Source organism: Vigna unguiculata, chromosome 6 (assembly GCF_037176805.1).
Source record: "Vigna unguiculata cultivar grain cowpea cultivar isolate G323 ecotype 2 chromosome 6, ASM3717680v1, whole genome shotgun sequence".
Taxonomy (NCBI): Eukaryota; Viridiplantae; Streptophyta; class Magnoliopsida; order Fabales; family Fabaceae; genus Vigna; species Vigna unguiculata.
Genome location: NC_140797.1, coordinates 39,405,446 through 39,476,584, shown reverse-complemented (window position 1 = coordinate 39,476,584; position 71,139 = coordinate 39,405,446). Strand labels below are relative to the sequence as shown.

Genomic DNA, 71,139 nt, shown 5'->3' with positions numbered 1-71,139 from the left:
CCAAGTTCATCACTTTTCTTGCAAACTAGAGGTTCCTTGGATGAGGAATCATCACCCATGTCATCTGAATTTAGTTTAAGTGAAGCAACAGATTCGTCCATTAGAATATTATTATCCAACTTCTCTAAGTTTTCCAGGGATTCTTTTTCATCATTTTCTGAATTTATCCAATTGTCCCGAGATTGATGAATATTCAAGAATAAGTAAACTTGCTTCTCCAATTTCTCCAAACGTTGGGAAATATATAACCTTTCATCTTGAAACTCCAATGGTGAATTTTTTTCAGATTGAATATTCTGTTTCTCCAGCAATATGGGTAGAACTTCAACTTTGTCAGATATATCAGTACTTTCTGACTTTCCATGGATAATTTCATCCTTTTCAATGCAATGATCCAATCCAATCTCTTTCACCTTCATTTCAGAGTTTATCTGCACCATGTTTTCCGGCACTACTTCATCAGGGAACTTCTTCCTATAAAACTCAAGCTTAGCTTCAAACTCTTCGATCTCTTTCTCTTTCTCAACCAAAAGGTCATTAGCTTTCTGCAAAGCTTCTGTTTCATACTCTGACTCCTCATCCATCATTCTTAAGTACTGCAAGGCTTCCATGTGTAACGTTGCCTTTTCTTCCTGCAGCCTAGTTATCATGGCTAAGGCTTGATTTGCAGCAACTGCAGAAGCATTTCTTTCTTCTTCCAGCTCTTTATACAGAGCATTCATAAGTTTCCTATCATGATCAACTTGTCTTTTTAGCCTGTCAACTGCACTTTCACCTTCAATTTCACTGACAATGCTTCCATCCAGAGACAACCCAGATTCATTTCGCTCAAGTGAAATCATCCTTTGAAGTATCTGCATTCCAGCAGAGTTAGAAACATCAGCATTCTTTACTTCATCACTGTTCATAGACAATCTTGGACTGATGATGTCATTAACAGATAGATCGGTCCCTCGAGTAAATGAAAATTGTGACAGCAATATCTTCAGATCTTCGCTAATTCTTGTAGAATCCTTTCCAAGCCAATGTTCTACAAGCATGCCAGGTCTTCCTCTGTTACCGACTGCTAGCTTATAGGCATCACCAAGATCTAGTAAATTGGGATTTTGCTGACCAATATCATTAGAAAAGGTGGCTGATTCTAAACCTGCTTCAGATGTTGTTGGCTTATCAACTGACTCAATTATTTCCTCATAGCCCGTGGTTATCCTTTGCTTAGATTTTAAATTCACTTCATCAGTTGTCAAATCATCTATAGCAAATGGTCAAAAGGTTTTTTGTCAGTTACTCATGGAACTTGCGAACTTCAAATAGTAAAAATCAGGAGCCCTATTAGGTTTCATGAAATGTTTCCTGTTTTCATAAATATTTCCTAAAATATCATCTTGGTTTGACTTGTTTCCTGCTTTTAAATATTTGTATAGGAAAAAGTGACAACAATAAAATCTTGTTTTCACTGTTTTCCATACAAGTCTTTGACACAAGAAGCAAAGTAAAAATATGAAGACATTTTTGTAATGGTTACTTAAAATAGACAATGAATGCAGAAAATGATTCCTCAAATCAAATAGGCCTATATTTTTCAGCTATGAAAAAGGTATGACTTTTTTACTCATTTATAAAGATGATTTGACTGTTAAGAACTAGCTTATCGTTTCTTTTCATCAACTTTCCGTAATGACTACAGTGCACTCCTCCATCCTTCAGCTCCAAGTGTTACATTACAGGGAATGTATAAAAAAGCAACTGCAGAAAATAACTTACAGTTCTCCTTTGCGTGTTCAACAGCAAATCCTGTTTTATTTGATAATGCAGGAACTTCATTACAGGGAATAGGCTCAACTGCGGAAGGACTGACATCATTTCTCTCAACCTGCTGCAGAGAATCAAATTCGGCCAGACCATTCCTACTCTCCAGTATAGCTGCTGTAGATTTACTGTCATGAGTATCTTTATTTTCCAATTGCATTCCTTGCTCAAATAATGATGGTTGAAGTCCAGAAGAGGAAGTCCCAAGTTTCTCTGAAGCCAAATTCTCATTTAAATCAAGGATGAGAGCCTCCATATGTTCACATGGAACTTCTATATCTTTCTTGGGGTCATATGTACCCCTAACTGATATACTTGTACCATCATCATCAGACAAGGAAAGTTCCTGTTCAGACTCGGTATCAGAAGTAACCTTTAGTTCAGTGTAACCGACATGAGACAAAGGATCTGCCCGTTTATTTCTAAGGCGAGCACCTCTGCTAGATACAAATGATTTTGCTCTCCTTTTCTTGTGAAAATTGTTTCCAACAACATTTGATTCATCAAACTCAGCACCGCCAGACCCAATTGATTTGGAAATCACCGACCTTCGACCATAACTTTTTAAAGTCCACTGCTCATTACAACAAGAACAGAATTTTACACTCTCATTTCCACCAAGTAATGGATCCTCATCAAATCCGGACTCGGATCCCTTCCCTAATTTACCCACCAATAACCGGTAGGTTTCAGCATTAGATTTGTTGACGGTAGCGAAAGAAAAAAGGCAACTTTCACACATTCCTTGAACATTCACAAGCTTATCATGTGCACGACAAAGAACTACAGAAGAAATCTCCGTCTTATGACCACTGCAAATCAAGTTCCAATAATATCCCTTTCTCTCCTTGCCTAACACGTGATCAAGCCTAGAGCAGAACAAACACGGTGTTTGCAATTTGCAGTAACCAGCAAACTTTGTAATCACATAAGAAAAAGCAGCATCAATAAACAGTAAAAAGATCAGCAACCATTCAAGAAAAGCCGATGCCAAGGCCATGGTAACACTCCGGGAGAGCTTGCGGCACTCGGAAGACGAGATTCCGGCGGAAGCCATCATCCACCCTACTCAAGCGGCTCCAAAATTAGAAATCGATTTTTGCTTGGAAGTTCAACAGATCAAACTTTGACCTTCTTCCCGATATGATATAAATAATTGAAGACAAAAGGTCCGAACTGAATACATTCAGGAAGGAAATAAAATCAAAATCAGAATACTCATCCAATAATCTCAAATTGAATAAACTGGCAAGCATAAACACGTTGCTTAAAACAAGATCAAACAATGAAAACGGAAGGAAGAAGTTGGAACAACTATTAATTCATTTTTATTGAGATACTAAACTTGAATCAATGAATCGACATGTACTACAAAACTTTCAACTAAAACTAAAAAGAAAGAAATAAACTGAAACGTAAATCTTATTAATACCAATATCAGCATCAACAGGAATCTAAGCAGATGAAACGTAATCGAAATTTTCGAAGTATAAGATAGTGAATTAAAGAGCAGGTACTGAAAACAATAATAGACATAAACTGAGATGAAGAAAATGAAGTGAAATACCTTAACGAAGATTATATTATAGTATATGATATGCAGAGAATTTTTGAGAGAGAGAAAAGAGAGTGAAATGAGATTAAGAGAATATTAGAAATTAAGAATGTGAGACACCGATTCAAACAAAGTAAACCAACTAACACAAAGGTTGAACTTTCCAACGGAAATCCACGCAATTTTCACCCCTTTTTTTTTGCGCAGAAAAGAAAAGAAAAAGAAAATAAGAAGCCGACAAGGACAAAAAGGTCAACCGAGTCGTGAGTTTATAGCAAAGTAATTTGTAAACACCGAAAATACCCCTTCACAGAAAAAGATGAAATGAAAAAGAAAAAAAAAACTAACAAATCGACCATATTAATATATATTAAATATTTATTTAAAATTGTTTTAAAATCACAATTTTAGAAAAAAATAAAATTCAAAACATGTGATCTACTTTAATATTCAAGTGTTGGTAGCATTAGACTAAGTCTAGTAAAAAAATATAGAAATCTCTATTCAATCCAATTTAAGATTTTTTATTAGGCCATACAATGATTTATTCAAATCCAACCAAAAGATATGTATACTCCCATTATCAAATTTTCTACGTGTTCTATAATCATATTTCAAAATTGAGAAAACATTTAAGATATTTTTTCAATCTTTTTTTAAATATAAATTACTTAGATTTTAAGATTTTTTATAAAAATATTAGATCCAACTTCTTTTCCCTGAAAAGCCATAAGAAATTGAACAATAATAAATTTTAAAGGGAAAAGTGAGTAATCTTTGGTGTGGAAACATTTGATTGAAAATAAATGTTATGCTCACCACTCTCCGTCATGTATTTGTCTTCTTCAACTTTCCAACCGACCATTAGTTGTGCTTCTTTATAAAAGTTTGTCACATTACAATTAATATTATTGTACTCTGTCTATCAATTTTGAATCATTGCATTTATACTTCGAAATTATAAGTTTAAAATAATTCTGAAAAAATGTGAATCAGTTTGTTTAAACCAAAAATTAATATTTGATTGTAACTATAAAAAAAATTCTTTTAATTAAAATTGATTACTAGTTTGTTTGATAATACCGTTATAAAGGTGATTCTTATAAAATTATATGTTTGTTAAGAAAATAAATTTTTTAATTAAAAAATATTTATTACATCTGTACTTATTTCAATTATTATAAGCAAATTTTAGAGGAAAAAATTAACATGTTTAACTTTACCTCAATCAATCTTGATTAACTACTAACAAAATATTAAAACATGGTTAGATGTTTAAAGATGTTAAAACACATAGTCAATTTGCCTCAACTTAAGGTGAGCCTGACTTGACTCGGTTGGAGGTGTGCTCAACTCAATTGACTCGAGAGTGAACTCGATTCATTTGAGTTAAAGATGAATCTGACTCAATTGAGCTTGAGATTGATCCAAATTGACTCGAGTAAAGATATGTTTAACTCAATAAAGCTGATACAGATTCAACTCTACTTGACCTAATATGGAGTCAACCCTTGTGGTCTGATTCGACTTTGTCCCATTTGAGCTCGATTTAATTCAAAATTATGTGAACTCCATTAACTTTGGTTTGATCTGGACCCAACTCAAATGACCTACTTTTGAATCCGATCTAGTTTTGTGTATCTTCATTGGATATCAATATCAACCTACAAATACTAACTTATGAGATGATTTTCTGTCATGAAACTTTTGTAATTATTTTGACACTATAATTTTTTTTATATGAACATTTTAACATAAACCTATATAGCTATATGAACCCAATCAAATTTTATAAAGTATGCTAATGATCAATTAAAATATTGAAAAATATTACATTAATTAAGCAATAAAAAAATTATCATGCAAGATCTTCTTGTTGATTTCTATAATTAACTTAAACATTTCTAAATTTTAATAAATTCTAAATCTACCATGCAAACTAGATGCATTGTTTTGTTGAACACATACACAAACTTGGAGTATTAAAGGAGAGGCTGCACAACAATGGTTTCTTCTTTGGTGACAATAGTGTTTATATACATGAAGTTTAACTGGTGGTTTTAAATAGATACACCAATTTTACTATGCTAATTAATATGAAGTATATGTCATGATTAAAATACATAATATACTATAAAAGCATATTTAGAAAAAATAATAAAGCAAATATACTACCTATCAATATTAATATCTTGAAGTATACTATAAATAATAATAAAAATACTATACATAATATAATGCTTACAATAAAAATATGTTATAATGGTGTCCAAATAATAAAATAAAATACAATAATTTTCTATCGATGACTTATTTAAAATAAGAATAAAATTGAAAAATATACTATATAAAAGGGTAAAAATAATATAATCATACCTTACGAGTGAATAAAAACTGTAGCTTTATATAAAAAAGAACTTTAATAAATATATAATATACAAAATAAAAAAAAAATTAGAAACACTGCAAACTACTTAAAAGAAAGAGTTTCTTAAACAATATTAAATAAGATCAAATTAGCTTATAAACAGATGAAAATAAATTAGAAACTAATTGGTGTCTGCAATGAGTGACGGCCAAATCCTATACGTTGAATTTTTGCTTATTAGCACGAAAACATCTAATCTATATTTGTCATGTTTTTGTTTCTTTTTAAGTGTTACTTTTTTTTTTTTTTACAAGATTGTGTTTTTATTTAACATTAATTATTTTTTCATCAATTTAATCCATTTAAATTGTATTTTTTGCACCAATAATTGTTTGAGAATTATTAAGCGTGTCTAAAAACATTTGATAAAAAATTATAAAAGAAATTGAAAAAATATTGATTTTATATATCTCGATATTTATAGTTTATAATTGTTTTTTACATTTTTTTCTCCTAAACGCCACATCCCTACCTTTCAATGATTTTTTGTTTGTCTTTTCCTCCATTTTTTTTACTTATAAAGCGCAAAACTTGATTTTTTTTATTATACTCACACAAAATTAATACAAAACTGTTTTTTTAAAAATGGTATAACTCTTTTAGTTGCCTCTCGAATGCATACTATTTTTCAAGCTATTTTTGATATTAGCAATTAGTTTGTAAATCCTATATAATGGAACGTGAGTAAAAAAGAATAAAAAACTTCAAAAAATAGTTTATAAAAAATTTTATATATTTTTTTATTTCTTAAATTACAAAATTAAATTTTATTTTATATTAAATTTTAATATAATTTAATCTTTAAACTTTAAAAATAAATAAATATAATACATTTTTCATAATCCAACCGCATCGTTTTTGCATTTCAAATGAAAGTTTAGAATAACGCTGGAGTTAATTTACACCGTTTCAAATATCTTAGCTCAAAAATAACATAAAACATGCCTTTTAATACATAATATTATTGACTTAAGATTACTATATTTATTTATTTTAAAAGATTAAGTATAGAGATGGCAAATAAACCCGTGTCCGTGGGTATCACCCGAACCCGTCCCCGTTTTGACGGGGAATCCCCGCTTTGACTAGGTATGGGTATGGGTATGGGTAATACCCGAAATTTTCAACTGGGGATGGGAATGGGGATGGGGATATATATATACCCGCCCAAATACCCGTCCCCGCTTAAATTACTAAACTATTTATAATTTATTAAATAATCTAAAAAATATATATAAATAAATAATATATTTACACATAAAATATAATATAATATAATATAATATAATATAATATAATATAGTATATATACATATAAATAAAATATACTTTTATATATATATATATATATATATATATATATATATTTACACATATACATGTAATATAATATAATATAATATAATATAATATAATATAATATAATATAATATAATATAATATACATATAATATATATACATAATAATATAATATAATATATATAATATATACGTATAAAACAAATTAATCATTTAACTAGTGAGATCTTTTATAAACAAATTTATAACATTACAAATTTATAAAAATTTAAAAGAAATATATATATATATATATATATATATATATATATATATATATATATATATATATATAAGCATAAAATATCTACGCATATACATATAATATATATATATAATAATATAATATATATTATTATATTTATATTATTATATAATATAATATAATATATACTTAAAATAAATATATATCTATAAAAATATATATATATATATATATATATATATATATATATATATATATATATATATATATAAACATAAGATATCCACACATATAATACATATACATAGTAATAATAATATAATATATAATATAATATAATATATATAAATAATTATATATATATATATAAACATAAGATATCCACACATATAATATATATATACATAGTAATATAATATATAATATAATATAATATAATATAATATATATATATATATATATATATATATATATATATATATATATATATATATATATATATATATATATATATAACATATTTCTCATTCTCTTTGTTTTTTGTTATATAACATATTGGCAATTGCTTCAGTTTTAGATCCAAGGTACAAGATGGACATGTTAGAATATTATTTTTATAAATTGTATGGTAATGATTTTGATCTGAAACTTAGTAGGATTCGTCAAATGTGCTATGATTTGGTTTTGGAATATCAATCAAAAAAGAATGAAACTTCTTCTTATAGAGCTACATCATTGGAGTTGGGAAAGGATGTTGATAATGATGCGAATGAATTTTTAGAGTTTATGGCAAAAAAGAAAAAATCTAGAACTACAGTTATGAAAACAGAGTTGGATTATTACTTGGAAGAAGATAATTTGCCGGTTACACAAGAATTTGATATCCTATCATGGTGGAAAACAAATGGGTTAAAGTTTCCAACCCTTCAAGCAATTGCAAGGGATGTTTTAGCTATTCCAATAACAACTGTAGCTTCTGAATCTGCTTTTAGTACTGGTGGTCAGATATTAACTTCTCACCGTAGTCGACTTCATCATATTACTATAGAGGCTTTGATGTGTACAAGAAGTTGGATATGGAACTCAAACCATCTAGGTAAGTTACTCAAATTTATTAATATTTTTTGTTAGTATTTTTTGTGAATTCTCATCTAATATTCTACATTTGGTGTTTGTAGGTGTTAAAAAATTAAAAGGAAAAGATGTTCTCATGAGTGAAAATGAATCTGATGAAGAAGGTACATTATATTCTAGTAATTAAAATTTTCAATTTCAATTATTATATCATATCTAATTTTTCATTTTTTTTTCTATGTGTAGGTGGATCGAATGCAAATGAAACCACTGATCATTTGTAAAATTAATAAATATTTTGGTTATTATAAAATTTTAGTAATGTGTAATTTTTTAGCTTTTATATAATTATTTGAATTTTATTTAGTTGTTATTTGATACTTTAATTTGAGATTTATACTATTATAATATTTTTCTTAATATTTGACATCATGAAAATCAAAAAGAGTATGTTATTTTAATATTGAATATTTTGATAGTATCATGATTCCGTTGGTGTGATTTTTAAATTTTTTTTATAAAAAATATTTAATTGATATATGGAACAATAAAAAAATGGGTATGGGTATGGATATAAGAAAATACCCGTTACCCGGTGGGGATGGGGATTGGTCAAAAGTTGTATACCCGTTGGGTTTGGGGATGGGGATGGGGATGAATTTTTATTATGGGGATGGGGATGGGATCATGAAGTATCAAAATAGAACAAACTTCAAGACAAAAACAATTTTGAATTTTACTTTTTAATTTAAAGAATAGAAATATTTTAACCCTTATAATTATATTATTTCACTTATTTAATATTACTCTTTATTTAATATTACTTATTTAAAAAAATATTTATTTTTTTTTATAACTATTTTACTTCTTAACCCTCAAATGTTTGTCTGTCAAACAATTTTTTCCCTTAACATAACCCCAGTTCGTACATCTCACCATACATTATTATTTTTTTTTGTAGACAAACTTATCAACGGTTAAGATCTCATCCGGTGTTGAATATCAAATTAAAAAAAACAGCCAAGTAGAGCAGACAAATCAAAAGATAAGCAATGTTGTCGTGTTGGTGTGGAATTCTGTTTTTTCCACCCTAAGCGACATCATCAAAGTATAGACTCTAACTATGTGGTGTCAAAAATATTTCCAACCACTCTGATAATACCTGCCAATAAAAAACTATAACATACAGTTGCACCTTCGATAATGGCAATAAAAGAAAAATTACCACCAACGATATATTAACAGTATAAATAGGTGTGTTTGTAGTTATCCAGCAAGATCAGAGACGAAGAAAATGGCAGAAGAGAAGAGTGTGGAGATTCCTAGAGTCAAACTAGGAACTCAAGGTCTCGAGGTAGTATCATATTCATATATATCATATTATAATTATAATTACTCTGTGATCAAGTCACACATAAGGAAAAACTATAACTAATTGTTGAACAACATCAACGATTTTTTCCAATACTGAATCTTCTGTTATCTGTCAAAAGGTATCAAAGTTAGGGTTGGGATGTATGAACATCAGTGGAGCCTATACTGATCCTGTTTCTGATGATGAAGGCATATCTCTTATTAACTATGCATTCGCTCACGGAATCACTTTCTTTGACACTGCTGATATATATGGGGCCAACGCTAACGAAGTTTTGATCGGAAAAGTAACCATTTTTCTCTCACCCTTTTTCTTACACTTCAATTTAGTAAGATCACTCTCCGAGTGTTTCATTGTTTGATTGTATTGATCAGGCTTTGAAGCAGTTACCCAGAGAAAAAGTTCAGCTAGCGACAAAATTTGGCATTGCAGGAAGGAGTTTTCCTAATGTACAAGTCAAAGGTACACCAGAGTACGTGCGATCGGCTTGTGAAGCTAGCTTGAAACGTCTTGATGTTGAGTACATCGATCTCTATTATCAGCACAGAGTCGACCAAACAGTACCTATAGAAGAAACAGTTCAGATTCCTTCTTCTGTTACACCTTTTTTATGTCTTAAAACTTGTTATATACCTCGCACTACATGTTTTGTCTCATCTCAAAAGACAAAAGTTACATAGGTTTGTTTGTTTGTAGGTAGGTGAGCTTAAAAAGCTGGTGGAAGAGGGAAAAGTGAGGTATATAGGGTTATCTGAAGCTAGTCCTGATACTATAAGAAGAGCACATGCTGTTCATCCCATCACAGCTTTGCAAATAGAGTGGTCCCTTTGGACCCGTGATATTGAGGAAGAGATAGTTCCTCTCTGTAGGTTAGTTCAAGTTCTTCTCCAAGATCATTGGAATGGAATGTATAATTCATATCTGTTTCTTAACTAAAAATTTTGATCCTCTATTTAAAAAAAGTTGGTCTGCTATGTTCATATTTCTGATACAGGGAACTTGGCATTGGAATTGTACCATACAGCCCTCTGGGGCGAGGCTTTTTTGGTGGAAAAGGAGTTCTGGAAAACATGCCTGTAAATAGCGCCCTGGTACAATATTTTATCATATTGCAGATCTTTTTTATGTGAAAAGTAGAAGATAGTAATAATGAATCCTTCAACTTGAACCTATAGTATGTGTTATTCAAATTGAAAATACTTGCGTGAATGAAGAAAAGTGATGATGGATGGTACCATTACCATACATGTTTCTTTACCTCATCAAAGCTAGTGAAAAGGTTGGACTGCATAATGAAAAGAAAAAAAATGCAGAGTTCTGATGGCTAGTAATTTCATTTGGCAGACTACATATCATCCTCGGTTCAAATCAGAGAACATGGGAAAGAACAAGTTAATATACGACAGAATAGAAAACCTTGCTAAGAAACACCACTGCACTCCTCCACAGTTGGCCTTAGCTTGGGTACTCCACCAAGGCAACGATGTTGTCCCAATTCCTGGTGAGTGACAAAACATGTTTACCTTTTCAAAATGACAAAACATCTTAAACACCAACTACTCCAAATTAGTATCTCAGTGTATAAGGATTCAGGATTCTGGTTTTGTTTCATTCAATCTGAACAACCTATTATGATAACATATTTCCGTAACCAAGGACAGTTTATCTGTTTAACTGTTCCCATAAGCTATATCAGTTAGTTACTCACCATGAATGTACAACTTTGACTTAACTTTTACAGGAACAACCAAGATTAAGAACCTTGATCAGAACATCGGTGCATTATCACTGAAATTGACAGAAAGTGACTTGAGAGAAATTTCTGAGGCTGTTCCCATAGATGATGTAGCAGGGTCTCGATACTTCTTTGAATATGATAAAGATTCTTGGAAATTTGCAGACACACCTCCAATAAATCAGAGGATCTCAACTTAAAAGCACTCTAAATCCTTTTCAGTTTTGCAATTCAGATGAGATGCAAAAACTAGTACTATTATAAGCTTCAAATGCATTATGCAGATGTAGTATAGTATATAAGGATATGATATGTTGTGAGTTTTATTTTTTTGTGCCAGCAATATGCATAAAAATAGCCTAACTCAACTATGGCACTTTGATGGTTGGGTGATTAAAGGTTTTATCTTGAGCTGATGATGAATAAAACAAAAGTTCTGATTGTTATTATATAGATACAGTTAAATGTGAGGATTTAACTCATGTTTTAGGGAACCAAATGTCTTAAGATGGTTTCTTATTTGATATAATCAAATTATAGTATCATCTTATTTAATATAATAAAATTATATTTTTAACCATGTGTATCTAAAAGTTAACTTCAGCTGGAAACTGTGTTGGAGTTGTGTTCTATACTGAAATAAAGTATTTACATTGTTAATTATTTCTGTAATAAAATAAATAAATAAGGTGTTATATTTAAGCAAAGGTTAAATATGTTTTTTATTCCTTCACTTTCAGTTAATTTTGAAAATAATCCATTTTGAGATTTTAGACCAATCTAGTCCTTCATCTTTCGAGATACGTGAATTTAGACCTTTTACTCCAATTTTGTGATGTTTATTTGATATTGGTACGCATTTCAAGATTGTATTTGATTTGTTTATAATGTTTAATACATTTGTGCTTTAATGTTAAGTCAAATATTATTATGAAATGCGCTTGAAATGTCAAATAAACTTAAAAAATTTATATTTAAAAAATGAAAAAAATCATAGGCTGACACGTAACATGTCGTTAACGATGTTAATATTTTTTGTTAAATAAACCTGATTGAAACACTATTTCAAAAATTAAGGACAAAATTGAAATTTTTTAAAAAACAATTACCAAACTAAAATTTTCAAACGAATTCGACTAATTAAGTTTTTTTTTTAATTGTGTGAGTTATCATCTGGGCACCTGCAACTCCTTGTAAAATAATTAAGAAACGAGTTGGAAATCTCAGTTGGTCAATTCTATTTCTAATAGGTTTGTCCAGTACTGTACTGCAACATATGTGAACTTATTATTGTATAGTATTGCTTTTGTATGGAATACGATTAAATATTTTTATTTATTATTTTATTAGTATAATATTTTATTTAATAATTAATTTTAACATTTTTTATAATTTATTTTTTAATTTCTATAGGTTGTAAATCTGCAACTGTATAGTACTTACTAGGATTATTAACATGGAAGTATTAAAAAAAAAAAATTAACCTCATCAGCCAATAATTTTAGGTTTTCTTTTTCCTGTGGTTTCGTAATTTAGATTTGTACTTCCAACCGTCCATTTTTGGTTGGGATTATGTTACTGTTCATCAAACACATCAATAAAAAAAAAAAATCTTTTTTGAAAAAAAAATATTTATATTTTTATCAAAGAAGGATAAGCGAGATCCACAAGTTTAGGATCAAAGGAAAAACTAGACATAAGTTATATTAGGTTTAATTACTTTTATTTTCCTTAAAAAATATTTAGTTTCTCATTCAAACTTTTTTAATTTTAATTTAATCTCGAGATTTTAAATTTCGATATAATTTAATTTTTTTGTTAAATTTTTTAAAATAGATCAATATTTTGTTATCAAAATTAATATGATTTATTTTATTATTATATTTAATATAATTTTAGTATCAATTTTGTTAAAAAAATATTAATTCGTTTAAAAAACTATAATTAAAATAACTAAAATTACATTTATTTTTGAAAATTTAAACTAAAATAAAACTAAAAAAGTATTAAAATACTAATTTAATATTTTTAAACGACAATAAAAATCGAATAAAATAATTGAACTCTTATATTATCATTTGAAAAGATAGGTAAGCCAATATGAATACGTCAAGTGAAAGGACTTTAACACGATGTTTACATCTTATTATCCAGTATTATTTTAATAATTTGTTTATATTATGTAATTATAAATTTACTTTTTATAATATATTTTTTCTTAAAACAATCAAATCAAAAGTCATAATTTTTTCCCAAAAAGAAAACGTGATGAATGTGACGCACTGAATGACGAAGTGGATAAACGCTTTTCGATTGCTATAAAACAAATTAGAAGATGCACATCATAAGATAAAATTGTTGTTAAATATCATTATCTCATCTTATTGGTAAAGGCCGAGAATAGAATAAAACACTGTGAGTGAGTCATTTCTGAATCACCGACCAAACCAGAATGGAGCAAGTTCAACACATTCAAAGAGTTGAACTTGGGATTCAAGGTTTTGAGGTACTTACAATCTCTAATATACTTCTCTTATAATATTCGTTATGATTAGGGATTTCAAATTGTTTAGAGGTTAATTTTAAGTATATAAGGAGAATAAATCTTACTTTACAAAGTTTCTTAAGGTTTAACAGGACTAAACTCATTTTTTAAAACTGATATTAAGATTTAAGTATTGTATGAGCAAGTGATTTTGAAATTTGGATTTAGACTGAGGCCATGTTCTGATGTGATGAAAGACTGTAGAAGCAGAATAAAAAGTTGAATAAGAGATAAAAGAGATGTTTTTTTTTTTTTTTGCAGAAAAACAACGATAGAAAAACGAATGTTAACGGGATTAGTAGATAAATGAATCCTCTTCTTTCCGAAAAGATTTGAGAGATAAATGTGGCAAATTACCACAGTGTCCTTATGAAGAAAATCATTTTTAATGAAAAAAATGGTTGTATCTGATTTCATTTTTGCATTTACCATTTTGTGTATCCGGTTACATGGTTCAATATTCATGTTATTTTATATCCGATTACAAATGGTTCAGTATCCGGATACATGTTATTTTGTATCCGTTTACAAACTACACACCACATTTATAATATTTTTATTTATTATAATAATATACGAAAAACTAATTACAATTTATCTAAATATCATTTAATTATACTTTTTTAACACCAAGGACAAATAAGTCATTACACATTTTATCTATTAAATTAAATTTCTTTTACTCATATCAGTCAAATCTTTCACAAATTTTCACACAAATCACTCTTAAATCCACTCTACTATGATTCCCAAATTCATAAAAAAACAACAATATAAATATCACCTTCTAACCGACCAAATTCAATCCTCTCCCTCTCTCTCAATTCATCACCCTATAAGAACACACCCTTAATCTAATTTTTAATTTTCTATTATAGGTTTCAAAATTAGGATTGGGATGCATGGGCCTGAGTGGATCGTACAATGAGCCTCTCCCAGAATGGCATTTCTATTATCAAGTATGCGTTCAGTAAGGGAATTACCTTTTTTGATACAGCTGATATTTATGGAGCTAATGCCAATGAAGTTTTGGTTGGAAAGGTACAAATACTTTATTGTATGTATGTTTTCCTTCTATTTGCAGATGAACTTGATGCTTATGTTAGAATGGATTGAAGTATATATGTAAGTGCAGATGTTGTGTTTGTAATTTTGTTGGAGCAGGCTCTGAAGCAGCTACCCAGAGAAAAGATCCAGATAGCCACGAAATTTGGTATTCTGAAAACAGAGTCTGGTGTTGAGATCAAGGGTTCGCCTGAATATGTGCGATCATGCTGTGAAGCTAGTTTGAATACATCGATCTCTATTATCAGCACAGAGTGGACCAATCTACACCTATAGAGGAAACAGTTAATGATTTCTTCCTTTCAGAAATGTATCTATTGATTTTGCTGATATACAACACACTGTGCTATTAAATAGTTGTTATATTTTAGGTGGGTGAACTTAAGAAACTGGTGGAAGAGGGTAAAGTGAAGTATATTGGGTTATCTGAAGCGAGTCCAGATACTATAAGGAGAGCACATGCAGTTCATCCCATCACAGCTGTGCAACTGGAGTGGTCTCTGTGGACTCGTGACGTTGAGGAAGAGATAATCCCACTCTGCAGGTTACTTCCATTTTCTTTTTAACTTCATGGCAATGCGTTGGATCTTGATCTGAGTGAGTGAAAAAAATAGAAAAAGAAAATAGGTGAGTTATGGAGAATGTGCTGGTTGTATTTTTGTGTTAATCTAATGCTTGTATTGGTACAGGGAACTTAATATTGGAATTGTGCCATATAGTCCTCTGGGTCGTGGCTTTTTTGCGGGAAAAGGAGTTCTGGAAAATGTGCCTGCAATTAGCAACCTGGTATATGTCATTTTAGCATTTGCAGTTTCATGTGTGTTTCTGCTGTATACCGTAGAAATGGAATTGTGAAGATGTGATGATGAATGATCAACTCTCATTATGTGTGCCATGTTGTCATCATTGCAAATACATGTTGTTGAATTTAATTTTAGAAAAAGAAAGATATTATATTGTTTTCTGATGCCTATTATTTAACTTATCAGAAAACACATCCACGTTTCCAAGCAGAGAACCTGGAAAAGAACAAGAACATATATGAACGAATTGAAAGCCTTGCAAAGAAGCATGAGGCCACTCCTGCTCAGTTGGCATTAGCATGGGTTCTCCATCAAGGAGAGAGTGTTGTTCCTATCCCTGGTGAGTGACAACTAAGATTGTTTCAGTGTATATGTTGTGGCTACGTGTATGATTGTGTCTTCATCAGTTTCTTGGCACCTTTACAGGAACAACTAAGATTAAAAATCTGGATCAAAACCTAGGAGCTTTAGCAGTGAAACTGTCAGAAGAGGACCTGAGAGAAATTTCTGCGGCGGTTCCCATTGATGATGTAGCAGGTGCTAGATACCTAACTGGAGTGGATCACTATTCCTATAAATTTGCTAATACACCTCCAAAAGATTCAAAAGTCTGAACCTGAACCACTCAACTACACCTTCAGTAAGAGAATCCACATAACCAAGTCACATGAATTGAGGGTGATATCATGAAGCTATTAAAATATCAGTAATGTAGCCTATGCCTTTATATTTGGTTGGTCAAAGTTTTGATTTACACTGCAATACTTCTAGTTATACAATAAATAAATAATAATAGGTGGGTATTTAATGTTTGTCATATGATGGGATTCTTTTTGTCAGTATATATATATATATATATATATATATATATATATATATGTAAAAGAAAAATTTAGGTTTTAAGAAAATTCTTTTATTATTATGGGCTCTCTTGATTTGTTTATTCAATTTCCAACCACTATTTGAAAATTAATTTTTAAATGATAATGTTAGATTGAAAGCTTCTTTCATATTACAAAGTTTGAGAGTAATTCAAATTTATTTGATACTTTATTCCTATAAATCAAATTATCATAATATATATATTTTTAAAATATATTAAAATAAAGATTATTAAAGTGTTATTTTTTTTAAATGTGATACAAACTCCTCTCAGATACATTTAAGATTCACCAACTATGGCAATGTTGCGTAATCGAAACAGAAAAAATGAAAGATCAAAATGAAGCTATGAAAAATAAATATTAATTGTGTGATTATATTGTATCTGATCAAGAATAAAATAGACTAGATATTTGAGTATTTAAACAAATTAAATGATTTTGTAAACAGTCGCATAACATTAAATTGCATACATCGGTTCATTCTTATATAGAACGACATATATATATATATATATATATATATATATATATATATAATTATCAAGTTACACTATATCGATAGCCTTACACTTTCAACCATTGATTTTACTATATTTGAACAGTGTTAATATGTTCAATTTAGTTATTTATGTGACAAAATGCATCTTCAATCATAACGTGACCATGATAAAATGACTCAGTTCTCCAATTCTGAATCACTTATGTAATAGTTAATTTTTTCGGAATTGGATGAACACATGCAATTTTTAAGTCAAACCAATTTGAGTTTTTAATAAATGATAGTTTATGCATACCCACTATTTTTTAAGACTGTTTATGGTTTGTTTGAATTGGATTTACAAGAAATTTAATTCAAATCAACCAAATTTTATCTGTTTGGACCTGCTCATTTTTTTCTACAACTTATATTATTAACAATGAGTTGACTTAAATCAATTTGTGGTGGTATTTTTGTTGTTGTTCTTGGAAAATTTAAGCGTTTTGAACTACTAAATAATTTGAAAATGAAATTTAGATTATATGAATGGTGTGAACAATAATTATTTAAATAGTAATATGATATGGTTGAGGTATAGTGTAAGTATTGCATATTGAAATCATAACCAAAATGACATATCTGTAATGTAATTAAAACTTAAATTATGTCAATAAAAGTATTAAGTTGTGAGAAATTGATAAAATTTTCACACAATACTTCATAAATGTATTCAAAAAATAATTATGATTAATCACATATGTCCCAAAGACTTGGTTAACAAATCCAGTGTTAAATTTAAATGATTTTCTTCAATCCTTGTTTTGTCAAAGTCATAAGTTTTATTTATTGTGGCATTTATAGTGATAAAATTTGAAATTATGAACCTCTTATAAGATTTGAGGTTGTGAATATTTGATTAAGCCAGGTTTGTCATTGTAACATTTGGTAACATAAAATTAAATATATTGTTTATTAACTTATATTGTGTGTTATATTTATATTAATTCATATAATTATATCATGAAACATAAATAAATGTTAGTGTAGGTTGGAAGAAAACATAAAATTAATTTAAGTGCTGCATTTATGTCATTTTTTCTATTGGAAGTTTAACTTGCTAGATTTTAAAAACACGCTCATTATATATTTTTTTAAAATATCTATTTGAATATTTTTTAAACTTATATTTTATACATATAACTTATGTTTATACTTTATATTTTTTTAACTTATATAATAGCAACATATTTAAAAACCAATAATTTTCCTTTGTTTTTAACATTTCTTTAATATTTTACGAGTTTATAATTTTTGTCTAATATGAATTAATTATTATTATATTTGATTAGATTAATTAAATTTAAAAGTCGTATTTATTTGCTTGAATTGGTAGAGGAGTAAGTAATATCTGTCCATATCAATCAGTAGTTCTTACTCTTGACAATTCTAAAATTTTCATGATTTAAGAAATACTTAAACCAATTTCTAGATCACACTCTTATACACATTTTTTTATTACTTATACTCAATTATGTTTTTTGTTTTATAATGACTCCAAGTCAATGCTGTTTTTCAAAATAAATTAATGATTAAAAACATTTTTTTAAGACAATAAATAGCATTATGAGGTTAATAAATTTTGCCTACTTTATAAATGTATAAACATATTTCAAGTCAAGAATTAAGAGATAGAACTACATTTCCTAGTTTTTGGATGTAAAATTAAAAGATATGTTAAAAGTATTTAATAAGGTGTTAGACATTATTACATGAGTTTTCTTTAATGGAATAATAATGATTTTAAAAGTTTGTTATAACAAGTGAAGAGTTTTGGTGTAGTTATAAGGTTTTGGTCTTTGGTATTTAATATATAGTTAAATAACGGCATAAAAATTATAATAGAAAAAATAAATTGTAAAGTTTAGCATAAAGATGTGAAGGGGAAGTGAATAATGTTACATATTTGTTTGAAGCATAATCTGAAAACAGGGGCAAAAGAGTAATTAAGAGGAAAGGAAAAGAAAAGAGAAGAGAGTGGTTTCGTTTGACCTAAATACCCTCTGTTGGTGCTTGGTTGAAGGTATGGATTTCCCATGAGGACCCTCTAATTCCCAATCTTCCTCTCTTCTCCTTACCCTTCTTCTCCTAATTCCGATTTTCTCCACTTCCCCGCCATTTTTTCAAATTCCCGTTTCTTCTTCCTTTTCGATCAACCCCTTTCCGTTCCCAACTAGGGTTCCGCTTTTTTTCTTCCAAGCTTCAATCTTTCAGGTAATTTCACTCTCACTCTCTTCCTCATCAACATATTTATCGCCTTCAATTCTCGGGGGGTCTTGCTTTGTAATTTCGACTTTCTAATTTTTGTTTAATTATCGCATTCAGTTCTGTTTGGGATTTTATGTTTCCTTTTAAAGTTTACCTTTTTTGTTAAAATCTTCACTGGGGGGGCCTTGTTGAAGTTTTTTTATGGGTTACGTGTAGCTTCACTGGAGTCACTACTCTTAACTTGAGCTAATTGCAACTTTGGCTTCAATTTATTTGGATTGCAAAATTGATGCTTTCTCTCTCGTTTTTAAAAGGGGTGGTTTTGATTGTGTACCCTCTGATTTCAATTTATTTTGGGACGGTTTATAGATTAATAGAAGTTATAGTGGTGTGTTTGCGGTTATTGACAGTGTACTGTACAATCGTGGACTTGTATTCTGTAATCCCTGTAGTGTAATTGTACTCAACACTTCACACTGTATTATGCAATTTGGGATTTGTAACTTGTGGTAGCTGGTTATTAAGTGCTGCGAGAGCGTTGCTATGTTTCTTAATGCATCACATCTTTGTAGCCGACTTTAGTCTTGTATGAATTTCATACTGTTGCTGGATTTGGTGATGTTTGTGTATCTTCACTCCCTTGCCTCCTTTGAACTGTTTATTTGCTGCAGTTTTCAGCGTACCTAGTTGTATATAACCATCTAACTTAACATTTGTATGATTTTATCTGACTTATCTGTTGTTATCTGTGGTTTTTTTGCAGCTGGCGTTCTTTCCGCAAATTCTCATTGTCGTTATATATAGTGATTAATGTCTTCAATGACTAATCATGATTTGATAATTGGCCAGAGTCATAATTTGGCACTTGGCCATAACCAGCAACTGGTGCTGAACCACAATCATAGTTTGGGCCTCAGTGGGAATCATGATTTGGACTTGGGACAAACTGATGATCAGCATTTGGGTCTGGGACAAACTCACGACCATGAACTGGGCTTAGGAATTGCCAATGACCATGACTTGGGCTTGGGACTGAACCATGATGATGAAGATGATGTTCACAGGTATGGGCATGAGGATGAGCTATCCATTGATCAAAAACCAGAGCATGGTGGCCATGAGATGCCCATTCCCACACAAAATCATGAGTTGACCATAACAGAGAACAATGAGTTGTCTGTTTCAGAAAATCAGGAATTTGATGAGAACATGGCGATGACTATGGTCCACAACCCAGAAATGAGCATTGAATCTGCTGAAGAAATGGGTGTTCACGATTCCGAGCTTATGGTTGCCACATCCCCTGTAATTCAGGCTCGTACAATGGCCATAAGTCCTAATTATGAATTGTCAGTGGGACAAGAATTCCCTGATGTTAAGAGTTGCCGAAGGGCATTAAGGGATACAGCAATCGCTCTGCATTTTGAGATGCAGACTATAAAATCTGACAAGACTCGCTTCACTGCTAAATGTCGAAGTGAAGGATGTCCCTGGCGCATTCACGCAGCAAAACTCCCTGGTGTTCCAACTTTTACTATTAGGACAATCCATGAGAATCATACATGTGGAGGAATTTCACACCTTGGCCATCAACAAGCCTCTGTTCAATGGGTTGCTACTTCTGTGGAGCAAAGGCTGAGGGAGAACCCTAATTGCAAGCCAAAGGAGATATTGGAAGAGATTCATAGGGTTCATGGCATCACACTGTCATACAAGCAAGCTTGGAGAGGCAAGGAGCGTATCATGGCTGCAATGCGTGGATCTTTTGAAGAGGGATACCGCTTGCTTCCACAATACTGTGAACAGGTGAAACGCACAAATCCAGGCAGTATTGCATCTGTTTATGGAAATCCAACTGATAATTGCTTCCAACGCCTATTCATATCCTTTCAAGCGTCAATATATGGTTTTTTAAATGCTTGTCGACCACTTTTGGAGCTTGATAGAACATATTTAAAGAGCAAGTATCTTGGTACATTACTTCTAGCCACCGGATTTGATGGTGATGGAGCTCTCTTTCCTCTGGCCTTCGGTGTTGTTGATGAGGAGAGTGATGATAATTGGATGTGGTTTCTGTCAGAACTTCATAACCTGATGGAGACAAACACTGAAAACATGCCTAGGCTTACAATTTTGTCCGACAGGCAGAAGGGAATTGTAGATGGTGTGGAAGCAAATTTTCCCACTGCCTTCCATGGATTTTGTATGCGTCACTTGAGTGACAGCTTTCGCAAGGAGTTTAACAACACAATACTCGTTGATCTTCTATGGGAAGCAGCTCAAGTTCTCACCATACTTGAATTTGAAGCAAAAGTTTTAGAGATTGAAGAAATATCACAAGATGCTGCGTACTGGATTCGAAGAATTCCACCTCATTTGTGGGCCACTGCATACTTTGAGGGGCAAAGCTTCTTTCATTTTTCAGCAAACATAGTTGAATCTTTAAACACATGGATATTAGAGGCATCTGGGCTTCCAATAATTCAAATGATGGAATGCATAAGAAGACAGCTAATGACTTGGTTCAACGAGCGGCGTGAGACCAGCATGCAGTGGACATCAATACTTGTACCTTCAGCTGAGAGAGTTGTCACAGAAGCTCTTGATCGTGCGAGGACACACCAGGTACTTCGTGCCACTGATGCTGAATTTGAGGTTATATCACATGAAGGAACAAACACTGTTGATATTAGGACCCGTTGTTGTCAATGTCGTGGGTGGCAGCTCTATGGTTTGCCTTGTGCACATGCTGTAGCTGCTCTTCTCTCTATCAGGCAGAATGTGCAGAGATTCACAGAAAGCTGTTTTACTGTTGCAAACTACAGAAAGACATACTCACAGACCATACACCCAATTCCTGATAAATCTCTGTGGAAGGAGTTTTCTGAGGCTGAGGGGGTTGTCACTGTTTCTGATGTTGATCAACTTCAACTTCAACTTACTATTAACCCTCCTAAGTCACTCCGGCCACCGGGGAGACCCAGAAAGAAACGGGTTCGGGCAGAAGACCGTGGCCGCGTAAAACGGGTTGTGCATTGTAGTCGTTGCAATCAAACGGGTCACTTTAGAACCACCTGTGCAGCTCCCATCTGAGTCTCCTCCTACACCTTAGTTTTTCATTATTTATTATTTAGGTTTTTTAGCTTAGACCCTCCTCCAAATTTTCTTTTTTTTATTTCCTTTACATTAATGTGAATCAATATGTTTCAGCTGTTGTGTATCTATAGTCAATTAATTTGCATTGTTTCAGCATGCATACAATACTTCAATTCATCCCTGTTTAAACCTAAAGTTGTTAACTTGACTCGAAGATTGTATAGAAAACGAGGGTATTGGAGCCTCCTAGTTTGCTTGCTTCACCCAAACTTCATAGTCCGTAAATTTTCTGTTCCATTATAAAGAAGGGAAAGAATTAGGTACCAATGACTTAATTTTAGGTTATTAATTGATTGTGTTCGGTTTTTTCTGGTAGTTAGGGAAAACGTGGAAACGAAGAAGTTGATTTATAATTTTTCACGTCAAATCTAAAAAACGACGCAAACGTTATTTTCATCTGCTTTAGTGGGACGCTAATCTTCTCAAGACAGCAAGACACAACGAAACCCCATCACTCCGCAAAGAATAAATTTTCTTCGTTTACATTTTAAAGATTTGAGTCCTAATATTTTTTACAATATTTACTTCCGAAGATTTAAAAATAAAATTATTATTTCTTAGTACCATCATTTATCAATATTAAATACTTATAATTACATTTTCAATCTTGGATAATAATTATTTTCTTACATGATTTTTTTCACCTTATACTTAATTTTCTTCCCGGATTAGTTTGATACAGGTTATACTTAATTTTCTTCCCGGACTAGTTTGATACAGATTATACTTAATTTTCTTTCCGGGTTAGTTTGATACAGGCTTAATTAGTGATTTTGTTATGTTATATAATTTGTTAGTTTGCTTCATTTTGATCCTCTTATTATTTTTTGATTTAATTTAGTCCTTCAAATTAAGAAAAAATCAATTTGGTTCCTCTAATTATTTTTTATTCAATTTAGTCATTTTTTTAACGATCAATTTTATTCTCTCTCCCATTTGAGACCAAATTAGTAATTAGATTTAACTAAAACTTATATATGTCTGTTAAAATAATTTTTTATAATTTATACATCAAACTACCCCGCCTAAATAATAAAATTATTTTACTTTTTACACTCCACCTAAATACTCAAATTTTTTACACATAGGTGAGGTGATTTAATATATAAATTCTACAAAATTATTTTAACATGTGTATATAAGTTGTTATTAAACTTAATTACTAATTTGATAGAACAAAATTAAATCGTTTGAAAAAGGACTAAATTGAATAAAAAATAATAAGGAGACCAAATTGTACATTTAAAAAAAACATAAAATAAATGGCTAAATTGAACCCAAAAATAATAAATGAACCAAAACAACACATTAAAAAACCAAATCAATAATGAAGCATTTGATATATTCACGCAAAGAATACACATACTCATACACATATTTTAAAATATGTCATTGAACTAGTATTTTTAATTGACTTACATAAACAGGTGTACAAAACAAGTTTAGAAAACAAGTTTAGATTATGAATGTGAAGAGGGAGTAAAGAAAAAGAAGGAGTCCACGAGTTGGAAGGTAATATTGTTGGCTATCTCGTAATACGAAAATACTCTCTTCAAGATGACACTCACAAATAAGAGCAGAAATATGTATTAGAGCACACATGAAATTTAACGTGTTTCAACGCCTCAGACTAATATCCACAAATACTCAACAAAAAACCCTTTTACTCGACATGTAATTTTTTCTGAAAATCTACCAACCTTTCTCAACTAAATTGCAAACAATCTTGTGCAATTTTTTGCGTACAAAATTATAAATCCTTCTTGTGCAATTTTTTGTGGACAAAACTACAAACCCTTCTTGTTCAATTATTTTTGGACCAAAACTTCAAACATTTCCTAGTGATTATTTTTGTATTTTTCTTTCTTTTGATTGTTTTAATAACTTTATCATCTTGACATTTATTTGTGTGTTGACTATATGTTAATGAAGGTTGGAAAGAAAGATATCCATATTTATTTGTGTGTTAACTATATGTTAATGAAGGCTACACAGAAAAAAGATATTCATAACAGTTACATGCAAGATTTAAGCCAAAAATATATGATGAAATGACTTTTAAATCATAATCTAAGATACATCTATTTCTTTTGTGTTTTTATGTTAACATGCACAAATCTCTAAAAAAAAAAAAAAATTTGTGGACATGCTTAAAATGTTTAAATTAAAGATTGGAACCTTTGCACACAAATATCACATTAGTGAAGTGTTTTGTCCATCTTTTTGGGTAAGTAATGGTTAAATGTGAAACCAAAATATGAGTCGGTCTGTTTCGACCCGTTGGTCTATTTTTAAAATATAAAAAAAAGTTAAAAAGATTAATTTTGTATATTATATTTTTTAAATATATAAATATATAATAATATTATAACTTAAATCATTAATAACTACAAATTAAGTTTCAGTTATTAATTATAATATAATAATTTAATATGTAAATATAATAATTATTTTAATTTATTTTATTAAAAATAGTAATTAATCAATTAAAAGTTAAATTTGATTAAATATATTTTTTAATCAATTTATAAGTATATATAAATAAATTTACAAATAAAAAAATTTAAAAAAAAGGAAAAAATATTGTCGGGCCAAGTCGGCTTATTAGTGCGTTCTGTATAGGACAAGTTATGATAATTGTTCATTTTTGTTTGACAAGCCACCTAACCCGTTTTGTCACCCTTAGACACTATACTCCATGCACTATGAGATGACTTTGAAAGTAAGAAGTTGTAGACAATTTTTTGAAAGAAATTTATTCATTTTGTGTAATCATGTTACAACACATTATTTTAGTTTAGTTGTGAAAATATAAAATTCAGTCAAAATTAAAGTTATTTTTTACTTTATTTATGCATATAAAAATAATTGAATGCTTGAAATAACTACTTCAATAGAATATATTTTTTGTTTTATTTTGATAGAAGTCATGCCTTTTGAAAAAAGAAATGTACTGTGTTAAAATCGTCATTCCAAACATAACTTTAGTTATAAAAAAAAAAAAAAGAACATGCTAACAAACATGATTTTTTTAAATGAATAATTATTTTTAATACAAAAGTCATATCGTGAATGATGACTTCTTCGTTTCAAAATTATATCCTTTCCTATAACGTAACCACTTCTATAACTTTTTAAAAATCTATTCATTTACATAAATGAATAAAAATTGACCATTTTAATAAATAAATTGATTATTTTTCAAAAGTATAAATTATTATCGGTTGATATTATCTCATTTTATTAATGGTTAATAAATAACTACGTACTCATTATGTTTACATAATAACCATTCAATCATCTAAAAACATCATCATCATGATCACAATGATACACTTTAAAATATTGAATGTTCCTTGTACATAAAAAGGGAGAACGATTCAAATTAACTTCAACTTATAAATATCACATTAACATTTAATTTAACACAAAACCAAGCATGCAATAATATATTTAATTTCATGAACATGAAAAAAGAACTTTTAATTGTTATATCCACCCATTTTTTATTTTTTTTGGTAAAACTCGTTCATGGAGTCCACGTAGAAACTCAACTCCATATAGTTTAACACTTTCACATGTTATCTCTCCAAAACTACTTCATTTTATAATCTAAAAGTATGGATAATCAAGGAACGAGCCATAAACTTAAGATAAAGGACATATAGAGATGATGAGATACAAATTTTATATTAAAAGTTAAGTTTTACAGCATTATATGTGTTTTCTTTATTGATGATGTATAACTTTATTTATAAACTTAAAAATGATTAATATTTATTTCTTTTTAGGATTAGTGGGTCTTGAGTGTAAGCCATATGTGTTTGAGGTTGGGCTTCTAAACTACCTTCCTGGAAATGATTATTGAACAATATAAAATAAAAAAAGACTACAAGCTCATTATTTCAACATTTGGAATAAAAAATATCTCTAATATGAATTAACTTATAATTCATTAACATTGAATCTTTTTAATGAATCACCTTGATAAGGCTGACAATGAAAAATATAAAAATAAAGATAATGTCCATCATGAAAACATTTACAATTTGAAGAAATATTCCACTTAGTAAACACTAGAATGGAGTTTTTATTGTATTATGTTGATTACACTCATTTTTGCCTTGCTCAATTCTGTTCCATGCATAAAATCTTCCCTATATAAGGTAGAAAAAATTTATTGAAACCTTGATTTTTAAATGGTAGGTTTCAAGTATGATTTCTCCACGCCAGTTCTATTGGTCAAACTTTTCTATATTGAAACCTATTAATTTTATATAGTTTAAAATTAAAGATTCTTGCTTAGCTTCCAACTTGATTTGCTGTGTTGTGCGTGAACACCACTAAGTGATAATTGATTGGCCATTTCATGATAATCATTGCTGTTATTGACCTTTCAAAGGAGTGAATAAATAAGTGTGAACTTCAAAACTTCACCTACTTTTAATGATTTGACTTCTGAATCTAAGAGTTTCAAACTTTGAACTATTATAAACCTTTCGAGGGGAAGGAATTGCTGAATTAGCTCGACACCGTTATTTATTTGCTATTTTTTTTTTCAGTTTGTTACATTTATTCTATTACAAGTAAGGATTTAATTGTTGACAAATTTCCTGAAAATAGTGGTACAAGATTGGTAAGATTCATTATGCTGTGATTGTTTCTGGAAAAATATTATTCCCACAGATTAAATTCTGATTATTGTTTTCAAATATACTTTGCTATTGAGATGAAAGTCAGGGAAAGAGAACGGGGCATGAATGATTTTACTACTTTATGCTATTTTGATATCTTCACAACTAACTGGTGAGCAGTTTCTTTAGCAAGTAATTCAGGAAATGATGATACATGAGAGGCATGTTTAATCTTTGAAATGACTACGAGTACAACACAATACAAGGGTCACACAATAATCTAATATCTGTTAAATTATTACATTGATTCTGTTCCCAGCATTTTACACTGAAATAGTGGAAGCATTAGTAGCCATAGTTTGCACCATAAACGGAGCTGTAGCCTCCACCATGTCCTGGATTGGAAGGAGGAGATGCATACACAGAAGCGTGGGCAGGATAAGAGCTGTATCCTTGCTCTGCACCACCTCCACCTGTTTGCGGCGGTGCCGGTGCTCCACCAGCTGCAGCTGCAGCTTCAGCCATAAAATTCTGCACCACATTCATTAATTCTATTACTTGATTAATCTTGATGAAACTTAGGCAATAAATACTTTATGTCCCCTATGAACACTGCAAACAGCTTTTCACAAAATAATTTCATACTGATAATAAGATAAAAGTCTAACTACCACTGAAAAAATATTTACAAGACGTGCAGCATCTCACGGATTGAATTTTCTTTTTAAGTTGATTAAAAGACCAAGATCAGAATACCTGTATCAGTTGCTGAGCTGTTTGGACTTGAGATGCAGTTCCACTGATTTCAACAGTCATCTCCCCAGGAACACCTCTTGTTTCTTGTATGGTAACAGTAGCCCCACTAGCTCTTCTGATGTAGCTTATACTCGCTCCTGCTGTTCCAATGACAGCATCAGCATACGAGAGAGGAATTTGCATTTGCTGCGTCATCTGCCAAAATAGCCACAAAAAAAAGCATCATGATTAAAATGTAATTATAAAGATCTGGAACTCAGGTCTAAGTAATAAGTATATATTGCATATTCTCCAATCCTAAAGGTGAATAGATATAGCTAGACAAGAGTGTTTGCCTGCACCCACAGTTCCATTTAAAGTCATAAACAACAAATCAAACAGAAGACCACATCTAATCTCTACAACCGAAGATGACATTCACAAGATATTTCACATATTTTGTTTAGCTAAATATTTAAGCAAAAATCCAAGTGTTTGTGCACTTTGCATCATCTTCACAACAGTTATAGAACAATGCAATTTACCAAGAAGCACAAGTACCTGTGTGACAACAGAAGGTGCAGATTGAGTATTTGCAGATGCATGAATGCCTATTGAAGCATCTCTTCCATATGCAGATATACCTTGATGGGGCTGTCTTTCGACTGGAGGAGGGATCTCGACTGGTGGATAATAACTATCAAGTTGTCGTGGAGGTGGTATGTACTGAGAAGGAGGTCCAAAACCAGGACCTCCACCAGCATTTGGAGGAAGGCCCTGAGGTGGACCCCAAGATTGGTGGGGTGGCATGGGCTCTGCGTGATGGGGATTGGCTATTTGCATCTGGAGAAATAATAACCTAGAGCTTGTTATTTTATAATAAAAGCGATTTTAAGGATACCTTAAAAAAATAGTTTCCAGAGTTATTTTTAAAGTATAGCTATTTTTATTTGGTAATAATATAAAAAAAAAAAAAAACTTTTAGTTTTAAATAGCTAGCTTTTTGTTCAGAAACAACTCAAAATAATAAAAAAAATTGATTTATTCAACATCTGTTTTTTCAAAACTTTAAACAAGCACTAATTTTTTTAAAACGTGCTTTTGTCCTGAAAAATATCTAAAGAAACAGGCTCTTAGAAGCATTTTGCATCTTATTAAAAAGAAAGATTCTTCACGAGTGTAAAGTGAAATCACACTTACATTCATTTCAAAAATTGGAATTACACTGCGATCAACTAGAAACTTCCTTAGGTGGGAAGCAATTAACTCTAGTGCCTTATGTACTCCAGCAGCATCCCCAACTACTTCAACCACCCTGTCATCTTGAAGAGCAAAAATTGGGAGGTCTTCTGCAGAAGAGAAAGACGATGCAGATGGTTAGCAACTAAAGAATGTCAAACAGCCCACCAATGGACCAAAATGCAAAGATTGGACAAGAGCTTCAAATTTTCAGTATACTATATTTGAAAGCATAAACCAGAACATAGTAATAGATATTATTTTCACCATAATTCGTTCATACCACTCCAGTAAATTATTCCTGCAATAGTTTTCAGTTAAGGAAGGATAGACAATGAAGATTGCAGAATGTTTCAAAACTATAATTGAATTGTAGCAATCTTGAATTGAAACCAAAATCATGGTTTAAACTATAATTAGACTGTAACGATCATAGCTTAAAATCATGTTAAGACAATAAAAACCAAAATGAAATCCATGAAATTACAGAATTCTAAACTAATGAATAAAGACAATATTGCAAAAATAACAACTACATGAGAAAATGTTATATGAAAAAGCAAGAACCTGCTCCAAGAACTCTAACAATACAATTGGATGCTTCTTGGATAGATTTTACAGTTCCTCCTTGCTTCCCAATTAAACTTCCTGCTTGTGAGGCTGCCACTAGAAGTTTAGTAGAAACCTTCCCAGCCACACCTGAAGGAGCGTGGGTAAAATCACTCTCCAAACCATCAATAATCCTCTTATGAACCCTCAATAAGCCATCCACAGCAGGAGGAAGAGCGGAATCAGGATCATCTTTGCCTGATATCATTACCTAATCAAAATGAATAAATTACAGTATCAACCAACAGCACAATATCTCTAATATTGAGGTATGACAAAAATACATAAAGATTAGGGTGGAAAACAAAAAATAAATCAACTTTAACTGACAGTAATACACCAAACAAAAACAATAATTACCAAGGATACTACATGCCACCTATAATGTCAAGCTCAGCAAGATAGCAAACAAGCAAGCAATTTTGAATATTTCAAAATGTAATAATTTAAATTCTTTTTTGGTGACATTTTCTTCCCCCAATTAATATCTATAACATCCTTACCTATCAACAAAATGCCAGAAGAAATCCTTTACCATCAGATCAGTTGTCTAACAGCTCCACAGGTCATTATGATTAAGACCTCATCACAAAAACTCTTCACCTAATTAATCTACATTAACAATCTGATCTGATGGTACAATAGCAATAATTATCTCAGCCCACTAAGTGAGATTGGCAACAGGAATCACATACCACCATTAAGATTACTAATGACCGAACTCTCAACGGTATTTATTCTCCATGAGGTCTTTCTTAATAATTTAACCATACCAGATAGTAATATCTGAAATTAAAATGTTAAACAGCTTTTGGTTAAGAACCAGCCATGGAAACATGATGTTCATTAGAAGCAACTGGAATGAATAGATGGAACGTGATTGAGATGAGATCTTAATGAGCATCTTCAATAAATCTTAAAATGTGACTTTAGACTTAACCATGGAAATCTAAGTATAATTTATAGCTTGGGAGGTCCTAACACTTCACCAGATCAAAAACCACTTTTCCTTTCTCTGCCCGTTTACACACCTTATACACAGTTTCCGGGGCCTCCACCCATTTTTCTTACTTCAGTAGTGATCTATACGCATATCACCTAAAATTTCTCTTCCTATCCCTCTACTAGTATATGAAATAGCTCCATAAGTTACATATGCCAAAAAAAAAATCCTCATAGCTGCTTTTATTCAACCAACTAAGACGTGCAAAAATGGAAGTCTCAAGCTGAAATGTAGTAATTGTAATTGAGCAATAACTCTTATAAGTCACAAGATGTAAGATGCACGTAACAATGGAAGTGTCTTCTAACTCCTTAATAATTGGATTTCAGTTTACGAGAGTGCATTCATGTGTTATAATTGAGTTGATTGATAGACCTAAGTTGTTTTTGTATTCTTTTTTATCCAATAACATGTATAATAACAAAAAAACACTCCAGTTTTGATGGTTTAAGTATAGTATTAGATTTGGTTATAAGTTTCTTTTCGTTGCTTGCAATCTGCGGCAAGACATCAATCATCCAGGTTTTGAATTTACCAGATGGAATGCAGAGCTTCGTGGTACATGCAAACAAACTTTTCAGCACTTCGCAATGCTCAATGCTGATCCCTGCATCTGAATCTTTGGTTCTTCAGTATTGGGACCTAATTGATGATTGAGTCGTTGCCTTTAAAATTGGAACATTGAACCTGCACAGATTCATTTTCCGTCAGAATTATATTCATATTCTGTGGATTCTTGCCATTACTCTTCATTTCGAATTAGTTTCATCTTCTTCTCCTTAGTTTTTTTTTTCTCTTTTACTGTAGCACGAGTAAAGTCGCACTATAGAGTTTTAGGCCATGAACAAGCTATATTTTTTTATTGCTGCAATATTTTTAATTAAAATTTCTGGGTACAACAAGTGGGAAATGTCATGAAAGATAGCTGAAGGTAAGACAACCACTATCTATTATCCTTCATAACATCATTGACCAACCACAGTCTCAATTCCACTGGAAAATAGCAGCACTAGAATTACTCTGAAGTGATGCACGAAACATAAATTTCAGTTTTTCAAGAGGAATCAAACTCCAATATATGCAAAGGAATTTTAACTCTCTTAATGTTTCCTGATGTAAATGTTATAAGTAGTTAGGACAAAGACTAAATAGAAAAATACCCGAATGCATACGTATAAGGTAAACATCTACCACATTAGCCCTAATTTCCGAAAAGGAGATCCACATGAATTCAAACAGTTTCTGTTCATTTCCGATATCTAATCCAATAATGGTTAAACTGTAGATAAAAGAAAAGCAAATAATGAACATCTTCCACTGTTCCAATCTCCAAGAAGCTCAACCAAAACCTCTAAAAATCATAATATAAAACAAGTGCATTACAAAGGAAACACAAGACCACATTAAAGATTCCAGATCAATACTAGCCCAACAACAAGCAGCTGAAGTATCAACAACAAAATAATACCAAACCGCATCACCCTCAACAAATGAAAAAAGAAAAAAAAAAGTTGCAATTAACTGGACAGCAAGATACACATAACAGGAATTGAAGAAGTCAGAGTGTATTGAGAATGACGAAAAGTGAAGTAGAAGAGACTTACAGCCCTTTGCGCAGTTCCAGGAGGACCATCAAGAATCTTAACGCGAGCTCGTGTCTCCTCCACAATCTTCTTAATGAACTCTCCTTTACGTCCAATTATGCCCCCAACCTTCTGCGCAGGAACTAACATCCGAAACACACTCTCTCCAGGCCACCCCGGCCACTTCTTCTCAGCCACAACCGGCTCTTCGCCACCTTGCAATTCCGCCTCAACTGTTTCCTCCGCCTCATGCTCAGCGCTCGCGTTCTGATCCACTTCAGCCATCGAGGTTTTCACTGTCAAAACACAGAAAGCACTATTACAGATATGACAAACGAAACTCGAAACGTAACATCACATCACATGCTATCTCGGAGGAACTCGAAGGACTCAAATCAACTGGATCTAAAATGGAAACACTTAATCTCCAAGAGAAATGAATAGTAAATTATTGAACAAGTGAGCTTAGTGTGTAAGATTACCTTGATTGGAAAGAGGATGAGGTACAGTTACAAATCTAGGGTTTTGAGTTGAGGAGGAGAAGAAGAAGAAAGGTAAGTGTGAGAGAAGAGAAGCGAATAACGATGGTGAATGAAAGGGGGAGTCTTATATATATGAGAAACCGATGGAGCAGAAACATAGATAAATAGATAGATAGATACTGTGTGTCATCCAACCACTGAGTAAACTTCTTCCCATATTTGGCTTTTTCCCTTTAACTGTTAACTCAAAAAATAAATAATTGAATATAATTAATTAAATTATTGAATCTAGTATAAATCCACATGGTTAGTTTTTATGTTAATTAATGTGGAATTTGGTATAATAATTAATTTAAAATTTTATAAAAGAAATATAACTGAAAAAGTTTAATGTTTAGTACAAATGCTTTTAATATGTTAAATTTACAAAGGTGATTCATAAAGGGGATAAAATACTTTATAGAATTTCAATAATAACCAAAACACATCTTATAAAACAATAAAATTTCTATTGTTGAATTTTTCAATAAAAATAGTTTAATTAAGAAGAAAATTAATCTTTTACTCATTGAGTAGTTTAGGAAGATTGCTATGAGCTCAAGCTAGAAGTCACTCTACAAATGCTTCAAAGACATTTTTAACATGGAAAAAAATACAATCAGTGTAAGCATTTCTCAAATATAAATTGTTACTCTTCCTATAAATTAAGATAACTTTTTAAGATTTTTTTTCTTTTTTTTTTTGTGTGTGTGTGTTTACCAAGATGATAAATAATCATAATAAATGAAATATTATTTTCTTAAAATATGTTTTCCCTTTGTTAGACACTTGTATTGGAATATTAGAATTAATGTGATGTATTAACTAGTAGTTAGACATTTATCTTTGTCTTTTTTATATTGTTCCTAAAGCTGTTTTTCTCAATAACATTTTCACATCTACTACTGGTCGTTTTTTAAATTTCAAGATAACATTTATTTTGCAATTATACCTTTTTATTTCCATTATTATTATTATGCACCGAAAATTGTTTAAAGAACAAATTGAAAAAGAGATATCAGATTACGTATTTCTAATTAAAATTACATTAAAAAAATAAAAGAATGTTTCCCATAATAATTAAGACATTAATCAAACGTAGGAAATTTCTTACTTTTTCTCGTCTTACACCTCGTACTTTTTAAATTTTCAATTATACCAGTTCAAAATTAATATAAAATGATATTTAGATTATGCTATAGATATTTAGAATTACAAAATCTCGAATTTAAAAATATTATTTTTACATATTTTAAGTTGAATCACGCAAATTAGAATATATATTTTTCTTAAATATATTTAAGATTATACAATCAAAAAAAAAATATATGGTTTGGAGTGTGTTCCAAAAATTTTCATTAAGGATAAAATGGTCATTTTGTCACATATATGGAAGTGCAAGAAGAAAACATAGAAGTGCATGAAGAAATTCCGCAAGTTTAACGATTATGTTATATCATAGCTAGTATGGCTGATTCAAAAAGTTTTAAAATAGACAAGATAAATATATTTTTCGTCTCTAAGTAACTTTTTGAATTAGTCTATTTTAAAATTTTGGACTAATTTAATTTTTGATTTTTTACAATATTTAGATTTAGTCATTTTAATCAAATTTTGATAGGTTTATTTGATGTTTTGTTCATATTTCAAGATTGTATTTGAATTGTTTATATTGTTTGACACATTTTTGTTTTAATGTTAAGTCAAATATTATTATGAAACGCGCTTGAAATGTCAAATAAACTTAACAAAATTTGGTTAAAATGATTAAATCTACACATTTCAAAAGATGAATGACTAAATTGATTCAAAGTTTCAAAATAGACTAATTCCAAAATTCACTGAAAGTTAAGGGACCAAAAACATATTTAACCCTTATTTTTTTTATAAACAAAAATTCAATGATGATTTAATTTTAAATCACATTTTAAAATAAATATAATATTGATAATTTAAAATACACTTTTTTTGAAGTTATTCAGATCAAAACTGCGTATAAACATAGCGATAAGAAAATAGTTCAAGTATTAATTTACATAAGTATCTATTTTATATTAAAATTAGCGAAAACACGTGCTAGTGCATAAAATTAAAAAGTTTCAACACATTTTGGAGAGGGTGATGCAAATGCGGAGACAAACATGCTAAAAAATGGTGCTACAATGATAACTTCAACACATTAAAAGGTTTTTGTTCTCTTATTCATTAGTTTTGTCAGCATTGTTCGTATTAGACAGTAGTTTTTGTGCTAGTTCTTTTAATTTTCATGTCTTTTACCTTTTTCTATTGTATAAAGAGAAAAAGATTAAACATTGCTTCTTAATATTATTATCTTTAGCATATATAAAGTGGCGAATTAATCCTTTAGATAGTTATATCTGTTCTTTATTAGATATATATCCATTCTGGAAGAATAAATTAAATATTTTTATCATTTTAATTCTACTGAATAATTAGATAGTTATTCTTAGTTTAGGTACTTTTTTTATTTTTATTCTCAAGACAATAAATTAGAATATGTCCCTTTTGATACTTCATATCTGTTTTTTTTTTCTCCCAACATGTAAATCTTGTATTACAGAAAGTTAAGTAATATTGTGAATTGGTTGGTACCAAGCACAGGAACAACATTATAGAACTGTAATAAAAATATTGAATGCAGAAAAATAATGAATGAATTTATGCAATCATCATTATCATCATAAATATGTCAAGGAATGACTTTCAAAAAAAGTGACAACATTGAAGTTTGGAAAATATGAAAACCTAGTGCGTGGTATTTGTTTATAACTTTATGACTCCTCTTGTCGTGGGTGATCAATGAAACCATAATCTCTAACATCTATCCACTTATGTACTCTATGAATAATGCAAACAGCACAAAAGAAAATTTGAATGTCGATGTTAACTAGTTAAGGTGCACATTCACCCAGATCTCCTACATCTGTCATTTCTTGTTGCTTTCATTCGCACCTGTTTTTGATTCAGTGTTCGTCGTAGGAGCCATAAGATTGTCAAACTTCTCGGATTTCTCTAGAACAATTTCAATCTTAGCCTTCTGTACCAGTCGACCTTTGTTCTCATCCTTCATGCTAACAGAAGATGTAGAAACTTCTGTTCCATCACAAAAAAACATTTATCAAAATTACTCTCAGACATCATAATTTACATAACACAACACAAAACAACAAACAATGAAGAATCTCACTCTTCTCAGTAGCAAATCCATTGTTCTTCAAAATCTCGGCAATCGTAACAACTGTAGTTATAGCTGTCGAGCGAAGATTTGCATTAGTTTAACAAATGCACTCAAAATTTCATCTTTAGGTCAAGAAAACGTACCCATTCCAAGAGCAGAAAGCACAACCTCATCGCGCTGCTGTATGTACCTCTGGATCAAAGAAAGAAGGAATGTTTTTGAGAGAGAATTGAAAGAATGAATGTTTTTGAGAGAGAATTGAAAGAAGAAGAAGAAGAAGAACAGATAGATATAACCTTTGCAAGATTGACGTAAAAGAAGAGGGGTTTCTTGGTGTTGGAAACCTGGATTCTGTTCTTCTTGGGAGATTCAATTTCATGGTCATTGGTGTTTTGAATTTGAGGTACAGGGGGAGCAGCAACAGTGGGCATTGTGATTATTACTATAATATTATTGTATGATGATTTCTCCTCTGTGAGGGAAATGGATTGAATGAGGAACAAGGAAGAGGGAGTGGATCAATGTTATAACACAAAAACAAGAGGACACGTGGCGGCGTTTCAAGACGATTGGACGTGGTAAAAATAAAAATCTTTGATCTCTTCTTCCTAAAACCGTTGGGATTCTGTTAGGAGGAGGAAAGAAAAAAAAACGCTTCACGGTCGGAAACGCCTCTTGTTATGGGCCGGGCCTTACGGGCCCAAAAGGTCTTTGAAAATGTCTAATACGAATGATTGGTGGAGAAAGGTTGCACGTGTTAGAAATTATAGAGTGTAGATACGTGTGAATGAATCGTCTCTTATGATGTTTTTTTCTTTAAAGAAAAGAGAAGGTCCCAACAACATTAGAGTTGTTGCGATGATGTTTTTCAGAACTTTATTTGGTCCGCAGCATTGTTGTGGTGGTCCAGGCACACGTAATAAGAAAGTGAGTGACGGTGTCTCTATCTGGAAGAGAAGTAGCATTCTCAAAACGAACGTGTCTTGAGTTTGAATGATGAACCCAAATACATAATAAAGGCCAAAGCGAGTGTGCGTTTTCCCGCGTGGGGAAGTGTAGGCCCAAACCACAAAGCTCTGTTTTCTATTCTATTCTATTCTGTGGAGCCATAATATGATAAACCCATTGAGCCCTTTTCATTATTATTGAGTCCTTTTCTTTTCCCCCTCATAATCTCATAATCATAGACCTTTTCTGATTCATCGGTCATTTTCTTTGTCATAATCCCTTATGAAGAGTACTTGCACAACAATCACACCCGCAAAACCCAAATGGAATGTTTAACACAAAATGACGGAAAAAGAAAGAGAATAATAAGTGTTAGGCATGGATAAGATAAGGCTAGTTTAATTGTTGATGGAAGTGTGGAATCTTCCAATAGCCTTTGTCATTGGCAATCATACACAGTGACGTGGTGTTTTTGTTTATTTGAGTTTAAGTCTCATATAAAATAATACGAGAGAGTTAAATACTCTGTGAAAAAAAAAATCTAATAAATAAATTTTTAACATAATTTAACTCTACCCGTAAAATAAGATGTAGACTCATTTATATATATTGTAAATTTATTTTATCTGTAATTGTTATAGATCTCCAACAAATTCTCACGTTACGATGAAACATAGTATGGAATTAGACATTGATAATGGTTCTTTAGTGAGTAATATGATAAATCAAACAAACAAGTAGTTAGGAATAACAATGTGGGTTTGGTTCGGTGGGTCGCTTCGCAGACCCGCCAAAAAAACGTGGACAAGTTGAGATATTGAACCGCTAGCCCACATAACTCGCAACCTGCATAAAAAAATTGCACTTGTGTATATTTGTTACTTTCTTTCTAAAGTTTACATGAGTGTTCCAAATTACTGTATAAGTGTAAAAGGCAAGTATTATCTACTGTTGAATGTGCTAAAATTTGAATAATACATCATGTATGTCAGAGTACGAATATAAATATGATGAAAATGTTGAATTATAAATTTATCATCCAATTCTTCAAAAGTCTTTGTTTAATTTTGTGTACTTTCTAAAATTTTCAAATTTGTTGAACATTGAAAGTTTTATCATAAAAATTAAAAAAAAAAAAATGGGCCACAACCCCACACTTATTCAAGACAGACCATACTTTTAAGCCTGCATTTTTAACATGGAGTAGGCCAGCCTGACCCGCATTTTGCGGGTCAAGTGCGGAACGGGCCTAAATGGATCGAATCAGTCTGCATTGTCACCCCTATAATAAATCTCGCTAAAATGAATTTTAAATAACTCTAATATTACATTAAAATGTAAATTTTAAACTTAATTTAACTTTACAAAATTCACTTATAAAATAAATTTTGCATTTATTTATATACTACAATTTTATCTTATTTTTAACAGATATGAAATTTAAAAAGAAAAAAGAAAAAAAACTATAAACATAATTAAATCATGCTTTATTTGGTGTTATGTCTTCTTAATAATTTCCCGAAAAAACTCATCATGATTGAAGGCATTATTCGGATCAGCATGTAAATGAATTTGAGTTAAGCGATCGAAAATGAGGGGAGGATCCAAGTTGATGAAAGTTGACAATGAGTGAAAATCAGTATTGGAAGTTAGGATTCCATCTTTTCTAGGAAAAATTTATCATTTTGCTTCGAGATATGACTTGTCATTTTATTAGTTAACGTTCGACGTCTTGTCTTGATTACGATTCATTGTATATAGTTTATATATAATTATGTTTATACGTGCACCCCACAGCAAAAAATTAAAATAAAATAATAATAAAGTTGAAACATATGGTGAGAACAAATTGGACGAATGAATATTTATGGGGACCAAAGATTGCGTCATACTATGCAGTCGGTGCACACTTATAAGAGATGAAAGGGAACTGTGAAAGCAAGGGTATGAACGACATATATGAAATTATATATTTTAGTTCAAAAATAGAAGACATTTCACCTTAAAAAAATAACATATGATCCATAAATAAGACATGTCATCATCTTCTCATCCAAAATCCTCACAAAACAATGTTGAATATTCAATTTTACACTAATAAAATTAGGTTTATTACATATTATAACATAAGTTTAATCATAATTTAAAGTTTATAATCATTTATTTTTATTTTTGTTATTGACAATATTAGTCGTTAGTATTTATTAATGGAGTAAATTGAACTTATAGTTTTTTTTTCCGGCATCTCTTTTAAATTCATCAAATAAATTTTATATATTTTAAGTTAGGGATGATAATGGATCGGGTTGGGCACGGGTAGTGCACACTACCCGCAACTTGACATGAAAAAAAAAATCACATGTTATTAGTTTAAAAAATACATGTAGATATAAAAAGAATTCGCAGATACCCATAAATATCCATAAATATTTTAAAATAAAATAAAATTATTAAATAAAATTATTAAAAAATATAAAATATAAATATAAATTTTAATTAATTTAATATAATAAAATATAAACGAAAATTTATTTTTAATTAAATTTAACTTGATGAAATATAAATTTCTTTTTTTATAACGAATACCCATAGATACAGATAGTATGATACATGTACCCAACCAATCCATTTATAAACGGAAAGTAAGATATTCTTACGTGCGGATAATAAATACTTACGATATCAACTATCCATTACAGATATACGAATATTTTTTGTCATATCTATTCCAAGTATTAGTGGGATAGTTAAACTTAACTTTATATTCTCATTTGATTTGTGTTGTTAATTAATAGCTTTTTTTTCAGTCAATTTGACAAAAAAAAATCGATAAAATTAATTGAATTAAAAATTTTAAAAAATAAAATACACTCGACAACAGTTTTACCTCATGCAATTAATTTTGAAATGGGATTTAAAAAACATGATAATTAAACAATGAATAGTATTATATGAACACATTTGTTGAATGTAGTTCCTCCACACGTGCTCTCTTAAATTACCACCACACACATAACCCATAAATTGGTTCATAGAGCATTGTTTGATGAGCCAGAAAGGAAAAGGAAGGTATATTAATGTCCTAAAGTCACTAACACAAGGAAGCTTATAGGAAAAGCTATAACATATAGGGACATAAGAGGTCCCATTTTATGGTAGATTAAGTAAAATGAAGCATAGCCTAATTCTAATGTACGACTTTGACTGTGTTATTTCGGACTTTGATTGTTATATGTCTAAGTTACAATGATGTGAGGATCATGATGTGTCTTAAACCAATAAATTAATTAGGTTTTAAAATGGGAATTTAGCAAGTTGATTACAAAAACTAAACGAATTTGGATTCTGCTAATTTTTATATACTGTTTTTTTACTGTGTTTTCATGATTTTTTGATTACTATTAATTTTAACATTTCAAAGTTAAAAATATTTAAAATATCAGTATAGTATATTTTTAATATTTAATAAAAAATAATATCAATAAAATCGGTAAAGAATCTTGACTAAACCGTTAAACCAAAACAAATCTATCTTCTTTTTTGATTGCACGCATGTAGGAATAAGAGGTTAGTGATAAAATAATAAGTGAATGGTTTTTGTGGTACTATTATTGTACTGAGACGGCGTGTAAGAGGGGATATATAATTAAATGCTTGTGCTAACTTTTCCACATCAAAGGTGCAATCTTTTTGACTTTGCATGTAGGTTTCCGATTTCCAAAGTGGAGAAATTGGAATATTGAAATTTCAATAATTGCCAAAAAAAGTAGGTTACATTAAAAAAAATAAAACACTACATATTAAGATCAATTCAAATTGAGGAACTAATCCAATTCATATTGAATTTATACCGGGTTAAAAATAGGTAGATGAATATTCCATCAATAATAACTTTTTATTATTTTTTATAATTTTTTTATTGTAATTATTTAATATTTTAAGGTTTAATTAATAATTTAGCTTTTATATTTATGTCTTTTATTTCTTTTTTTCTTTATGTTCATTTTTTATTCAATTGCATCTCAATATTTTTTTTAACAATGTCAATTTAGTCATTTTAGTTGAATTAATGTTAATGTGCAAAATTTGAAAGATGTCTCAAACCTTTTGGAATTAGAATTTGAAAATTGGCACGTATTAAACTATAAGAGTATCAAGATAGAAAATAATCTAAATTTTCTCAACTGTCATATTTAAAATGATGTTTACATTAATTTAACAAAAAAAAATTGATTTTTTTTTTCAAATAAAGAATCACATTGAGTGTTTTATTTTAAAACAATAGAAACTCGGTTAATTAAAAAGATATAGACTAAAAAAATCAAATATCTAAATATAGAAATTAAATTATTGATTAAACCAATTTTTAATTATATATGTTAGTATTTTTAATGTAAAATGTTGTTAAATAATATTTTAATATTTTATATATTTAACATATTTGTTTGTCAGATTAATGAAACGCTTTTAACTGTTATTTATAATAATGCGTAGTAAAATAAGTGAGTACATTTTCAACTAATGATATAATATTTTTGTGTGAAATAGATGAATATTTTTATTATACGGTGAATAATATATTAAATAATTTTTTTTTAATTTAAACTGAGTCAACCATTTAACTTATTGACCTATAGTAAGTCAAAATAAATTATATTTTTTTTGACTCATAAAAAGAATTAAATCATTTTTTTTTGTAACTATGAACCAGACTAACTTACTTTCACACCCTTAAAATACACGTAAAGTTAAGGGTGTTTCACACTTATATTATTTGAGTTCTTCACGCAATTTGAATTAAAACTAGAGTACAAAGGGTAGTGCGTAAGTGATTAAATTCTTCACCACCTTTTATTTGAACTTTCACTATGGTAGATGAAAACGAATTCTTCACAATTGATTATTTTCTCTACCACCTTCTATTTGAACCTTCACATCAATATCAATTATTTTACTCCAAGCTATGTAAATGATTTTTCTCTATCTTCACACATACCTCCATGAAACCTTTTTATAGCAATAATATATATATATATATATATATATATATATATATATATATATATATATATATATATATATATATATATTTTGAATAGGATTTCTGAAAAATGATACATGGTACAACAATACAAGGCTATGTGTTTTGCTTTTACAAGGACACTTTACAATCATTAAAAACTATGAAATGAAAATAGAGTCATTAAATAAAATGCATGATATAATAAATATAAGAAAAAATAAAAATTGATGAGGACCTTAGTTTGGTAGGAATAGTCCTTAAGAGTGAGTAATGTGATATTTATGGGGTCATAGAGGTTAGAAGTTCCGACCACACAGGACCCTACACGTGTCTAATGTTGTCCTTTGTGTGTCTCTCGTTTTCTGCATCTTATTATGGATTGGATTGAAAAATGGGTGAGGAGGGTTGTTTTCCTTTTGACTCCAACGTCACCTTCTTCTTCAAATCTCACTGTCATTTTAACACCGTCGCAAACGGTGAAAATGAATAAATGCAAATTAAATTAAATTAAATTAAAACAGAAAACAAAAAGCAAAAACAAAATGCAGTGGCTATATATAACCAAGGAAGGAACACTAATAATCGAAAAAGAAAAAACCTCCCTAAGAAAAGGAGGAATAATCATACATAAATTTTGGATTTCGCACGTAGCCACCCACAGAGGACAAAACAAAGAAGAGAAAGAAGAAGGGACCTTAAGTTTCGAGATCTTGTCAGATCGGAACGCGGTTGCAACGGACACCCAGATTCTGGTTTTTTTCTTTCACACCTTCTCTTTACCTCTGCAATGTGCTTTTTCAATTTTTTTTTTTTTGTGTTTTTTTATTCCATTTCGGAGATCTATTTTGATGTTGTTTTCATGTTTATCTCGTGTTCTTTTCCTGTTTTTGTTTGTTAATCGAAAGCAAACGCCTTTTTTTCTCAGTGGACTTTCTTGTTATTTCTTTCTATTTCCATTTAAATAGATTTTGTGCACATTCTTCTTCCTTGGACCACGTTGGACTCTGTAATTTGCCTTTTTGATTTGTCTGGGCTCCGTTCAAATTTGCATGCGTGTTATTCCCGGAATCGTGCCTTCAAATTCCTCTCCTACCGCTTTTCTACGGTTACGGGTCAAAACACATTCAAAGTCGCTGTCTTTCTTTTCAAAATAAAAAAGGTAAAATTTAAAGGTCTCAGAAGTGGTTGTTAAAATGGCCAATTTACACAAATGATGTGCTCATACCAAGTGATTCTGCTAGAAAAGCAATTTTCTTTTTAAGCAAGGTAGTTTTCTGCATTTTTTTTTCTTTTGCTGTGCTTGAGATTAATTCCATATTGGCCTCATCTAGCTTGGGCCACAAGATGCTCTCAGGGTCTCCTGTATATTTTCAAGCTTACCTGGAACGAATCATCCTTTTTCCTGTATTCTAAAGAATTGTGAATCCTCTTGGATTTTCTGGATTGAATATTCAGAGAATGAATAGCTAACATTTTATTTACTTTTTTTTTGCTATATATATATTGGAATTTGTTTCGTATCCATACCTCCATCCTATGTGTTTTACCTTTTTGTTTTCCATTTGAAATATCTGTGTTCCCTTTTTGCCTTTTTAGATCTGTTGTTTTGTAGTTTTATATTTGTATCTTTCTTTCTCTCTTTCTTTTTCCATTGCTATCTTTCTTGGTTTGGGGTGGCAAATATTAGGGAACTAGTTCTGGCACTGTAGAGATTCAGGTATAGGTGTGTATGTGGGTGTATTAAGTTAGAACATGAGAGCAAGAGGTGCGAAGAGCTAATTTTGACCATTTGATATTACATATTGAGTTAAGGTTACATATAAGCATCTCTCACACCATCTCCTAGTATGTTCTCTGTATAACAATTGTTTTGTTATAGGATGGAGAAAAAAGTAGACATATAGTTCGTCTTGACCCTTGAGGTTTGGGATATGTAGAGATGCTTCTCTTCCCTGCCTCATGTTCTTTTCTTCATATGTTTGCTTTTGCACACAATAATGTCTGTCTACCATGTTTTAGGCCAATAGAAGAGATCTGCACCTGCAGTTTAAGAATGTTTATAAACCAATCTTAATATATTCTTGTTCTGGTAGGCAATTAAATTTCTTCTTTTGCTTGTCAAAGACATGCATGTTCTATGTCAATATCAGGCACCTGTTCAAAGTGTTTTGTCATTTACGCTTTAACTTATTCCATGCAGCACCATGGGAAGGGAAGTTACTGGCTTACAGGTTATGGACAAGAAGCCGAATGGTTCCGTAGCAGCTTCAAATGGTAGTTTAAGTGATAGAATGCGTGTTTCTCCCAAAATTGCAGCAATGGTTCAAGCAATGGATCATGATATAAAGGAATCTACGGAAGCTAATCCTTTCGGGAAACATCACGAGAGGAAAGATGTTTCAAGTGGCAAAAGCCCAAAATTAAATGTTGTCTTGCCAGAAGAGAAGAAGAGTGAGAAACCTGAAATACAGAAGGTGGATGATAATAAAGAGTTGAGTTCTCCTGTTGTGGATAAAGAGCTTCCAAGCCCCTCTGCTCCCCCCTCTGCTCCACAACCCTCTGATCAGGTAACTGAAAAGCATGTCACTCATGCACCTGCTGCCGATACTGAAGCTGCTGCAACTGGTCTGAGCTTGTCTCCTATAGCTAACAACATTCCTTCCCCTAATTCCTCTAAGAATTCACAGGTACTGTTTCATCATATTTTGAAATTTGAAGTTTGAGCGGCTGAAATTCTTATATTAGTACTAAGTAGTATGTGAAATGGTTCTGATTGTGCATGGTTATTATGTTGGATTGTTTCCGATAACAAGAGGAAATGAAGTATAAGTTTTATTTGTGAGATGAATGTGAACAAAGATTTGTTTTCCCTGCTGCCACCATTTAAATGTGTAATGTGGTGAGACTCCTTGTAAAACACAATTTAGATAGTTCATCGGCCATGATTTATATAATTGGACTGACACATACGTACTAACTGCTGAAGAAAGAATTGAGAGATTACATTTGATGGGTTGCACTGGGTCAAATTTAAATGCAGTCGTTATATAAAAGATGTTGCTGGGAAACTCATATTACCATACATCCATACCCAACAAACACTAGCAACTTCAATTCATATTGAATGCCTTAAAGTTCTTGAACCTGTTACTCGGTGAAGCTGGCAACCAAAACCAATAAGAAATGTTTTGTTTGGACATTTTACTCATTTGCTAAATATTCTGTGAAGGATTTAACCTTAAATCCTTAACCTGCGTGTGTATAGGTCTTGTAGGGATGCTTTGCTGTTGCATTTTTTGCTATATGTGTGTGATATAATGTTGAGTGTGTTTAATGGGATTACTGATATGCCAAATCTCTTCCATTTTCCTTTTCAGCCAAGCTCACCTTTTTCACCAAGGAAGTCCTTGCATTATGATGATAAGAAGCACCTCGATGATGAAGATAATTGGTCTGTTACCTCCTCGTATCCTAAAAACTTGAACATTTGGCTGTTAATTCTGAACAAATCAATTTTTAGGTATATCGGAAAAAAAATAGAATCTTCCATACTGAGTACTACTAAATATCAAACATATCCTTTATGACATTTTAATAAACCCTAAACCCTATTTGGAACCCCCTAACAGAGCTACATTTACATATATTTCAATATAATGCAACATTTATTTTTATTTTTTCCTTAACCATAATTAGTAGCGTTGCATCTGCACGCAATGCCAAATGTAAGGTAACTGTTGGTTCAGCTCCTAACTTTAGATGCTCGGACCGTGCAGAGAAACGGAGAGAGGTATTGTTTTACTGAACTTCTACTTCAGATGTATATTCTGGAGTTATTTGTATTCCTCCTGGTTGGCTATTTTGGTGTCTATTTTGTCATTTTGGTTCTTATCTCCACTTTGATTTATCTTTCCAGTTTTATATGAAGTTAGAGGAGAAGCATCGAGCTCTTGAAGAAGAAAAAAGCCAGTATGAGGCAAGGAAAAAGGTATATTGATCTTTACACTGCATGCTGCACACCCTTGTGGGGCTATTATTTTCACCTTTTGCTTTTCTTTGCCTAACCTTGTGCTAAAACATCTAAGCACTTTAGCTAAATCCTAGCCTAGTTTCAAATCCATGTACTCGTATAACTTTGTGTTTTGAATTGATTAAATAACTTTGCTGTTTGTATTATAACAACCTGTATAGGAAGAGGATGATGCTGCCATTAAACAGTTGAGAAAGAACCTAGTCATTAAGGCAAAACCAGTACCAAGCTTCTACTATGATGGGCCACCCCCCAGGACTGAACTCAAGAAGGTACACTTTTCATTTCCCTGTCTTTTCTAAGTCTAAGGATGAATATGAATTGCCTTTAACAATTATGGAATGTGCATGAATTGACCAAAGGAGTAATGCAATGGGTATGTTAAAAACTGTAATGCTATGCTAAAGAATGCTAATTTGACAGTAAGATGAACACCTATGGCTATGGTACCATTCCTTGTTTGACTTCAGTGATGAGTCTTCTTCCCCATGCTACAACATTCATGAGCAACTTGCTTGTCATGTCATGATCGTGTCATTTTAAGTTCTTTTCAAAATTTTCTAATGGCTACCAGATAGAAAAAATTCTTATTCCCTTTCTTTCCTTTGATGGCAGCTTCCACTGACCCGCCCCAAGTCACCAAAACTGTCCCGGAGAAAGAGCTGTGGTGATGCTGCCAATGTATCTACTACTACTACACAAATTTGTACTGTAGGACGACGCAGTGTCGACATGAACACGAAACATCATAGCCCTGCCCCTAGAACTAAGGACACTGTCACTGCACGGAAGAGCAATGGCAGTTTCAAAAGCAAAGAACGACCAAAACTGGATAAGGAAACAGCTCCTAAAATCACAGAGCAGACAAATGCAGACATATCAGTCCAATCATGAGCTTCCCAAGATTTTACTGACCTCCAGCTGAGAGGAAAATGGCCTTCATTTTCCTTTGTCGCACCATATGGATAATCTGCAGAAAAGATGGCCTAATTTTCTTTTCATCCGGACTGACATTTTCATGTGGTTTGTTTTTACTTGAAGTGTATATGTTTTGTAAGTTATATCGGCACACATTGTTTTATATATAAATAGTTATTGATGTAAGATGTATGTACGAAATTTGATATTCCTCAGATTGCACCACCAGACTTGGTAAGGAAAATTTTATGAAATATATTACTTTTTTTTGGTAGGATATCACTGCTAAATCTCGATTCTAGTGTCTTTTTGTTTTAAGGTGGTAATAGTGCAGATGGTATTGGTAGAATTCGGCTTGAATTTGTTTTATTACTGGTATTGTTATATCAAATATTGAGTGAATTTGTTTAAATTTAAATTAAGTGTTTCTGAAAAATCCAACACAGACAAACGTATCAAAAAAAGTTATTTTTTTTAATCTGATCACAGTAGAATTCTTATTCGAGATAAAAATGAATAAAATAAATGATATATAAGGAGAAACTTTCATAAATGTGTAAAATTTTACGTCTTGCGAATGATTTTGTTTCTGGGTCGAAATTAGGGATGAACAGAATTGTTGCCATGGATGGGGTGTGACTGTGTTTTGGAATGGAAGAAAAAAGAAAACACGTTAGCAGAAGAACAGAACGAAATATATTTGAATATTTCAAAAATAAAAATGAGTGATTTTTATTTTATTTTTTATCAAATTTAAACGTTATCCGAAATGTCCTTTGGTTTAATTTTGAAATATCCAAAAATAAAGTAAATGGAGGCTTGGTGTTAGGTTAGGTCCTGGGAAGCATGGTTTGTATGAGTACAGTGAAGAGCTTGAACGTATTACCCCTTGCCTCGTGGCGGCACTCCACACGTGTGTGTGGTGGCAGCGGTGGCACGGTGACGATGGAGGGGCAAAAACGTCCTTCCCCCAAAACCCGCAGGAAATCGTACGGAACTTCTAGAAGGTCTGTTCTGAAAAAATCCTTCAGTCAAGAACAAGTCACTTTCACCGCTCCTGTCTCCGACGACCCCGTCGTTGCCGTCATCGGCGGCGGCATCTCCGGCCTTATCTGCGCCCTCTTCCTCGAGGCACGCGGTGTTCGCTCTACCGTGTTCGATACCGTCAGTCTCTTCTCCCCTTAATCCTAATTCACTTCACCGTTTGGTTATGCCAAAGCTAAAGGACTTTGTTTTAGGGTATTCACGGTCTTGGAGGAAGATTGGGAACCAGAGTCGTCGATCCTCATCCGTTAAAATTTGATCATGCGGCTCAGTTCTTTACCGTGAACGATTCTCGCTTTGCTGAAATCGTCAACGGTTGGATGGAGAAGGGTTTGGTGCGTGAGTGGCATGGTACCGTTGGAGAACTTCACAATGGTGGTGGATTTGTTCCGTTTGTACCCTCTCCTCCGAGATACGTAGCCACCAATGGAATGCGCTTCCTTGCTGATTCTTTACTGTCTCAGGTTCATTGCATTACTCCTTAAATGTCATTGATTACAACTCAAACAAGAGAAGAAAATATAAAGTTAAAATTCGTTAGTTTTTTCATAAAAGTTAAAATTATCTCATGAGAAGTTTGATGAGAGAGTTTTCATAAGTTAATTTATGGTTTGTTTTAACTTGCGGAAAAAAAATATAACTTTTTTGGATAAACTTTCCGGTAAACACTTGTAAGAACAGAAAATAGGAAAGAATAGTTAACTAAGTTTTTTTTTTTTCACAAGTTAATGTCGATTTTTAAAGTAGTGAGATTTTCATGGAGAAATTTATCTAGTTTCTATTCTTTTCTCTAAGAGTACATATGAAGTTTATTTAAATATAATTATTTTGCATACTACCTTTTCTATCCCAACGTACTTATTTATCTAAAGAAGGCCCAAGTTAGTGATTGTTATTCCAGTTTTTTTGCTGCTGTTACTACCTGCTGTGAATTGTGCAGACTCGCTTGGTTAATGTGGTGAGGCCTTGCTGGATCAGTAAATTGGAGCCGTTTAATGGGTCCTGGCACTTGAGTGAAAATGGCAAGCCTTGTGGCAAATTCGATGCCATTGTTATTGCACACAATGGTAACTTAAGATTTACCATAATTTTTCTTAGCTATGCGTTGTTGCATAACTGATTTCAATATGAACTTCATTTATTCGAATTGCTTTTCTAAAATTGTATAATTAACTGATTTCAATACGAACTTCATTTAGTCGGATTGCTTCTCTAAAATTGTATAATTAACTGAAAACTTGTACAGTTTTTCTCTGCTCATTGTAACTACGTCTTTCAACAGGAAAATGTGCCAATCGCTTGCTTATGACATCAGGATTACCATTAATTGCGAAACAAATGAAGGTTGGTCCATGTTATGCCCCTTCAGTTCATTTGATTTGGTAGACGAGTTCATTTAATGTTATGCATCTCATGCTTTTTGTTTCTGTTGTATTACCTAATTATGTGTCAAGAGGTTGGAGTTGAGTTCAATATGGGCCCTTCTAGCAGCTTTTGAGGACCCTCTTCCTTTCTCAGAAAGCACAGAAGTTCCTTTTGAAGGAGCTTTTGTGAGAGGAGTTGATTCAGTGTCATGGATGGCCAATAATACGAAGAAACTACTGATTTCCCAGAGTGGTGGTCCTCACTGTTGGACCTTTCTGAGCACTGCTGCTTATGGAAAACAGAATAAGGTTCCACAGGTAGGTGGTGGAAATTTCAAAATCATATACCAAGAATTAGGATTACAAGTGTTAGATTGGTTTTAGCTTACGTTCATTATTGAAGATGTATATCGTTCATTATCGTACCTAAAATATTGAAGATGTATATCGTTCATTTTCGTACCTAAAATTACCCTTGAAAGTTGAAAGGGATTTGATTATTTATATCCTTTTTATTGTCATGCACTCACTGGGATATCTTTATGAATATGTATAGCCTGTAATAATTAGGGCTTTGCACCAACCTGTATTTTCAGGAAAACATCCCTTCTGCTACAGCGGCAAAGGTAAAGGCTGGAATGCTAGAGGGTGTTGAATCTGCCCTTGGATTATCAAAAGGGTCCCTTCCAAAACCTTCGTATACCAGGCTTCAACTATGGTAAATGATCGTATCTTGAAAGCATTATGTTGGTTGGAAGTATTATTAGTCTTGGCCAAGTTAGGACGTAGGTCACTAGGATTTTTAAGCTATGTATTTTGCATGTATCGTCTATGCATGAAGTAAATGGGTTGATAAGAAGAAAAAGGAAACAGCAGAAGAAACAAGATGGGTTATAAAGTGGAAAGAATTAGCAGTTTACTTGAGTCGGCTTACTTGGTCTAATCAAGTTAAAAGAAAGGATCATGAATGATGAGGAATATTCTTGTTGTGAAGGATGAGGATGTAAATATAAATGCCTATTTTTATTTGGGCAAAGCCTGCCACTTGGGAAGGGGTACAGAAAATTATGAACACTTGACCGTGATGTTTATGTCTCGCATGATACAGTTACTTGACAATGAAATTGTTAAAATTGATCGCTAAAAAATGATTTACTTTTGTGATTCTTATATAAGCATAATTTATTGTGTTTGTCTTGTTTTTTAGAAAAAATTCTCACTCTTCCACCGCATCTGCTCTCTGTGAGAAACACCTCAAATTGGCTTCTCAATAAAATAGTAGAAAACTGGTTTTTTTCTGTTTCTGCTTTTCTGAACGAGTTTACCAAAATATATTAAAAAACGCTATATTTTCTAAAAATAGTTTAAACAAACAGACACCATGTGTGCACCCTCAATAGCATTGCTTCTGTGATGTTGTTCTAAGCCACGGCTTGGTGGGATATAATATCTAATAATCTCCAGGTATCTAAAATATCATATCGGTTGCTCTTGAAAATTGCTTGTAAATTTAATTTATTGAAAATTATGTAATTCTGAGATTTGCAGGGGTGCAGCTCTTCCAACTAATACACCTGGAGTTCCTTGCATCTTTGATCCCTTTGGAAGGGCTGGGATATGTGGTGATTGGCTGCTAGGTTCTAATATAGAGGCAGCTGTCTTAAGTGGAATTGCTCTAGCGAACCATGTACATATACATAGCACTTTCACTTTGAACATTGTCATTTGCCTACACATTTTTTACTGTTAATTAGACATCTTAGTAATTCAATTTTACTCTACAGTGATGTGCTTAATTTTTTATTTCATTTGAAATTGGGTTGAACCCTTTTAACGCAGATTGCAGACTATTTCCAAAGCCCCGGAACTAACGCTGAAGAGTTTGCTGTTGGTTTAAATCATGAGTTTCAACCACTGGAAGGTCATGATATTGGACAATTCCCTGGTTTGGGGTCAGAAGAAAAGATGAATGAAGGCCAAGCATACGAACTTACCAAGTAGTCCACTGTGCTCGTGAAGGTCTCTCTTCTGGTAACAGAAAATTCATTTCATATATATCCATGCAAAGGAATACCCCAGATAGCATCGCCGGTTCTCACTGGGAGATAAGACTGGAAATTTGATCTCTCCTTTGGGGGAAGAGGGTCCTGATCTCCCTCAACAGCCACATGATGATGATATGAAACGAAACAGAATTGTAGTTTCTGCATCTCTTCTGAAGAAAGAGATAGTGAAGTTGTTATTTCAATGGAATGAATAAAATTGTCCTTGAATGATTGTAATTTGTCAATCCCCTATCTCATCGGACCGGAATATAATTTTTTTATCTTTCTAAATGCAGGTTTAAGAAAGCCAGAATTTGAATAGTTGGAACAGTATTGGATGCAACTTTAGCCTTCAAAATTAAGAACAGTACAGTTTACATTTCTACTAAACATCTCTTTCTATATTTTGGACAGCATTTTCTCACGCACTAAAAATAAACTCGAACTTGACAAACAAAAACAAAAATAGTGATAAAAGGCTAGAAAAGGATAGGTGTGGTTTTGTACAATGCTAGTAAAGAATCAGAGTCTCAATAATATATGACAGGCAACAAGTAATTCGAGCGCTTGTTCATACAAGGTGACAGCAAGGGTATAAAGTAATTAATGTTGATAAATATAAAAAGAATCATGATAGCGAGCAGGAAAGAGTAGAAATTAGAAGCCCCACGAATACTTCAAAATAGCCGGTTTGGTGTGCTTGAATTCCATGAATGCTCGAAATTGTTTCCTCTGCAGCAACAGAAGCTTATGTATACACAGATCACAGTGGTTTTCATCGTCCTTTCGGACTGACAAGTTGTGAGAAGTCTTGGTGATTGTCTGTCAAATCGTTGTTAATGTCAATATCACTTTCAAGGCTCAGGTTTTTATAGAGGCGTGCTCTCTCCTTTTCTGCCAAGATTATATCTTCGAACTCACTTTTCTCAGCAGGGGCAGAATTAGTTGCACCACCCTCACCATTGACATTTTCTTGCAGATTGAGAGCAAATTCAAGATTCCACAATAGATCATTCATGGAGGGACGAGCAGCTCCATGATCGGACAAACACTTCTCAGCCGTGTCTGCAAACTTTTTCAAGCTTTCTGGATTGATATTTCCCTTGAGAGAAGGATCAATGATATCCTCCAGAGTTCCTTTTTTCTTGCAAAGCAATGCCCATTCAGCAAGACTAACCTGTTCCTTTGAAAGGTTAGGATTGAGAACAGGCCTGGCACACAGGGCTTCAAACAGAACAACCCCAAATGAGTAAACATCAGATTTTTCAGTCAACTGTTGCCTCCTGAAGTATTCAGGATCCAAGTACCCAAAACTACCCTTCACCACAGTGCTAACATGACCAGTGTTCATATTTGGACCAGTTTTTGACAAGCCAAAATCTGAAACCTTGGCATTCCAGTTTTCATCCAGGAGAATGTTTGTTGTTTTGACATCTCTGTGAATGATGGTGTACTTTGCCCCAGTGTGAAGGTAGTGAAGCCCTTTTGCAGCTCCAATGCAAATCTCCAACCTTTGCTTCCATGACAGAGTAGCCATAGGTTTGTTGCCCTTATAAAGATGCTCTCTCATGGTGCCAAGAGCCATGTAGTCATAAACCAAACACATCTCATTATGTTCCTCGCAGAAACCAATCAGGGACACCAAATGCTTGTGTCTCAGCTTGGAAAGCATCTCAATTTCCGTTTGAAATTCATTAACTCCTTGTTCTGACTGTGGGTTGGACCTCTTGATTGCCACCTTCACTCCATTATCAATGACACCCTTGTAAACCTTTCCAAATCCACCAACCCCAATGACGTTAGACTCATCAAAATTCTGGGTTGCTTGCGTTATCTCTTGCAAGGAGAAATATCGGCAAAGACCTTGAGACATGGCAGACAAGGTGGAACTGCACGCGCTCTTTCCAGACTTGCTGATTTTGCTACCGTTTGAGCTTAAATAGATTGGAAGCCAGCCAGTTTGACCCTCTGACCCTGGTTCTTTCTTCTTCTTGTTGTACACAGCAACACACAACACAGCCATAAAAGCAAAACCAGCAGCACCTCCTGCAGCTCCACCGATAACAGTATGATGACTTGTTTTGTGGACGAAGAAACCTGCTTCCTCCTCCTGGTGCTGTTTGAGTAGCAAGTCTGAAATCAGAGGATTGGGAGCAGATAAGTCTGTCTCATTGATCTTGAATATCTCCACTCCATTGAGTATGGCATCGTAGAACTCAGGCTTTGTCTCAGGGTCAGGGTGAAGTGCGAGCCACAGCAACTCATTACTCTTTCCACCTTCAACATATATCACATAGTCCTTATAAGTTGGCACTCCTATGCCTCCTGTCCAACCAATCACATCGGCTTGAGCTTGTGCCGTTTGGTTGTTCACAAAGATTTTGAACGCAATCTCATTGATCTTGGAGAAGTAGAAATCACAGAAATGCAACCTTACTAGGTACATGGCATTGGTATCAACATGGAACATCCAAGTGAGATTGTAGCCCATGTTGAGATTTTTATCTCCCCCCATTGATCTATATGTGGAATAGACATCAACAGGAGCAATATACTCTGCCATGCTCTGATAGTTGATTGTGACATTCTTCTCAGCTTTGTTGGTCACACCGGTGGCTGCCCCATAAATATAAGGTGTGTCATCATACCACATCCTTGTGAGTCCCGAATCTTGGACTGGAGATATGAACTGCCCCCCGACATTTAGTCTAAACATGGTTTGAAGATTCATAGTTGTCATATCCATGGTTTGGTCATCAAACCCTATCATTGGTGCAGATTCAAACAAATCGGGCATTTGGATAAGCTGAATGCCATTAACAAAAGCGAATGTACCGCTGTATTTATCAGAAGGCCTGAAAGTGAGAGTCAAGGTATCTGAACTCAGAGGAGAAAGGGAATACTCTCTGTCAATGTAAGCTAGTGAGAGGGCCTCACAAGTCACTGAGGCGCTGAAATTGGTGAGGAGGGTAACCCCATTTGCATCCACGGAGAAATATGCCTCATTGGTATCAAAACTGGCATAAAGAGAGGGGTAAAAATGGAGCCTGAGCCAATAACGCTTGTCAGGTTCAACGGGGAATTTGTATGTTGTCTCAGATTTGAAAATGCGTGCTGACATGTATGGAATCTCAGACGTAAGAGAAGGGTCTTGGAAAGAGGCTTTGGATGTGATTGAATCACCTTTTGTCGCCAAGAACTTTTTATCAGAACTCCATCTTCTTCCATCAGCATCTTCGGCACCTCCTTCATCCAATCCACAACCCAAGATCAAAGACCCTGTCTCCTCCTTCCATGCCCCACGAATGCCTTTCAACAAAACAAGAACACAGACGAGAAACAAGAGACTTTTTGCACGGAAACGCATACTTGAAGAAGGATAAAGAAAAAGAAAAATCCAGAGGCAGTACAGGAAAAAGCTTAATGATTATATTACGAAGATAGGTATATGTAACATATTCCAAAAGATGGAAACTTTTTTCCTGTACGCCAAAACGAACAAAGTAGCTTCTGATTTAATTTGTACTAAGGTGATGCAAATGCTGTCAAATTAACACATTCTTCCTACCTCCTTGGAGATTCAAGCAATCAAAGACTCACCTGGTCGGAGATTCCAAACCAGGCAAGAAGGTGAAGGTGAAGGAGAAGGAGGAGGAGGAGATGATGAAGTATACTGATTTCTTTCTTTTTTGTATTATGACAACTTGGGAACAATTTTTTCTTCCTTTTCATACTTTGTGTATGGGAGGTGGGGAGCAAGAATCGTAATCGAATGAATTGAATCGGTTACAGCGTGTGGTTTGAATTTGAAACATCATCATCGTATAACCTATATTTAGCATTCCATGTTATTGTTTTATTCCCCTCATTGTTACACACTGAAACCACTTTGATTTTGCATTTACTAAGTTAGTGATAATTCGTTTAATGTTTTAACGACGCTTCTCATGATATCCATCGAGACAACATGTTTGTTTTCTCTTTGTTTTTTTATGTGAAAATTTTTTATATGAATATAATAGACAAAATTATATATTATATAAAAATAAATATCAATAACATTATTATTTTAAAATTTTAGAATTATAAATAGTATCAAATATTTTATATATATATATATATATATATATATATATATATATATCCACAATCTTTTAATAATTATAATCATAATTCATAAAAAAATATAGATCCATAAGAAACTACAGCCAAAATAAATATTTTAGAAGTGTAACTAAATTTGTTTTTAGCATTATGTAGAAGACTAAAAATAATGCTCCATGAAAAGGATAATTAATGAACAAAGAAATATACACTATCAAATTAAAATAATTTAGTAACACATTTTTTAAAATAAATATGCAGCAGAAGGAAATTATTAAATAATAATTAATTTTAAAGACTAAAATAATTAATCACTATATTAATTAATTTAGATACAATTTTATAAACTAAAAATTATTTACATCTAAAATAATTTTAAAAAAAATTATAACAGGAATTTGAGTCTACATTAGTCTCTAATGTTAGTTACAAACAATTAACATCTAAATTAATCTCAAATTTAGAATTAAAAACTAAAATCTTAGTAACTTAGTTTAGAAAACAGTTTAGATTCTGGTTCACAAACTAATTACAATTTGTTATATATACCTGAAGATTATCTTTTCATGTACACTTTTCTTTTAAATTTTACCTGTAAACGTTATTTTAAACTGAAGATTATTTTTTCATGTACACTTTTCTTTTAAATTTTACCTGTAAACGTTATTTTAAACTAAAATAATTACATTTTCATTTTTATCCTTTAATTGATTGTTGATTTAAATTTCACTAATTTTTAAATTAAAATAATTATTTTATAATTTTATTTCTTTAAATCACAATTTATTTAAATTCAATTATTTTTTAAAAATTAAATTAATTATTTAAAATAAAAAAGGATATACACGTGCGTAATGTATATATTTTCACTTGTTTATAACAGAGTATTTTATAGATTAACAATTTTTAATTTATTAAATGGTATCTAACATAGTTAATATAGTAATTAATTATTTTGATATCTAAAAATTAATTGTTGTTTAATGATTTTCATATAATGATATAGTGATATAATGATGAAAATATTTTTTTTAAATAAATACTATATTGAAATTAGATTAATGAAAAATGTAATATTTAAACCATTGTTAATCGCTGATGAATATTTTTACACAAGAATATTTATTGAGAAATTCTGGCTGTCAGCAAAATTTATTGATAAATGTCACAATCTGATTTTTCTTTTCCCTCCTTTTCATTTTTTTTTTATCTTCTTCTTCTTCCTCCATACAATACTTAGAATACATCCTTGTTTCAAACCTAAAGTTGTTAACTTGACTCGAATGATTGTATAGAAAACGAGGGTATTGGAGCTTCCTAGTTTGCTTGCTTCACCCAACGTTCATAGTCCGTAAAGACAGCCGGATACAATGAGATGCGATCCATGGTTGAAAAACAAAAAAACCCCATCAATCCGCAAAGAAAAATATTTTCTTAGTTTACATTTTAAATATTTGAGTCCTATTATTTGTTTACAATATTGACTTTAGAAGATTTTAAGAAAAAATATTATTATTTTTTAGTAGCATCATTTATTAATCTTAAATACTTATAATTATATTTTCAATTTTGGATAATGATTTTTCTCTTAAATAATTATTTTTCATGTTGTAAGTTAATTTTTCTCATTATTTAAGATGTGTAGGCTTATAGTTTGATCTAAACTTAATTAGTGATTTAGTTTCTAATTTGTTAGTTGGGTTCATTTTGATTTTCTTATTATTTTTTGGTTCAATTTAATTCAGTAAATTTTTAAAAGAATTTAATTTAGTCCCTCTTATTATTTTTTTATTCAATTTGATCTTTTTTTTAAATGATCTAATTTTGTCTTTTCTGATTTGAGAATAAATTAATAATTATGCTTAATTACAATTTATGTATACATGTTAAAATAATTTTTTTATAATTTATACATCAAATTATTCAACCTAAATACTAAAATTATTTTATTTTTTACATTCTACTTAAATACTCAAACTTTTTAGACTTAGATAAAATAATATGAATAAAAGATAATAAAAAGATCAAATTGAATCTTTTTAAAAAAATAAATAACTAAATTACCAAAAAATAATAAAAGAACAAAAATAAACTAAATTAACAAATTAAATAACTAAATCACTGATTAAACTTTTATATATACTCGCGCAAAGCAAGATATAACATAAGCATGCAGGGGTGAACACACTTGCTTAATTATATTACAACACCATTGACTAATGGAGAGCTTAGACCCATAACCCGCGGCTCGGGCCTCCGACGGGGCAGGGGGCGGGCTTGGGCTTGTTTGTTGGTCCACAATATTTTTATTTTCAAATAAAAATTTAATGAATAAGTTTTTTTAAAGTGGACATTAGCATAAATTGAATATGTTTTTCTTTTTTTTTCATTTAAAGTTTTATTTTAAAAATACATTATTTTGATTCGTGATGCATTGAATAAAAAAACTTTTAAATTTAACCATTGGATTCATGTGTACTAGATTGAAAAGTGTTAAATTGGGCCACAATTAAATGCATGATGCACCAAAATTTTTTTAAATTCATGATGTAGCATAAATGTGGGTTAGCCCACGGGCCTGTGGCCATAATGAATACGGGACGGACCACATTTGCCCAAAAACCTATTATTTGTATGCACTTTTTTTTTTCTTATTTTTTTATTAATTCGGTAGTTATTATGTTTCAAGTATTATGTATCAATATTTCAATTTGCATCATGTATTTGTATCTGACACGTATTTGTGTTTGATACAATAAGTACTTTATCGGTATTTTTAAATAAAATATTTAATTTATAAAGAAGTAGTATGATGATAATAATTTCTAATTATTTAGTTTGACAACATTTAATACATATGATTTTAGTTTAAATTCACACAATAACAATCATATATTTATCATATTTTAAAGAATTTTTGTATATTTTTCAATATGCATGGTAATATAGGTTGGTTGTCTTGTGTTGGTCCGTTAACATTTGACCCGCAAAAAGTGAGTTGAGTTGGCTCGTTCTACATAAGAATTGCACTTTTGGCCCGTTTCGTATAATGATTGGCACACAAATTTGTGGTCTAACCACGTAAGAAAATCTTAAAAATAAAAACAATTTATTAATATTGCACCAATAATCTTTTTTTATTGTTTCATATCTTCGTTGCCAATAAAATTGAAATAAACTAAGTAAACATAACATTAAGATTTACATCAATTAGATATATCAAAATTAAACCTTTCATAAACAAAAAAAAATATAAAAATAATTATTGTTTAAGCTACTAAAAAACGGTATCAAGTGATTAATGTTAAATGAGACCTTTAAATATTTAAAGAAATAAGAATTTTTTTTCTTATTGAAAACATCAACACGATTTTGGCCCGTACATCATAGATACATAGGCATGGTAATACATGTTGTTGTCTTCTGTTGGCCTGTTAACATTTGGCCCATAAAAAGTGAGTTGAGCTAGCCCATTCTGCATAAGAATTATGATTTTGGCTCGTTTTGTATAATGACTGGCACACGAATTGGTGGTCTAACCCACATAAGAAAATCTTAAAAGTAAAAACAACCTATTAATATTGCAACGATAATCTTGTTTTATTGTTTCATATCTTTGTTGCCAATAAAATTGAAATAAACTAAGTATACATAAGATTAAGATCTACATCAAATAGATATATCAAAATTAAACCTTTCATAAACAAAAAATATATAAAATTAAATTATTGTCTAAGCTACCAAAAAACTATATCAAATGATTAATGTTAAATGAGACCTTTAAATATTAAAAGAATTAAAAATTACTTTTTCTTAGAAAACATCAACACAAGGTGTGATTTCACTAAAATCAATATCATATCAAAATACTACACAAATGTTGCATTTTATCAAAGCCAGGTTTCAATCTTGGGACCTGTGGGTTATGGGCCCACCACGCTTCCACTGCGCCCCTTTGATGAACAAGTAATTATTTTAGTGCCAAAATAGTTAATACCAAAATCAAGATGTTTTATATATATTTTTTTTTATATTTTGATTAACACGATGTAGATTTTATGGGGAAGAAACAAGTAAAACTTAAAAGAAAAAACGAAATAAAAAAGAATGAAATAACTTCTTTTTTTTTATTCGGAAGAGATATCTACATCGCCTTAATCAAAATATCAAAAACAAAAGATTTTACATTTTATCAAAGCCAAGTTTCGATCCTGGGACCTATGGGTTATGGGCCCACCACACTTCCACTACGCCACTTTGATGGATAAGATATAATATACAATATATTAAAAAAGAATTATTAAAAAACTATATCAAGTGATTACTGTTAAACGAGACCTTTAAATATTAACCTTTAAATATTAAAAGAAGGCTTAAATAGTCATTTGGTCCTAGTTTTGGTCAACTTTAATTAGTGCTTTGATCAACAAATCCACTTTCTCCGATTGATTCTAAAAAATAAACAAAATAAACAAATAATAAACCTCAATTGCCACGTGTCAAATATTCTTATTTTGATTCCATCATTTAGCTACAAGCATACCATAAACGTCATTGTTTATATAAGGTTTGATGTATATGCCCAATTTCAAAGAAAGGAAAGAGAAGAATGTTAATGGGTGTAAGTTTAGCGGGTACGGGTATCCATGGGTACAATTACTATGATACACGTACCCGCCCCGTTAACATGTGGGTATAAAAAATACTCGTACCCGCGGGTAGCGGGTATCCATTTTTAATATTCGTTTTCTACCCGTTGCGGGTTTTATCCACGGATACCCGCAGGTACAAATTTTTTTAACATCCCTAACCACCGTGGTCACCTTGCCGAAAATGAGTGGTGTAAGTATGTTAGTGGGGAAACTACTGATTGGTCATGTGATCTTGACCGATGGAGTTATTTCGAAATATTAGGGTCTCTTAAGGAAATGGGCTATCATAGTAAAAAGGGGTTGTGTTATTGTGTTGAGATGTTGTTGCACCCCTTGGATGATGACAGGGGTGCACTTAATATGCTTCATATCGCAAGGCATTATGGTGAAGTGCACATGTTTGTTGTGCATGGAGTTGATGAAGCCCAAGTATAGGATAATATAGTGGAACCTGAAGGAGATGTTGGGAGACCTTTAGAGAGTGGTGAAAGCAGCCATGCTGTTAGTGAATTTGAAGTAGTAGGAACTGAGATTATAGTAAGGTCTGCTCCACGTGAAGATGCAATGAACCAAGAGACTGAAATTGGATCAGAGGAAGGTGAAGTGGTTGATAGTTTAAGAAGGTCTGCTCCTGAAATTGTAGTTGATGATGTGGATGAAGGTATTGGGCATTTGGAAGAAGAAGTAGAAGTTGAGGATGTGGGTACATGTATTGGTAATCCAAAAGCTGAGACTAGGCTGGATGATATGGCTAAAGGTGATGATGAAAGGGTTAAGGTTGAAAGTTGGATTGATTCTGATGCAATTCCACCAAGGTTAGTCATCCATATCACTGTTACATAAAATTACATTTTGTGTTATCAACTAACAAATTTGTTTCTTCAAATATTGGTCCAGGTCTAGGTTTACCATGCAAGCCAACTGTGACACGTTGGTAAACAACATGAGTGAAGCCTTCAACAGTGTTATTGTGGATGCAAGGTCCAAGCCAATAATCTCAATGTTGGAAGAGATACATTTATATATTATAAACAGGTGGTCCAGAAACAGATCCAAGGTGCATAAGTACGAGGGTGAAATTTGCCCTAAGATACGAACCAAATTGTCAAAAGAATCTGAAAAACTAAGTATTAGATACCAAGGTATACTCATGTGGTCCTACTATTAGTTAAGTTTTTTCAATTTGGTCCTAATTTAGGTTTATAACTTTTCAATTTCGTCCTATTCCTGGTGCAGTTGGTCAGGTCAGAAATTGTTTGAAGTTAGACATGTCTCACTAATTGGAGACAAGTTCACTGTGAACATAGAAAGCGAGGAATGCAACTGTAGGAAATGACTTATTAGTGGGATCCCATGTTGTCATGCAATTGCTGCCATGAACTTCCTCAGCTTAAAGGCAGAAGATTACATTCCACATTGGTTCAGACGTACAACATATGAAAAGATATACAACTTCATAGTTCTACCTGTCAATGGTCACCTTTTCTGGAAAACAACCACCTTCCTTGATGTCCTACCAACACTTAAAAGAAGGCTGCCAGGGAGACCAAAGAAGAAGAGAAGGTTGGAAGCTTGGGAACTGAAGAAAGATAACACCCAAATGAGGTCAGGTGGTCATAGAAAGAGATGTTCAGTTTGTCGTGTACTTGGACACAACAAGAACAATTGTCCAACACTTCCTGTCCATGGCTGTGAAGAACGTCCCACTGAAGTTGCAACACCACAACCAACTCAACCCACACCAAATCAACCACCACTAAGTCAACCACCTGTAGTACCCACTCCACCTGCAACACCCACTCCACTAGCAGCACCACCACCACCAAACACTACAGTACAACAGCCCAATCAACCATCTTATGGAATTAGAAAGATGAGGCCAAAAATGAAAATACGAAGGCCACCACGTCCATGATAAGACTATTGAATGTATTTTGGGGGGAGGGGAATATTTTGTTTTGTAGTTATACTTTTTTGAAAGAAATGAATGTGCTAATTGGGAAATCAGGATGTATTATGAATTTCAATTTTTGGATTTTGAATACTATGATATTTTGATGGAAGGCTTAAAAAAAAGCCTTAATTAGGAATGCATCAACTTTGCAATTTTCAGAATTTAGTCTGCCTTCTTCATTTTCAAATTGTTCGTTCTTCATTTCATTAAAATTACAAAAAAACATAACTAACAACTTTAAACAGCTGAGAACATGTAATTATACAAAAAGGAATATCATTCATTCATATAAGCAATGTAATTATTTAAGCTAGCCAATGGCAATTACAACCCATCAAAACCACTACATTCATTACAACAGAAAACTTATCACAACTAATGACAATTGCATCCATTTTTTCCAAACACTCAATGAATTTTCCATATAAGCGATCTTCTACCTTTGCCTAACGATAATGGCATCTCGCTCATCAGCACCCTCTTTGTAACACCATTTGAAAAAGTTACAGTCCAACACATCTTCACCACGTCTCTGCAAAACAGAAAAAGAATATGAAAGTGAAACACTGAGAAACAAACCTTAAAGTTCGCACAACCTCAAAATTGTTTACCCAAGTTCTTTGTAGTTCTAGTTGTGAGCACCACTGCAATGTCTCCGCAATCGTAAATTGAGGGTGAGTCTGAAACCCTAGAACCACCATGGCATAAATTGCAAGTTCGGTGAATCCAGCTATTGTAAGAAGAGGAAGATGCCCCACGAGACATTCCTTTTCAGCTGAAGATCGATGGAAGACAACCACAATTCAAAATCACGCAAACCCTAACTTTCAATTATAACATATAGTCTATGCATACAGTGGAAATAGACATGTCACTGAACAACAATCCACGTCACACAAAAGAACCATGTAGGCCACTGTTCCATTAACAATTTAGACGTAGTTAAGAAAAAGGAGTTAATTGAAAAAATTTAATGAAAGGTAGGACCAAATTGAAAATAATTTCAAAAGTAGGACCAAAGTAAAAAAAGTCGACTAAAACTAGGACCAAATGACTATTTAAGTCTTAAAAAAATTAAGAATTATTTTTTTATTGAAAACATCAACACGAAGTGTGACTTTACTAAAATCAATATCATGTTAAAATACTAAAAAGAAACTACATTTTATCAAAGCCAGGTTTCAATCCTGGAACTTGTGAATTATGGGCGAATGACACTTTTGGTGCATTACTTTGATAGATAAGATATAATTTACAATATACTTATTTAGTCCATTTATTACTTTTAAAATATTTTACAAAGCTCACCCACGACAACACCTCTTCTTTGATTTGACTTCTCTTCTTCCCCAACGAGAGCATATCTACACAGCAGAAGCGAAGGTGACCCACGTGGCAAAGTTTCATTTCTCGTTATCCAATGACTGCGAACTTGGTTGTGATGAATTTGTGGGTTAGAGCTTTTGCGGGATTTGGGGTTTTTCTGGTTGTGATTGTGGGCTAGGAATTTTGCGAGATTGAGGTTTTTCTGGCTGTGATGCAATTTGGTTAGGGTTTTCGTAGATTGACAGATTTGTCTGTTGTGATGAATTTGTGGGTTAAGGGTTTTATAGATTGTTGTTTTTCGAATTGGGTTTTAAGATTTTGGCTAGTGTGGTTGTTTGCTTCTCGACATCTTCTGTGAAAACTTCATTGACCCCCTCTTCATGTTCATGTTATTGCAAATCTGAGAAAAACATCGAAAAAAATGGCAGGTCAGTCTACCAATCTGCTAGCCCGTCATGTTGCAAGTCAAGTTATATTTTTCAACCTGTTTTCAGGTGAAGGGCCAACCTGGCCCGACCCATTTTGGACGGGTTAACAATGGGTCAGGTCATATCGGGTTGGCCCATTTTTTCACCCTTAGTTATTGAGATGATTTTATCGATGAAAAAATCTATCGATAATAAAAATTATAAATTATCAACAAATCTTACGAATGGAGTTGACCATCAAATACATTAATGAAGAAAATATTCGTCAGTGATGCAAATTCTAATTTACTGATGGGTTTTACAAACCAGTTCATTATTGACGAAATATTTATCAATAACTTAAACTTTAATTTAACAATAATTTTTTTTCCATCGATACAATTTTATCTATATTTACAAAAATTCTTGAATAATATTTAAATGATTATAGTTCTTAATTTGTTTTTGCTCAATTATATAGTTGATACTTTGATTTTCATTAATTATTTTTATAATAATACTTAATAAAATAGGTAAACATTTTTTATTCTACTCCAATAAATATAAAGTCAATATAATAAAAGTCAATTTCTTTTATTATATTATAATATATAAAATGAGTTAAAAAAACAAAAACAAGTGAGCTTGCAACTTAAACCGAATTATATTACAAAATTTTTTATCCACTAAAATTGAGTCTAGTTAAATTAAATTATTTTTAATTTAATTCAAAATGATTAATTTACTGCTATTTTTTTTTTGTCATTTTACAATAGTTGTTTTCGTCATCCTCCCTTGAAGGCAAGTTGAACACATATCACTAGAGGAATTTAGTCGTCCCTATTAACATAACTTGAAACACTTTGGCATATGCAGGTCAGGAAAGTTTTCCCACAATGGAAACCAATACTTGGTTTACAACAAATGGGATGGGGTGTGTTATTGGTGTGTACAGTCTGGGTCCACCAAGTTTGGGAGAGAATTCTTTTTCCAGCTGTAGTTTCCACAATGGAAACCAATACTTGGTTTACAACAAAGGGGATGAGGGTGGGGTTTCTAAATGGAAGCATGAGAGGTTTGGAAATTTTTTAGAGTGAAGAAGAAAGGGATTCTGATAGAAAGAGAATGAGGTAAGGATGAGAGAGTGAGAATTGTTCAGAGTGAAAAGAAAATGGATTCTATTTCAAAATGTTTCAAATGGAGTAAGATGAGAGGGTGAGAATTTTTCAACCCACTGCGTGAATGTGAACTTCCACTTTCACCTGTTACATTGTTCAGTTTTTAATTAAATTCAAAAAAAAAAAAATAGAATGTGTAGTGAGCTTCCACTTTCATATGACACGTTGATCAGCTTTTAATTAAATTAAAAAAAATGAAATATACCAGTAAGATGGTAAAAATTAGTAGTCATTTATTTATATATATATATATATATATATATATATATATATATATATAGTTAGGACGTTCAATTTAGTAAACAACATAATAATATAGTATATTCCAGATACACGCTAAATAAAAACTGAATTTAAGTCATAATAGGTCGTGTTTGAAAAGGTGGTGTGTGCATGCGTGCATATAATAAATTGGAAGAACAAATTTATGATATTAAATGCGAATCTTAGATGCAATTACATTTTATTTGAATCATGGTAAAGAAACGCAAATCCCTATACGCTGTGGTATTTACCAGTGGCTCAAAACTGTATACATGAAGAGACCTCGGAGAGACATACCAAAAACATATCTATAAAACCGTAAAAAAGAAAACAAGAAGGTGAAGGAAAAAGGGGTAATTAATTCAGTCCAACCATTTTTAGCTCCAAAAAAACCCCCGACAGAAAGCAGCACAGTTTTGTTTTGTGTTTTCCAGAAACGAAAGCAGAAGGAGATTTCAGATTCTGTTCTTGGCCTTCTTGCTCTTTCTCTGTGCATATATCTAGAACATATATCTTCCTCTGTACAAAATTTCCACACCTCAATGAAACTGCATTACAGAACAAGCTACAGCCTGTGCCCAATGCCTCAACTTCGTCTTTACATGTTCCGGGTCGTCCCCTACATTCATTTCCAACCACCAACTTCTCATCAACAATCAAAATTCATACAAATATCATATATTCACTTTTCAAACTTGTATTTTTGGTGCCATGAATCCAGTGACGGATCTAAGACCCTAAATCAAGTGGTGTATTTGTACACTTTTAAATATATACAGTCTATCATATAGCAGAACGGTCCACGAATTCAAATATAAGATTAGGGGCAAAACAAAATTTGTTCAGATACTTTAGTAATAAATCTAAAGTTAAATTACTCTTTTTTGTTCATATTTTTGTTCAAAAATATGAAGTTAATCCTCCATATTTTTTGGATAATGATGTTTAGACTCTTTTTTTTTATCCACTTTTAACATACCACTCTAATCACACTTAAATCATCACATCACATCACTAAAAAAAATAAAAATAAATAATTGAAGAGTAATTGAAGTGATAGATTAAAAATTGATCAAAAATGGTCAAAATATCATTATTCATATTTTTTTTTAGTCTCAATTTGTTTAAAAAATCGATGTAATTTGACGATTTTTGTTAAATTTTTTGAAGTTGATCAAGAATTTTTCATCAAAATTGATATTAAAATTATGTTAATTACACTAACAAAACAAACTATTCTTTTTAATAACTTTAATTTTAATGAAAATTTCTTAATTTGTTTCAAAAAATTGAACGAAAATAATCAAATTGTAGTAATTTTTGAAAAGAAATAAACCAAATTAAAACTAAAAACACTAGAAGAACAATTTTAACATTTATGAAAAAAACAATAAGCAAAAGAATAATTAATCCTAATTTTGACGATACCAAAAATGCACCTACATACCTCTCTATACACTTAAGTCCTCACTGCATGCATGTGATATCAAAGGGTCACGAGTGAACATGAAGATGTAAAGAGAAAGTGAAAATGTAACCTGGGTTACAAATCTTCCAAGAATCAGAGTCAGGCGGTGGTGGTGGTGTAAAGCTGATGGCGCTGCCAAAGGAAGAAGAGCCGCCGGCGTTAGGGGTGGAGACCGGCGACATCTGGCGGTTGACGGCGAAGTAGAGATCGAGAGCAGGCAAGGTGTCGCACAGTGTCTGGCCATCTTCCTCGTTGAAACCGAACCCTAATTCTATGCATCCTTTGAGCTCGTGAAGATCATCGTCGGTGACGTCATCGCAGTGGTGAAAACTGTTCCTCCTCGTTCTCAGTCTCGTCCTCCCCTCTTTCTTCTTCTTTCTCTCCCATGCAATGTCTCGCGGCGCCTCACACATCGACAACTGCTTCGACAAAAAACGCCTCCTTTTCTTCAACGCATCTTCTGCAAACGCAATGTGCTGCTGCAACTTCGTATCCACCTCCTGCATCTGCCCCCGTTGCTCCACTTCTCCCATGTATACTTTTTTGTGTATATACTTGATCGATTCAATGTGTATATATATTTACACCTACCAATGCATGAATGTATCTATTTGTGTATATATCTATCTCTATATAATAGGCAAACGGTGGTGCTTTATTTATTTGTTCAAGATTAAGAATTGACGGTGGCGGCGGCGGCGGTGGTGGTGGTGATCGGCGGAGGCAACCTTGAAAGAGGGTGGTCGCCTCGCCGTGAGGGTTTATTGGTTTGTGCCGATGGTATTATGAGTTGAGTTGGTTAATGGTGAAAATGGTGAAAAATGAAGGAAGCTAAATAATAATGGGGATTATTAAGGGGAGTTTGTATTCGGTGATTGCTGTTTCACCGTTCGTTTCTAACTGTCACCAACGGTTAATTATAGAACATGCTTTAAATACTTTTATGCAGATACGAGGATAAAAATCACAATTTGCTTTACTTCAACCCTTCCCAAATTTATGAGGCTCTCTTGCTTCCTTCCACTTATAGCAATATTGCATTTATGTTCATCATTATTCTTAATTTGATGATGAGTTAATTTTTCTTTTAATAATAAATAAATTCAGATACACTCTGTCACTTTTCTTAATTAATCTTTCAAAACCAAGAGAAAAATTGTTGCGTGGCCCCCTTTGTGTTTGTGTATATTTAGATGTATGTATCTGATGAAAGAAGGAATAAATAGTAACAATGGTTAAACTTCAAATAAATAAAGTATAGGGATTTTTTTAAGTGACTACAACTGTTTGAAAAGTTTTAGAAAGACGTCTTTAAAATTTACGCTTGTAAAATCAGATAAAACAGAACCATTTTTAGTAGGAGCTTATAAATTATATTTAAGTCCAATATTATATATAATTAGCTCTACAATTTTTTTAAAAATTTTATAATATTTACTTCTGAATACTCCTTTCTTGTTTTCACTAGGGATGGCAACGGGGCGGGACGGGGACGGGTTTCACTATCCCATACCCATCCCCGCATAAAAAATTCATCCCCATCCTCATACCCAAACCCAACGGGTATCAAACTTTTTTCCCATCCCCATCCCCACCGGGTAACGGGTATAATCTCGTACCCATACCCGTACCCATGTTCTAACTACTTCAATATTAATTTTTATAAAAGAAAAAAAATTACGATAAAGAAAACATAATATTATGAAATATTCAATATTAGGAGGATTTTCTTCGATGCCAAATACATTAAAATAAATTATAATTGTTTATATTTTATATTAGAATACCAAATAAAATTTCATGTGAACCAAAACATTTATTAAATTTGCAAACTACAACATTAATGAACTTAGTTGATAAAATTAAAAAATATTTCAAAAAAGTATAAAAGGAAAACAAATATTCAAATTAAAATATATTTTAAATGTTTGTTTACTTCAATTTTTTAAATTCTAATGAATCTCTTTTTTATACACTAATAAAAGTTATAATATATCACTTGATCAAAATGACACAAAGAACAAATATTCAAATTAAAATATATTTTAAATATTTGTTTACTTCAATTTTTTAAATTATAATGAATCTCTTTTTTATACACTAATAAAAAGTTATAATACATCACTTGATCAAAATAACACAAAAAACAAATAATAAACATAATAATAAAATTTTGACATAGATTTTGTATCTTTTGAACTTCAATATATGTTGCATAGTGACAAAAAAATATTCATAGAAATTACATTAAATTTTTATATTGTAGTAAATAAAAGTTATTTATACAATTAAAGTAAAAAAAATTACAGTATGATTAATAGTGAGTTATAAAATAACAAATAATTAGATAGAATATATCGAAATATTTTATTCTACATGATGAAAATAAACAATAAATAAAAATATTAAAAAACTAACAAATGTGTGTTTTAGAAATAATTTGAGAGACTATCGAAAGAAATCGCACAAAGGAAATCAAATGTATAATTAAGGTATGATAAAATGAAAAAAACCTTAGAGAACTAATTATTAAATTATGTTTGAAGTGGTTAAAAATAAATAGAAATATCATTAGTGACCAAAAAATTTATCATTAAATTACAAATAAATTAGTAATTAAATTGGTCACTAAATCAAGTACCGATTCGATCATTGAATCAGTCACTAATTTAGACAATAAATCAACTACTACCACCAATGACGAAAAATAGTGACTGATATGGGTTACTGACTAAATCAGTCACCATTTCATTTTTTCTTGTAGTGAATTATCATATACTATTCCTAAATATCATTATATATATATATATATATAATTTTAACCACTTCAAACAGAATTTAAAGTGAAACAATTACATTATGATATATTATTCTACATGATGAAAATAAAAACAATAAATAAAAATATTAAAAAACTAACAAATGTGTGTTTTAGAAATAATTTGAGAGACTATCGAAAAAAATCACACAAAGGAAATCAAATGTATAACTAAGGTATGATAAGACGAAAAATATCTCAGAGAACTAAGAAAACTTTTCAAATATCAACATATATACTTAATGGTTGAAAAATAACGAAAATTACTTTAATGAAACAAAAGAGTTCTTCAAATTAAACAAAAATTAATAATAATAATAATAATAATAAGTAAAGAATTTTTTTTATATTACCTTAAATTGAGAGTATAAACATTCTCATGTGAAAGGAAAATTTATAATAAATAAAAATATTAAAAAATAATATAAATATTCAAATGTAAGGCATAATTTTTTTTATTAACATACATTATTTTAACATAATTACATAAAGGTTATGATAAGATAAAAAATATATTGGAGATGAGAATGAGTTTAATGACAAATGAAATAATTAAAAGAAATAAAAAATAGAATATATATATATATATATATATATATATATGGGTTACTTGATTAATTGTGAATATTTTAATAATTTAAACGAGAATGAAGATATGGCGGGGACGAGTATTATGGCGGGTACATGTACATCCCCATACCCATCCCCATACCCAACTGAAAAAGTCGGGGATTCCCCATACCCATACCCATACCCAGTCAATGCGGGGATTCCCCGTCAAAACGGGGACGGGTTCGGGCAATACCCACGGGGACAGGTTTATTTGCCATCTCTAGTTTTCACTGACTTCTTTTCTTTTGTTAAGGTCTGCTTACTTCATTTAAAACTACACTAACAAAACAAACACTAGTGCAGATTTGACATTTTACTTCGCCTTATAAGCCTCGGTTATAGCAGAACCGAAGCCTACAAGGAGGCGGTGACATTTTTGCAATTTCATCCAACTATATTGTCTAAGGTGTGTGCAAAACCGGTGCAGTAAGAGGTTTTAGGCTTCGATTGCAAAAGAACCGAAGCCTATAAGGCAGCCGAGTAACCAAAATTTCAAAAATGCCATCAACGTCAGCACTTTTGGCTTCGGGTGTTTTTGAACCGAGGCAATATGAAGAGGTTTTTGGCCTTGGTTAAAAAAGAACTGAGGTCTATAAGTCAGCCAGTAACCCTAATTTCAAAAATGTCACCAGCGCCGTCACATTTGGCTTCGGGTCTTTATTGACCGAGGCCATAAAGGGACTTTAGGCCTCGGTTATTAATTGAAGCGAGGCCATATGCCCTATTTAGGTTCCCAAATTCGCGA

At 31.6% G+C, this 71,139-nt stretch overlaps 9 protein-coding genes and 1 pseudogene across 15 annotated transcripts in view; 5 read left to right on the top strand and 5 right to left on the bottom strand.

Moving 5' to 3' along the window:
• LOC114187891 (myosin-binding protein 1) overlaps positions 1–3,586 on the bottom strand; it is a 5,353-nt gene extending 1,767 nt beyond the window's left edge. Inside the window, exons 1-3 of one of the 2 annotated variants that reach the window (XM_028076289.2) lie at positions 3,377–3,586; positions 1,765–2,985; positions 1–1,252 (exon numbers count right to left, since the gene is read on the bottom strand). The exon at positions 1–1,252 is cut by the window's left edge and continues 254 nt beyond it. In XM_028076289.2, coding sequence (XP_027932090.2) covers positions 1–1,252; positions 1,765–2,869 — 2,357 coding nt within the window. In that variant the 5' untranslated portion in view covers positions 2,870–2,985; positions 3,377–3,586. The other variant, XM_028076290.2, reaches the window with a different exon arrangement.
• A 5,955-nt stretch (positions 3,587–9,541) lies between these two features.
• LOC114186735 (putative aldo-keto reductase 1) lies at positions 9,542–11,969 on the top strand. Its single transcript, XM_028074724.2, has 7 exons — positions 9,542–9,764; positions 9,904–10,071; positions 10,160–10,363; positions 10,482–10,654; positions 10,780–10,876; positions 11,130–11,286; positions 11,527–11,969. Exons 1-7 carry the CDS (start codon positions 9,705–9,707, stop codon positions 11,718–11,720), a joined length of 1,053 nt encoding a protein of 350 aa, XP_027930525.1. The 5' UTR covers positions 9,542–9,704; the 3' UTR covers positions 11,721–11,969.
• A 1,923-nt stretch (positions 11,970–13,892) lies between these two features.
• On the top strand, positions 13,893–16,750 carry LOC114188833 (putative aldo-keto reductase 1). The gene is given in 9 exon segments (XM_028077488.2): positions 13,893–14,026; positions 14,944–15,005; positions 15,007–15,106; positions 15,230–15,350; positions 15,353–15,414; positions 15,502–15,674; positions 15,820–15,916; positions 16,120–16,273; positions 16,360–16,750. Coding segments are annotated over 9 exon segments (1,011 nt in total). The 5' UTR covers positions 13,893–13,972; the 3' UTR covers positions 16,548–16,750.
• A 2,544-nt stretch (positions 16,751–19,294) lies between these two features.
• On the top strand, positions 19,295–22,862 carry LOC114186680 (uncharacterized). Its single transcript, XM_028074657.2, has 2 exons — positions 19,295–19,566; positions 20,324–22,862. Exon 2 carries the CDS (start codon positions 20,371–20,373, stop codon positions 22,651–22,653), a length of 2,283 nt encoding a protein of 760 aa, XP_027930458.1. The 5' UTR covers positions 19,295–19,566; positions 20,324–20,370; the 3' UTR covers positions 22,654–22,862.
• A 4,615-nt stretch (positions 22,863–27,477) lies between these two features.
• On the bottom strand, positions 27,478–33,182 carry FLK (RNA-binding KH domain-containing protein). 2 transcript variants are annotated; one of them, XM_028077447.2, is made up of 7 exons: positions 33,002–33,182; positions 32,541–32,815; positions 29,892–30,144; positions 29,286–29,434; positions 28,647–28,928; positions 28,107–28,301; positions 27,478–27,881 (listed from the first exon to the last, which is right to left on the bottom strand). In XM_028077447.2, exons 2-7 carry the CDS (start codon positions 32,802–32,804, stop codon positions 27,696–27,698), a joined length of 1,329 nt encoding a protein of 442 aa, XP_027933248.1. In that variant the 5' UTR covers positions 32,805–32,815; positions 33,002–33,182; the 3' UTR covers positions 27,478–27,695. The 2 variants fall into 2 exon arrangements, with proteins under 2 accessions (XP_027933248.1, XP_085531374.1); XM_085675248.1 differs by lacking the exon at positions 33,002–33,182 and adding an exon at positions 31,472–31,623 and having other exon boundaries at positions 32,541–32,800.
• A 2,525-nt stretch (positions 33,183–35,707) lies between these two features.
• Positions 35,708–36,750, bottom strand: LOC114188823 (uncharacterized protein At2g34160-like). The gene is made up of 4 exons (XM_028077470.2): positions 36,536–36,750; positions 36,383–36,431; positions 36,249–36,311; positions 35,708–36,154 (listed from the first exon to the last, which is right to left on the bottom strand). The coding sequence occupies exons 1-4, from the start codon at positions 36,668–36,670 to the stop codon at positions 35,988–35,990; spliced, it is 414 nt and encodes a 137-aa protein (XP_027933271.1). The 5' UTR covers positions 36,671–36,750; the 3' UTR covers positions 35,708–35,987.
• A 5,974-nt stretch (positions 36,751–42,724) lies between these two features.
• On the top strand, positions 42,725–47,435 carry LOC114188885 (uncharacterized). Of its 5 annotated transcripts, none has more exons than XM_028077547.2 (8): positions 42,790–42,962; positions 43,176–43,369; positions 44,411–44,897; positions 45,588–45,676; positions 45,907–46,000; positions 46,127–46,198; positions 46,402–46,512; positions 46,856–47,435. In XM_028077547.2, the coding sequence occupies exons 3-8, from the start codon at positions 44,415–44,417 to the stop codon at positions 47,132–47,134; spliced, it is 1,128 nt and encodes a 375-aa protein (XP_027933348.1). In that variant the 5' UTR covers positions 42,790–42,962; positions 43,176–43,369; positions 44,411–44,414; the 3' UTR covers positions 47,135–47,435. The 5 variants fall into 5 exon arrangements, with proteins under 5 accessions (XP_027933350.1, XP_027933345.1, XP_027933348.1 ...); XM_085675200.1 differs by having other exon boundaries at positions 43,176–43,476; XM_028077549.1 differs by lacking the exon at positions 43,176–43,369 and having other exon boundaries at positions 42,725–42,962; positions 45,910–46,000.
• Positions 47,436–47,940: 505 nt separating this feature from the next.
• LOC114188884 (FAD/NAD(P)-binding oxidoreductase family protein) lies at positions 47,941–51,902 on the top strand. Its single transcript, XM_028077543.2, has 8 exons — positions 47,941–48,322; positions 48,397–48,666; positions 49,143–49,269; positions 49,485–49,546; positions 49,657–49,884; positions 50,163–50,284; positions 51,115–51,253; positions 51,406–51,902. Exons 1-8 carry the CDS (start codon positions 48,005–48,007, stop codon positions 51,565–51,567), a joined length of 1,428 nt encoding a protein of 475 aa, XP_027933344.1. The 5' UTR covers positions 47,941–48,004; the 3' UTR covers positions 51,568–51,902.
• Positions 51,903–52,006: 104 nt separating this feature from the next.
• On the bottom strand, positions 52,007–55,381 carry LOC114188883 (receptor-like protein kinase ANXUR1 pseudogene; annotated as a pseudogene).
• Positions 55,382–65,643: 10,262 nt separating this feature from the next.
• LOC114189085 (uncharacterized) lies at positions 65,644–67,791 on the bottom strand. The gene is made up of 2 exons (XM_028077792.2): positions 67,035–67,791; positions 65,644–66,115 (listed from the first exon to the last, which is right to left on the bottom strand). The coding sequence occupies exons 1-2, from the start codon at positions 67,495–67,497 to the stop codon at positions 66,036–66,038; spliced, it is 543 nt and encodes a 180-aa protein (XP_027933593.1). The 5' UTR covers positions 67,498–67,791; the 3' UTR covers positions 65,644–66,035.
• Positions 67,792–71,139: the final 3,348 nt, after the last annotated feature.

Coding starts and splice junctions, on each gene's coding strand:
- LOC114189085 (XM_028077792.2), bottom strand. CDS start 67,497: ATGGGAGAAGTGGAGCAACGGGGGCAGATGCAGGAGGTGGATACGAAG. Junction 66,116..67,034: donor TTGGAAGATTTGTAACCCAG/GTTACATTTTCA, acceptor AAATGAATGTAG/GGGACGACCCGGAACATGTA.
- LOC114186735 (XM_028074724.2), top strand. CDS start 9,705: ATGGCAGAAGAGAAGAGTGTGGAGATTCCTAGAGTCAAACTAGGAACT. Junction 9,765..9,903: donor TAGGAACTCAAGGTCTCGAG/GTAGTATCATAT, acceptor ATCTGTCAAAAG/GTATCAAAGTTAGGGTTGGG. Junction 10,655..10,779: donor GAGATAGTTCCTCTCTGTAG/GTTAGTTCAAGT, acceptor TTTCTGATACAG/GGAACTTGGCATTGGAATTG.
- LOC114188884 (XM_028077543.2), top strand. CDS start 48,005: ATGGTTTGTATGAGTACAGTGAAGAGCTTGAACGTATTACCCCTTGCC. Junction 48,323..48,396: donor GCTCTACCGTGTTCGATACC/GTCAGTCTCTTC, acceptor ACTTTGTTTTAG/GGTATTCACGGTCTTGGAGG. Junction 49,547..49,656: donor TAATTGCGAAACAAATGAAG/GTTGGTCCATGT, acceptor TTATGTGTCAAG/AGGTTGGAGTTGAGTTCAAT.
- LOC114186680 (XM_028074657.2), top strand. CDS start 20,371: ATGTCTTCAATGACTAATCATGATTTGATAATTGGCCAGAGTCATAAT.
- LOC114188885 (XM_028077544.1), top strand. CDS start 44,415: ATGGGAAGGGAAGTTACTGGCTTACAGGTTATGGACAAGAAGCCGAAT. Junction 46,001..46,126: donor GTGCAGAGAAACGGAGAGAG/GTATTGTTTTAC, acceptor TTATCTTTCCAG/TTTTATATGAAGTTAGAGGA. Junction 46,513..46,855: donor CCAGGACTGAACTCAAGAAG/GTACACTTTTCA, acceptor CTTTGATGGCAG/CTTCCACTGACCCGCCCCAA.
- LOC114188823 (XM_028077470.2), bottom strand. CDS start 36,670: ATGCCCACTGTTGCTGCTCCCCCTGTACCTCAAATTCAAAACACCAAT. Junction 36,432..36,535: donor TTTACGTCAATCTTGCAAAG/GTTATATCTATC, acceptor TCTTTGATCCAG/AGGTACATACAGCAGCGCGA. Junction 36,155..36,248: donor TGGATTTGCTACTGAGAAGA/GTGAGATTCTTC, acceptor GTGATGGAACAG/AAGTTTCTACATCTTCTGTT.
- FLK (XM_028077447.2), bottom strand. CDS start 32,804: ATGGCTGAAGTGGATCAGAACGCGAGCGCTGAGCATGAGGCGGAGGAA. Junction 30,145..32,540: donor CTGGAACTGCGCAAAGGGCT/GTAAGTCTCTTC, acceptor CATTTTGATTAG/GTAATGATATCAGGCAAAGA. Junction 29,435..29,891: donor TGTTAGAGTTCTTGGAGCAG/GTTCTTGCTTTT, acceptor TCTCTTCTGCAG/AAGACCTCCCAATTTTTGCT.